General features: G+C 37.5%; 3 protein-coding genes across 3 annotated transcripts; 1 reads left to right on the top strand and 2 right to left on the bottom strand.

Moving 5' to 3' along the window:
• Positions 1-17,592: 17,592 nt before the first annotated feature.
• Positions 17,593-20,196, top strand: LOC110267941 (uncharacterized). Its single transcript, XM_088488344.1, has 11 exons — positions 17,593-17,718; positions 17,803-17,898; positions 17,997-18,397; positions 18,491-18,592; positions 18,686-18,783; positions 18,899-18,983; positions 19,064-19,159; positions 19,247-19,336; positions 19,413-19,546; positions 19,641-19,762; positions 19,868-20,196. The coding sequence occupies exons 3-9, from the start codon at positions 18,395-18,397 to the stop codon at positions 19,497-19,499; spliced, it is 561 nt and encodes a 186-aa protein (XP_088344470.1). The 5' UTR covers positions 17,593-17,718; positions 17,803-17,898; positions 17,997-18,394; the 3' UTR covers positions 19,500-19,546; positions 19,641-19,762; positions 19,868-20,196.
• Positions 20,197-20,202: 6 nt separating this feature from the next.
• Positions 20,203-61,263, bottom strand: LOC110267942 (protein FAR-RED IMPAIRED RESPONSE 1-like). Its single transcript, XM_088488309.1, has 5 exons — positions 61,047-61,263; positions 59,839-60,411; positions 21,184-22,832; positions 20,840-21,016; positions 20,203-20,455 (listed from the first exon to the last, which is right to left on the bottom strand). The coding sequence occupies exons 2-3, from the start codon at positions 59,886-59,888 to the stop codon at positions 22,181-22,183; spliced, it is 702 nt and encodes a 233-aa protein (XP_088344435.1). The 5' UTR covers positions 59,889-60,411; positions 61,047-61,263; the 3' UTR covers positions 20,203-20,455; positions 20,840-21,016; positions 21,184-22,180.
• LOC148580998 (protein FAR1-RELATED SEQUENCE 5-like) lies at positions 21,446-22,132 on the bottom strand. The gene has a single exon (XM_088492288.1). It carries the CDS (start codon positions 22,130-22,132, stop codon positions 21,446-21,448), a length of 687 nt encoding a protein of 228 aa, XP_088348414.1.
• Positions 61,264-64,856: the final 3,593 nt, after the last annotated feature.

Here is a 64,856-nt window from a genome sequence, read left to right as displayed (position 1 = left end):
GTAGAAGCACGTTTAAGCTTCAGTTTAAGGTTAAACTGAAGCTTAAACGTGGAAATGGAAGAAGGCAGCCCTGGAGAGTCATGTAGTCGAACACGTTTAAGCTTCAGTTTAAGGTTAAACTGAAGCTTAAACGTGGAGATAGGAAGGGCAGCCCTGGAGGTCGAACACGTTTAACCTCCAGTTTGAGGTCAAACTGGAGGTTAAACGTGGAAGCTTAGAATGGTGGCCCTGGAGGTCGAACACGTTTAACCTCCAGTTTGAGGTCAAACTGGAGGTTAAACGTGGAAGCTTAGAATGGTGGCCCTGGAGGTGTCGAACACGTTTAACCTCCAGTTTGAGGTCAAACTGGAGGTTAAACGTGGAAATGGAAAGAGCAACCCTGGAGGAGAAAAGTTGTCGAACACGTTTAAGCTCCAGTTTGAGGTCAAACTGGAGCTTAAACGTGGAAATGGCTCCCTGGTGCACTTCCCCTTTCTGGCGTTTAACCTCCAGTTTAAGGTTAAACTGGAGGTTAAACGTGGAACTCCTTGCTGAGTGGCATTCTCATTCTGGCGTTTAACTTCCAGTTTGAGGTCAAACTGGAGGTTAAACGTGGAATGCTTCTTTGGTGAGACTTTCCATTCTGGCGTTTAACCTCCAGTTTAAGGTTAAACTGGAGGTTAAACTTCAATTCCAACATTTCTTAGCCTTCATGATTCTGGCGTTTAAGCTCCAGTTTAGGCTTAAACTGGAACTTAAACTCCACATGTGATATTCAAGCTTCCTTTATTGATTTTGTTGCTTCCTTGCTTAGCCTCTTCTTCCCTGAAATCATCCAAACAAATGCATCAAAGTCTTGCAAAATTTCATGAGAAATCTTCCATTCATAGCATTCAAGTAATATAACTAAAACTCATGGAATTTGCATCAAAATCATACTGTTTGGATGGTTCATTGCTTTGTTCTTCATTTAACCATTTTTGGTTACTTTAAGCTCAAGAAACTGCATAAAACAACTAAAACTAACAGAAAAATGCTAGTGAAACTAGCCTAAGATGCCTTGGCATCAAATTACAACTCAAAAGGAGCAAATAGAAGGAAGAATAGAAAACTGCAACTCAACAGGTTGTATCTATTCTTGATCCTTGTTGTTATGTAATGATTTAATTCAGAGAGTCCTTTATGTCTGGCTGGAATGATTATTTAGTTGCAAGTGGAAGTACATGTTGAAGAAAGCTATCTGCATAATTTTTGCTTGAAAGTTATCTGCATAATAATTGTCATCACTCATTAACTTGAATACTTTGTTTTATTTTCCCTTGCTGTTTGAATAAAAGAAAGATGTTTGATTTAGAAAAGCAATTGTTCAATGTTGCAAAAGTTAGAATGAAAGTTAATGGTGGTGTGTGTTTGATTCAATTGATAGCTCATAGAATAAATGCTGAAGAATGACTTGTTACTTGAAGCTTAAGCCAGTTTGCTGCTATGATCCTTTAATTAATGAAAGCCCCTTGAAAATAAACCAAAACAGAAAAAAAAAGAAAGAAGAAAAAGCCAAAAGTTGGCAAAGAAACAAACAATAAGGCTAGACACCAATAGCTTGGACCCTAGGACATATGCCTATGGTGTTTATGTAATAGGATATGCTTGGACAAGTAGGTTCTAAGGAGTATTTTAAAACTTGGCAACTTAGATAAACTGATTTGGAATTGTCAACTGAAAGTCCACAATAAAGAGCAACCTAGCTACAAAACATTTAGTGATCCAAAGAGATGCTGGGCATCAATGATCCTAGGAAGAAAAAGGTGAGCCATGTATCTGTGGTAAAGAAATGTTGAGTGAAATTAAGCCAAAGGCCACTGCAGCATTTGCCACCAAGCCTTTAATAAGTAATAAGCTCTGAAATGCAAAATAAAGAAGAAAAAGCTAACAAGGGAAATAAGCAAAAAGGTAAGGAATTATAGCAGCAACCTTGGTGAACCCTTAAGGAAACATAGTTTGTTTTGACAGCAAGTAATAAATGAGTTACTTTTGATCTGCATAAAACCCCATAACCCAAATTTAACTATTTGCCTAATAAGGACATGCATACTTATCTATTTCATTCTATCTTCTCTTATATTTAAGTACTTGCTTGGGGACAAGCAAGTTTTAAGTTTGGTGTTGTGATAACAAGTCATCTTAGCCTAGTTTCACTAGCCTTTTTCTTTGTTTTTATTAGGTTTTATGCACTTTCTTGCATTCTAAGTAAGTAATTTGGAATGAAAATGCATGACTTCTTTGAATCAAACAACCACCATGTAATTGATGCTAAATCATGAGGTTTAAGCTAAATTTAATTGATTTTTTTTACGATTTATAAACCTTGTGAATTTAGTGATACTTTGATTGGTTGTTTTGATTAATTGTAGGTGAAGAAAGAAGAAAATAAGAAAAGCGTGGCTTAAGAAGCGTGTCCAAGGAAAGAAAAAGCGTGGCAAAAATCAAAGAAGAGTGAAAGCTAAGTTAAGAAAGCAAACTAAGCTTCACAAGGAATAAAAGGAGAAGGCAAGGTACAAAGCTCAGTTCACTTAGTGAACTGAGCACTAAAGAAAGCAAGGAGGCAACATGAAGCTCAGTTCACAAATTGAGCTTTATCGGGGGCTTTCAAGAATTAATTCAAAGAAAATTCCCATGAATGAAGCCACCAAGTTTTGAACTCATGAGCTAAAGGAAGCAAGGAACGCTCCTTGCAAGGAAAATGAGAAGAAAATAGCCAAAATACCTCCTCCATGGTTCGAACTTGGAACCACACGCTACTTAGCTTGGAAGGAAAATGAACTAACATGCTTGGGCCAAGTTTCGAACTTGGGAACTCTTTGGAACACAAGGGAGAAGCGCCACCAAGCTAGAAAGAAAATGAGCCAAGATGCACTCCAAGAGGATCGAACCAGGGAGCTTCATGAAGAGACAAGGAGGAGCGCCCACTCGTCCAAAGGAAAATTGCTTCAGACCTCCTCCACCAGGATTCGAACCTGGGACATTGAGGCCGAAAGCTAAGCGCTGCATGGAGAGCACAGTTGGTTTTTCCAATTGAGCACTACCTCCCCCCAAGCTCCCCACACTTTGGCGCACAATTTTGCACACCAAGGGGGCTGTGACACGCAAATTGACGCAACAAGGAGCAAGTCTAGCGCACACTTGACATGGCCTAGAGCTCAGTTCAAAATTCCAACTGAGCTCTAGTGTCACGCAATCAACCAAGGCTGGGACGCGCACCATACTTGACACGGGCAACAACAATTGAATGCTCAGTTTGGTTTTCCAACTGAGCTTGCCCCTGGGAGGTGCACTTGGGCTGAAAATTGAATTAAAAATCCAACTTAATTTATTTCTTCACAAAATCAAAAGCCCATCCAAATTCCAAAATTCAAGAATAGAAAGTGTATAAATAGGAGCTAGTTTGATGTAATTAGGGCCTTTAGACTTTACTTTGAATTTTCCTTTTTAATTGTCATTTTCATTTTTGAGCTTTTTTTTTACTTTTGAATTTGGATCTTAGAGAATTTGGAAGGAGAATTGATCTCTCTTCTTCCTGGTTCTTGCTTGAGCACTCTTTACTTTTCTTGCTTTTGATCTTGGGTGAAGAATTGAAGAACTTCTGTTTCAATCTCACCTTGAGATCTCTTGTTTACTTTCTCTGCATAATTGAATTTCCATTTCTGTTTACTTTACTGCTTCATCTTCTCTTTAATTCTGCAATTTACTTTTCTTTATCTCCTTTGCAATTGTTCTTGTTGGATCAAGGAAGGATTTGAGATCTAGACTCATTATCTAGTCTCTTCCACTCCTGAGATCTTCAACCTCTTTTAAATTGATGCAAATTAAGCATTGCTCATTCTCTGTTTTTAAATTCTCAAAGCATTTTTACTTCTCTGTTGAGATCTAGTTTAATTCAATTAATCCTCTACTCTTCTATTTATTGCAATTTACTCTTGCTTGTTTAATCTCTGCAATCTCCATTCCCAATTCCTTTTATGATTCAAGCAATTTGCATTTCTTGCACTTTAAGCTTCAGTTATTTACATTTCTTGCAATCTAAGTTTCTGCAATTTACCTTACTTGTTCTTTAAGATTCAGCACATTTACTTTCCTGCTCTTTCATTTACTGCAATTTCCCCTTCTCCCTTTACATTTCAAGCAATTCAGTTTCTGCAAATTACAAACCACTCAACCAATACTTGATTCGCTTGACTAAATCAACCACTAAACTAAAATTGCTCAATCCTTCAATCCCTGAGAGATCGACCTCACTCATGTGAGTTATTATTACTTGATGCGACCCGATACACTTGCCGGTGAGTTTTGTGGTGGATCATTTTCCACACATCAAGTACCTAAAGGTTGGATGAACAAGAAAATTTCTACTGAAGTCCTCTCACCTGGCATGAGAGTTGTCTTCACTAAGAATCTAGTCCTACCACATACAGTGAGTCGTGTCCTATCTCTAGAGCATGTAGAGCTCATTCATGAGAAGACAGGAAGAAGATTCACTGTAAAGGGCAAAAATATGATCCCATACTCACCTCCGTATGGAGTTAAAGGTCAAGCTAGTGACGTTAAAGAAGCGCTTGTTGGGAGGCAACCCAACCTTACTCAACCATATTTTATTTTTTTTCTTTCAGTTGTCAGAGTCATGATCATATGCATCAGTCAAGAGACAGAATTTCACAGCAGTAAAAACAGAGCACTCTGGATGGAGTGTCAAAGTTGAACGCCAGTGAGGAAGCCCTCACTGGGTGTTTAACACCCCGAATGGGCAGCATTGCTGGTGTTGAACACCAGCCAGGGAGCAGCCCCTGGTTGTTCAAACGCCAGTGTAAAGAAGAAGGGAATTTGGATTCCCTAGCCTCTCAGGACTAGTAGGTCCCATAGCATCTTCTCCTACCCCATTTAACCCCCACCTACTTTCACACTTTCCCATACACACTTCCTTATAAACCCTAGCCCAATCACATCCATACCACTTCCCCATGACCATCATAACTCCCACCTACCCCCACCCAATTCAAAATCAAATTTCCCATCCAAAACCCACCCTATGACCGAACCATACCCTTCCCCATTCCTATAAATACCCCTCTCCAAAACCCTTCATATACACACCTCTCTTACCCTAATAGACCCCACAAAGCCGAGCCCTCTCTCTCCCTCTATATCCTTCTATTTTCTTCTTCTTCTACTACATTCTTCTCTTATACTTATATTTGCTCGAGGACGAGCAAAATTTTAAGTTTGGTGTGGGAAAAGCATAACCTTTTTTCTTTCTATTACCAAAGGTTGGAGACTTCTCTAGAAAGAGGAAAGGAAAGGCAGTAGCCAATCCCTCTGAATCTTGGGAGATGGAGAGATTCATCACCAAAGCCCACCAAGACCACTTCTATGATGTAGTGGCTGAGAAGAAAGTGATCCCTGAGGTCTCTTTCATGCTCAAGAAGAATGAGTATTCAGAAATCCAAAGAGAGATCCGGAGAAGAGGTTGGGAAGTCCTAACCAATCCCATTCAAGAGGTTGGGATTCTCATAGTGTAAGAGTTTTATGCTAATGCATGGGTTACCAAAAACCATGACACCAGTGTGAACCCAAAATCCAAGGAATTGGATCACCATGGTCCAAGGAAGAATCTTAGATTTCAGCTTGGAAAGTGTAAAGTTGGCATTCAACTTGCTTCTATTGATAGAAGATCCTCATCCTTACACTAGGAGAGTCAACTTTAATCAGAAATTGGATCAAGTGCTCTCTAACATCTGTGTGGAAAGAGCATAGTGGAAAAGGGATTCCCAAGGCAAGCCTATTCAATTAAGAAGGGTTGACCTAAAGCCCATAGCTAGAAGATAGTTAGAATTCATCCAAAGATCCATCATCCCTACTAGCAATCGATCAGAAGTGACTGTTGACAGAGCCATCATGATTCATTGCATCTTGATTGGAACTGAGGTGGAAGTACATGAGGTGATTCCTCAAGAACTGTACAAGGTAGCTGAGAAGCCTCACACCAATGGCAGGTTGGCATTCTCCCACCTCATCTGTCATCTATGCAATTTAGCTGGAATTGTCATAAATGTAGATGTCTCCATTGGGGAGGATAAGCCCATCACTAAGAAGCAGATGGAGCAAACCAGAGAGCATGCACAAGAGCCTGTGCATCCGCCTCATCATGAGATCCCTGAGATGCCTCAAGGGATGTATTTTCTTTTCCAAAGCTATTGGGATCAATGGCAAATTTCTCTTGGAGAATTGAGTACTAACATAGAGCAATTGAGGATGGAGCATCAAGGGCATACTACCACCCTCAATAAAATAAGAGAAGACCAAAGAGCCATAAAGGAAGACCAAAGGGCTATGAGGGAAGAGCAACAAAAGCAAAGGGATGACATAGAAGAGATCAAGCATCACATTGGATCCTCAAGGAGGAGCACCAGATGCCACCCTTAAAGGTGGATTCATTCTCTTTACACCCCTTTCCTGTTATTTTCTATTTTCTATCTGTTTATTTATCTGTTCTCTTGTTCTAGTTGCATGATCATTTGCATTGATGTCTTAAAGTTGTAAAATGTTCCATATATCTCTCACCTTACTTAAAAGAAAATTTTTATTGAAAAGAATTGAGAGATGCATGAATTTCAAGTTTAAAATAAGATTAGTTTAATTAGTTTGATGTGGTGTCATTTGCTTTTGTGTTTTGAATGTATGATTAAACAATGCATATTTGAAGTTGGAATTTTAGAATATTGGCTCTTAAAAGAATAAGGAAAAAGAAAAAATATTATTGATAATCTGAAAAATCTAAAAATTGATTCTTGAAGCTAGAAAATGCAGCAAAAAGAAAAAGAAAAAGGATGTTGCAAAAGAAAAAAAATTATTATGCATGGGAAAAAGAAAAAGAAAAAAAATAAAGCAGAAAAATCCGTTACTGCCAAAAAATGCAGAAAAAAGAGGGCAGATTGAAAAATCCAATAACCCTTTAAACCAAAGGGCAAGGGTAAAAGAACCCAAGGCTTTGAGCATTAATGGATAGGAGGGCCCAAAGGAATAAAATCCTGGCCTAAGCGGCTCAAACAAGCTGTCCCTAACCATGTGCTTGTGGCGTGAATGTGTCAAGTAAAAAACTTGAGACTGAGCGGTTAAAGTCGTGGTCCAAAGCAAAAGAGTGTGCTTAAGAACTCTGGACACGTCTATCTGAGGACTCTAGCAAAGCTGAGTAACAATCTGAAAAGGTTCACACAATCTGTGGCATTATTGTATCTGGTGGTAATACAGGAAAACAAGGTACTTAGGGTCACGGCCAAGACTCTGAAAGCTGTGTTCAAGAATCAAAATAAGCTTAACTAGGAGATTCAATAATATCATCTGGATTCTAAGTTTCTAAGGATGCTAACATCTTTGAGTTTCAATGGATAGTGAGATACCAAAACTATTCAGAAGCAAAAAGCTACTAAGACCCGCTCATCTGATTGTAACTAAACTTTATTTGAAACTTAGAAATTTATTTGTATCTTAATTTTCTTTTTTTATCTTACTGTGTTTTTAGTTGCTTGGGGACAAGCAATAGTTTAAGTTTGGTGTTGTGATGAGCGGATATTTTATACGCATTTTGGCATCACTTTGATATAGTTTTTAGTAGTTTTTATTTAGTTTTTATTAAGTTTTTATAAGTTTTAGTGTTAAAACCAAATTTTTGGATTCTACTATGAATTTTTGTATTTTTGGACAATTTCAGATATTTTCTGGCTAAAATTGAGGAGCTGGAGCAGAAGTTTGATTCAGAGACAGAGAAAGCACTGTAGATGATGTCTGGATCTGACCTACTTGCACTTAGAAGAGCTTTTCTGGAGCTACAGAAGTCCAAATAGAGCGCTCTTAATGGCTATGAAAAGCTGACTTCCAGATCTTTCCAGAAATATATAATAGTTCATACTTTGCTTCGGATTAGAAGGCCCAAAATTGGCGTCCAACGCCAGCTTCTTGCCCCCTTCCTGGAGTCCAGCGCCCAAAGAGCATAGACCAATGTACAAACGCCGAAAGAGGACCCCCTAGCTGGCGTTCCATACCCAAGAGACCTCAAAGCACATGGATATCATCAAAGTTCAGCCCAAACACTCACCAAGTGGGCCCCAGAAGTAGATTTTAGCACTAAATAGACTATTTTACCCTTACTAGTCATCTGTTTAGTATTTAAGGGATTTTATTTATGTAATTCAGGAGATCTTAGACACTTTTTTACCATCATACACGTTTATATTGTTTTTACTTCAGTATGAATTTCTAAACCTCCTAGGTTGAGGGGAGGAGCCCTGCTGAGTCCTATGAATTAATAAAAGTACTATTGTTTCTTGTTCGATCCGTGTTTGATCTATCTCTAAGATGTATATCCGAACTTCATCGTGGTGAATAGGATGATCTGACAAATTAGCTCTGTTCATCACATTAAGACAAATGTGCCTAACAAACACCCACGTCTACTTGGGTTCATATGAATACTTGGCTGGAAAGCACGAACCAACAACTATGTTTATACATCTCTCAGACGGCTAATCCACGACTTCGTTGGAGACTTCTTGAGACACCAGTTTAGCCAATTTTTGGGGAGATTAGGGTCTCCGTGGTATAGGCTAGAATCCATAGAGGCAACACTCTCTGATCTGGAAGATTCGACCTTCTTGTTGCGTTTTGAGTAGGATTGCCAAGAGAATGAACTGCTAGAGCTTCACCCTCCGTCAGATTGAATGACCACGGGCAATGGCGTTTGATCTAGAGCAGAGGAGATCAATGACCACGGGCAATGGCTTTGATCATATACAACCTACCATAGAAGAAGATCATTCACAAGCAAAGAAGACAGTAGTACCAGAGTTAATTCAGAAAGGCAAAGCAACTCCAACTCTCAACTCTATTCCTATCCTTTATTACAATTTGGTATTCCTTTCACAACCAACAACTCCTTCTGATCTGCCTGACTAAGACCTGCAAGATAACCATAACTTGCTTCAAACCACAATCCTCGTGGGATCGACCCTAACTCGCTCAGGTATTACTTGGACGACCCAGTGCACTTGTTGGTACAACAGTACGAAGGTGTGGGAATTCGTACTACCAGGTCAATAAGGTAGCGTTTGGTAGAGAGATTGAGACTGAGAGACTGAAACACAGAGACTAAGACTGAGAGACAGAGACTAAAATAAGTGTCAGTATTGTGTTTGGTGTAAAAATGTACAGGAGGAAATTATGTCTCAGTATCCTATTTGGTTTAAAATAAAACTAGATATTAAAATGTTTGAAATGACATGAATACCCTTAAATTTAAAATGCAACCCTAACCCAAATCCAATTTTAATTTTTTTAGAATTCAAATGTGGTGCCCTAACCAAATCCAGCCCCTTTCTCCTCTACCCCGAAACTTTAACCAAGAAGGGAAGGAATCCTCCAGTCTTTTCCGTCGCCAGCAGTACCGCCAAGAATCCCGAACGATTTGTTCAATTGAATTACAAACTAATCTATATATTAGGATGAGTTGGCAATGTTAGGATGATCACACGTGTTTTGTAGTTAGTATATCATTAATTAAGATAAACATGTGGTCCAATCGGTTTTTTCATTAATATACTAGTTGGTCTGGTTCAAAGGACAAAAAATCGGTTCAACATATACATGGGTCCGCTGGTTTGAAAAATGAGAAAAGAATTAAATAATGAAGTGGAATTTTTAACAGTTATGCTTGTCCAAAAAGTCAAAAACAGTAGTATAATGTTCTAATACACAAGTTACAGTTATCTAAAAAAAAAAAAAAAAAACAGATTGCAATGGCCCATAAAAATACCCCGTTATGTAATTAATTTTTTACTTTATTAATTTATTATGCCCGAAAGAATAAATTTAGATTAATACACTAAATTAGTTTGTAAAAAATGTTTTAGACAAAAAAATATTATTAATAAATTTTAATTATTAAATCATTATTATTCTAGATAAATTAAATTTTACATTAAATTCTGATAAAAAATTAGATGATGACATGATAGATTAATGCTATGTGTTACAAGATAATTGGTTGATGTGTCATGTCAGTAATACATGGCATACCACATGTACTACGTGTTATTTGACACGTTATAAATTTATTTAGAGTTAAAATAGTTGCTGAAAATACACACGTAAGTCATTTTCATAGCTAAAATTTAAAAAATTAATCAAATTAGTCCCCATATAAATCTCTCTTTTTTTTGTCTTCAAAATATTGATTCTTAATATTTTTAATACTAATTTTAGGCTTAATTACTTTGTTGGTCTCTATAGTTTTACGAAATTTTTAATTAAGTCTATGTACTTTTTTTCTTTTCAATTAGGTTTCTACACTATTTTTAATTTTGTAGGTTCTTTTTCATATAAAAAATGTTAAAATTAACAAAATATTTCTTCCAAAATACATGTGGCAAAGATCTAGTTAGGTTTTTAATTATGAATACCTTCAATTTGTGAAGAAATTTTTAGATAATTCTAACATTTTTTATACTAAGAATGACCTAATTAAAAAATTAAAAGCACTATAAGGACCCAATAATTGAAAGGAAAAAATGATAGAGAGTTAATTAAAAATTTAATAAAATATAGGGATCAACAGAGTAATTAAACCTTAATTTTAATATCAATTTTTAGATCTTAATAAACAAAATTCTCTTTACATAAAAGAGGTAAATATCAAATCAGTACCCGAAAGATTCTGATGCAGACAAATGGTACCTTACTTTTGTTATTGAAAAAATGGTCCGTACAAAATTTTAAAATTTGACGAGCAAATCTCCGACAAGTACAATGCTAACATAGCCACTACGTTTTGATGACATGGCAAAAATCCTCTCCAACCCTAATCTTCCCCTCCAACGCACTTCCCCGTCCCACTCCCCAATGCACTCCCCCTTCCCCTTCCTGAGTGCACTCTCCCCCCTGCCTAACCCTAATCCCTCCCTCCCCTTCCCTAACCCTAATCCCCCTCCCCAATCCAAAATTCCCCCTTCTAAACCCTAATTCCATTCCCTTACTCATTTGAACCCTAATCCCCCTTTTCTAATACTACAATGTTTTTATTTATTTGTGACAGTTTTTCTCTTATTTGTGGAGGTTTATAACCCCACCAAAAAGTTTGTGGGAGTTTCTAAACCCCCAAAATTTGAGGTGTCACGAGGTCTTTTGTGGAGTTTTTTAGAAACCTCCACAATCTATTCAGTGGGGGTTTGATGTGTGTTTAGTGAGGAATTTTATATTGAACTTTTGTGGCAATTTTAAATCACTTTTGTGGCAGTTTAAAACTCCCACAAATTGATTTTTTAATTTAACACAAATTAACTATTTTTTGAGATTTTCAAACCTCCACAAACATTGTAATTATTTATTTATTTTTAATTTTAAATCATTCATTAATCTCATCTAATTTACATATTCTCAAATTTAAAATTTATTTTTTAATATCAAAATTTAAAAATTAAATCTTTTATAACACAATTTCTCAATATAAGACATAACTCTATAATAAAAAAATTCTCAATGTCAATAGTTCCAAACATAATTTCATATGGTATTGTTCTACATAACTATTACTGTTTTTCTTTAAAAAGTAAAATAAAATAACAACTTCAATATTTTAATATTATCTAATTACATAAAAGTCTTAAAATAAAAATATGAATGCAATCCTAAAAGACCTTTAGGGGTATTTTATATTCATGAATTGAAGTAGAGAATGCATCTGGTGAACCTTAGAACTCATACCTGCACCATTTCAAATTAAGCAATACTAGATGAAAGGCAATAACATATAAACAGATAAGCAAACTCTTGAAGTTGATTCAACTATACACACAAATGCATATAAAGACTGTTTAAATGATAGCCTCCAATATTACATTATAAAAAGTGTTTTGATTGGTATACAAGAAAGGAAATAAAATCTACACCATCCAGCTCCCATTTTGAAAGCAAGAAAAATTAAAAAGAGCTTCTTATTATTTTGAATATTTGTACGCGTGCGTGTGTGAATTTGAGAGAGAGAAAGTTAGGGAGGGCGAAAGCTAATCAAAAGAGCCTTTTATCCTCAAATCAAGTGTAAACTGCAAATATTACTAAATCATTAACTAACTCATGCAGTATGCCAATTATAACGAAATAGATCAGCAGATAATTAAGCATGAATTGAGGAAACATACTTGGAGTCTAGTCTTGACAACCCAAAGTGGATTTGTGAACATTGTTGTTGTAGCTCCAGCACCAGAAGCGGCCATCATATTAGCTCCAACTGAAAGATTATGGCAATTTGTGTACATACCATACTTATTATAATTTGCACATCTTCAAAAATAGGAAACCCCAAAAAAGTGCAAGTCGAACCAAATAAGCTCCATGAATCACTCATCTTGTTCAATTCAAAAATGTAATAAGCAGTGAACTAACCATCAGACTAAAGAAGGCTCTTGAGCTGTTCATACATGGTAAAATATACCTGCAAGTTTACAAATTGATACAACATACCCTTTTAATAAAATAAAACAAAATTCTGCTTCCAAAAAGAATATAGGCAGGCTAATCATAAATTTTCTGTTATTACAACCTGAAGAGTCATATATATTAGCTAAATGTTTTAATATTGACAATGCATGGTAACTAAATAAAATAAAGGAGGGAGATAACGATCCAGTTTAAAATTTAGTCAAAAGTGTAACACCAATGTTGCCATAAAATAAAAACATAGGAGATAGGTGTGAGAGGCAAAAATATACAGACCTGGCTGTGCATCCAGCTCAATAACATGCAGCTTTAGTATAATTTGACCAGCATTAAATGTTTTTGAGACAAAAGATATCAAAACTGAAGGATTATCATTTACAAGAACCTATCCAAAAGAAAAATTAAATTTAAAAGGAACTATGGCCTACAATGTATATTGGGCTAAACAATTTGATGAAAATAACATTGCAAGTGATTGAGTTGATCTTTGAGTTGGAGAAGCTCTCTACTTATGATTACAAGGATGTGCCTGATTTGGAGCCTCCTGTTGAGCAAATTCCTGTTGATGTGTATTGGGCCATCATCACCATAGTTGCAATTGTTACTCAGATTGATTGCCTCACCACTGAATCGTAAGTAATTATTTAATTTTAATTAATTACCTAAACCCCACCAAACTCTAATTCTATTGACAAGAAGACTAGTTGCGTGCAATTTAATTAGCATATGGATATAATTTATGATAAAATTAATATAGGTAATACCTAATGGTCACACTTTATAGGACAAGATTTGATAGATAGAGTTGTTGTAATGTTAATTACTTGATTGGCATATGTTTATTTGATTTATTTTTTTCCTATTGGTTTATATATTGATTTCTTCAAAGAGCACAAAGAAGAACTGTCCCACTATAGTCAAAAGATCAATATCATCCTCAGTAAATTGAGGAAGCAAATCACACTGTGCAGACAACATATAAGTAAGTATAACAATCCTTATATATATATAATGATTATTTTCTTTCTCCCAAGTCTCCATTCCAGAGCTGAGTCTAATACCACCAGTCCAGCGAAAGAGAAAAATGATAAGTCAAGAACTAAAGTATATGTTGTTCAAGTAGTTCAAATTATGAATTATATTTATCTTCCAGACCTCTCTAACTGATCAGTAATGACGGACATGCACTTTCATCGAAATAACAATGTGTGCATACAGCAATCATAAGATTGAAAACTAACCTTCAAGATTGAAAGAGACTGGACATTCTTTATGTTTGGTACAACTAGACCATTTGGAGTAGCCATGGAAACTCCAATGTTGTGTGAACCTATAGCAAGTAAACCCATTTTGTCAGATCCAAATTGATGGCTAATGCCTCAAATAAACCAATGAATTAACAAACACCACATATCAACCAACTCTAACAAGAAAAATGTTGAATCTACCAAAATTCAAACACATTCAACCTTTAAAGAAGGCTAGCAAGACATATCGAGAGTTCAGGCTGTAATATTTAATAGACAGACCTTTGAATATGACCTCCATTGAATCCTCTTTTTACATTGCTCTTTGGTATCTCCTAAAAGAGAATAGAGAAGAAAATAATTAACTACCAAGCTATTGCAACATTCAAGGTGGTCACAATTTTCTTTCCAGGTTGACATGTATCATTGTCTCGTAAGAAAGACACAGAAGAAAAGAGGTTCAGATTCATATGGATGCTTTTACCTTAGGGAAGTATGCTATCCTCTGATGGTGATTTATACTCAGGTGTCACACTATATCCTTCTGCTCCTTGAGGCTGCTCTACATTATCAACATACAAAGCAGAAGATGCATTTCTAATTATTCCCTTCTTAGCAGCATAGGAACAAGAAAATCCATGTGTAATAATTTAATTACTAAAATTTAAAAGGAACTATGGCCTACAATGTTTGAACTTATTGTAGCGAAATTTGATTGATTTTTTTACTTTTAAATATTTGCCAAGTTTTCCAGCAAAATGTCAATCAAGGCTAATAGCAATGTGGTCTTCCCTGAGCCTAGGGGTCCCAACAACAGAGTCATTTTACAAAACAAACCTCATCAATATACTAGCAACAAAATAATAGGAAGTGATATATGAAAGGCTGCATAGCATGTCTACCGAACTGCAAAAGTATCCCAACTTGCTATGAATACAAAAACTAAAGAGGAGAACATTCAATTTTCTTTCAAGGAATGGGTAAAAATTAACTAAACTTGCCTCCATTCCAGAGTGCTTATTGATCCACACATGTGGTTCGAACGAGATGGCAAGTTTCCGCATAATTTGAGCTTCAGGCTCACTAAATGGAGCAGTTCTAGGATTCTCCAACAGTAATACAAATAAAAATGAAGCAATTTGACATTCAATAAATACATAAATCAAAATTTTGTGTCATTTCATTAAAGTTGGTGACATATTTCTCCACCAGATTCTCTATATACAATGGATTCTTGGAATTATCCTTCTTCTACTACAATTTGAACCAAGCGACAATAAGAATACAGAGTTAAATAAAAAAGAGAATTCAGTTTTTAACAAATTTTTAGCAGAAAAAGAAGCAATCAATCAGCTTTATATTATCATTCCATAATGAAATTGCATCAACAAAATAAAATTAACAAAGGTGAAAGCATATTTAGTTATTTACAAAAACCAGATCCAAACTCAGAGAAGTAATAAATCAAACCAGATCAGAGAAGTAATCGGAAAGATTCCACAAAGAATGAAAAGAGAGAGAAAGAGACAGCGAGAGAGAGGGAAATCTCAAAAGTTACCGCGTCACGACCAAAGGAGACGATGCATCGACGGAGGAGACAACAGAAAAAGAGATTATCAAAGCATGTGGTGGCGGTGGCGGTGGCGGCAAGGACACGAATGGCTATAGTGGTGGTGATGGTGGTGGCGATGGAGGCGGCGCTAGAGGCGGTGATGGGTTGAAGCTAACCTCTTGCACGTTTTGATGAGATCTTCTCTCTGACATGGCGACGGTTGCTAGCTTTAGGGTTTGTTTGGAGGGGATTTGGGAATTTTAATTATGTGCAGTAGTGGGGAAATTTTCAATAATTATGCAGGGGAGTTTTATAATTTGCCACAAATGAAATATTTTGTGTAGGTTTTTAAAAATTTCCACTAGAAAACCTCCACTAATTATTAAAAACCTTGTAGTGTAATGCACTGTCTCACACTCTGAATTCACTCTCTCTCAAAACAGAGCTCAACCTTCTCAGTCTTACAGTGCCAGTATTACCGACATGCACGGTCACCGTCTCGCCGTCAGGTCTTCTGCGTCTGTTAGTGTCATCTGTCTCCTTCGACCTTTACTATTGTGTTTCGCGGTAGCTCGCTTCCCTTCTTGTGGTCGAACATAAAAACATGCACACATAGCAGTAGCATCTCACTCATCGGCCTCGTTTCTGTCACCTTTGCTTCTTGCTTCTTGTTTTTTGCTTCTGGCCTTGTCTAAATCTGCCTCCTCTGCTTTTTGAGTTGTAAATTAATCTAAAAATTTGGGACAATTCATGATTGAAAGAGTGAGAGAGTGTGATGGGAAGAGAGATCTTTTGCTAGATTAGGGTTCAGGAAGATTTTTAGGTTGAGAGAGTGAGAGGGTATGCTGGGGAGGGGGAATTAGGGTTCAGAGGGGGAAGGGAGGGGGGATTAGGATTGGGAGATTTTGGATCTTCCAGTTGGACTGGGTAATTAATTAAAAATTCCACCTTGAATTTTTTGGTGGCCACCTCAGCATCTTTCTCATCGGACCCGGAAGTGAGATGCAACTGCTGTAGAAGAGACTTCAAAGCTGCTAAAGCCATAGGTTGCGGATTTGATAGAAGAGGAGAAAAACAGAAAGGATAGGAAGAGTTTGGCTCAGAAGGAGAAAGGTAGAGCAAAGAAGTAAGGGACGAGAATCTCAGAAAAAATGAATTACGGTTTTTAAAAAAATTGAAATGGAGGTGTTTCTAAAATTATAAAAATTAAAAGTATGGATAAGTTTTGCAATTTTGATAATTGCTAATTGACACTTTAACACTTAACCTTTACTCCAGGTAACTTAATTGACAGCTAGTCATTTTTGTCAAAATTATTCCTCTTTTAGGGATCTTTTTATTGATAACATCTTTCAGTTATCATTTTGTCAGCGTCTGAATCTTTTGGATACACATTTGGTATTTTTTTTCTAGAAACAATGAACTTATTATACCACATGACACTTAACGTGATTCATCATCCTCTGATTAACGGAAGAACCAATTTGACATACATTTTATCTTTCAATGACTAGTATGACTAATTTAATCTTCCGGGGACTAATTTAAAGAATGAATGTTCTTTTAAGGACAAATTTGGGCTATTATTAATTTTTAGGAAGTATATGTGTACCAAATTCTTTGTCCAACTCCTATTATTAATTTTTGTACGATTGAATGCTATGTATAGTGTTTCTTTTATTGTTTATGAGTGTTAGATTTAAAAAAAATCTTTTATTTAATTTTTTAATTTATTATTGTTCCTTAACTACTTCATATAATAATAATAATAATAATAATAATAAAAATTAGAATTATTAAATCAGTTACGAACCAAAAGTTGACTTTTATCAATAAGAAGCTAATGACATATGAGCATCTCGCAGTTTTCCCATAAGAGCCAGTGCTACAACATACATTTATCATTTATGGGTTTGCTCTGCACGCAAAGGGCTAGAGCTAGACTATAATAAGTAGACCTAGATGGAGGGGAAATATTAGCACCTTCCGAGGAAAACAAAATCTTATTTTGGCGGGCATTTTTAAGTTATTTTGAATTTTAAGTTAACAACTTAACATTAAAGTAATTTATTATTAGAAATTTATTTAATTTCTTACCCAAACAAAAAATAATGGGTGAAATAAAAATTTTATGACTTAATTTTGTTAATTTATTTTCTATTTATCCAAAATAAATTAAATTAAAAGACTCCCAAAGAAAAAATGACTTGGGCCCATTTATCAAATGTTTTTAACTATTGAAACCGAAGAAAATAATTTTATGGAACCAAAGAATGTAAAAGGGTTGCTTAAAAATTGGTAATAACCTTGCTATTTCATACATAGTTGACACCATTGCTGCTTCTCTTGTTGTACCTCAAGAAAAGGAAATCATTTGCTTTCTTGGTGCTCATTTCTATCATGGAGGTATGAATTTTTAAATATTACTAGAGGTTGTCTAACAGAAGCATTTAATTCATTTTTATTTATTTATTTGTTTATTTTGTAAAGGAAAAGGATGAGCAAGAACTTAACGAAGGTCCAGCAAAGTCAGCAATTTCGCATGAGGAAGTTACAACGTTGCATGACAATCTATTTAATCAAGAGGTTAGGTTCATTAAATTTTTCAATTAACGAAGGACCAATTTTAATGATGATTTTCTATTTTTTACCCTTCTTTGGTGTGAAAGCGATGATGTTTATAGTTGTTTCAGGCCATTACAAGGCTCGTATAGTCAGTGGTTATGGAGAACTTGCATGGATTGTCTCCTACTCTCATTGAACTTGGACAAAAAGAACCTTTGCAACAGTCACTGTGTCCCATTCCAACCATTACAGTCGAAATACCTCATGAAATGGACACCACTCCTAGTAGTGGTCCCCTATCCACCAATCCAAGGAAGAGACCCACTCGGCGTTACTCGATAAAAAAAGCTCTTACCGATATTAGTAATGGTTGTCCCCACTTTAGCGAAAACCCATATAATGAATATACTGATTCACTGAAAGAGTGCAGTGACAATTCTATTTTGCGGCTTCGTAAGAGGAAAAAATATTCATGGGTAAATAAAGGTGTCAAAGCACAAAATAAACATATTAAGATATGGTGAGCCAAAAAAGACCTTCTGTATTTTTCCTCTTCTATCTTTTAATGCAAGTTGGTCCATGTTTCATTGTATTTTTTTGTTATGAAATACAGCGTAAGTTATTCATCAGTGAAGATACGAAGCTTGATCGGAGTCATCATTGGCTATATCACTCTCACATATCTCCTTATATGGATGGAGAAGAGATGCAACTGGTATTTTACTTGTTGAATGTTTATTTATTGAGTTAAACATGTATAGAATGATTAGTAATGATTGTAAGTAACATTTCAAGTTTGTATTTGCAGTGCTTGGGCCTTAACTTTCGCCCAGCAAAAGGTATAATGTTCATTGGAGCAAAGTTGGCAATGGTAGCATATATATTTGGCAACGGACTTGACCCCAAGTAAGTTCTCTGACGTTGTGTTTGTCACATAAAGTTCATGCTGTAGTAGCAAAAATTGATGCATCAATCTTGGTTGTGAAAACTTAAAGGTTGATGGCCATTTTGGTTTTTGCAGCGAGATTCTTGTGCCGAATGACCATTGTGAAGGGACAAGAAAGGTCTTCTTAACTCTTGTACCAGGAAGTAAGGTCATTGGAGATGTATGGAAATCATAATTTATTTCTTTTTCATGCTTTTTGGTGAAGTATTTGCTGGTTTAAAATTGTGTCTTTGTTTTTAGGTGCTCACATTTGTTGCATCAATGATGTTGAAAGGAACATATGGACCAGTTCCAAGAAAACTTGGAATCAAGTGGTGGCTACCTCCCACCTTTGTTGTAAGTTTCAATGATACTAGCTACTTGTATAGTTGTTCAAACATACCCACAGTTCATTAGCTTATACAATTTTCTTTATTAATGTAGCAAATTGTGATGCATCATACAAATATTTCCGCTGGTACAATAGACTATATTAGAAGCACGTACACAGGTTTTGCCGACAACCTACTCATGGTAAAGTCTTCAAACATTTTACACATAGGTACTTTCCTAAATATTCCAATCTGCTAAACACTCCAATAAATTTCAGATATATGTCCCTATACATATCGACGATCATTGGTTTCTGATGGTTGTTGATCGCTTTATGAGAAAGTGTCTTACATGGATTCACTAAAGTGTGAAAATTTGTTGCCATCACGAATGGATGCAATGGAGGCAATGGTAAGACACTATATTATTTCTCATTGTATTTAAGGAATTAAAATTACTCTAGGATAAAATGTTTCTAAAGTTTTACAGTTATTTATGACACTAGGCAAAGTTGCTAGACAACATATTATCCAAGGAATCCTTGTACAAGTTTCCCAATGCTAAAACCAAGTCCATTACCTTGTATGATTTTGATGAACCCAAGGTTCCACAATAGAAAATGGATAGGTGTATATAGGATTTTTGTGTATCACTTTTGCATTTGATGATTACACATAAATAATATGAAGTTGCTTTCAATAATGACCATTAAATTTGCTTTACTTGGTGCAGTAATGACTGCGGGATCTTTGTCGCACAATGGATGATATTGTCAAACCTATGGAAGCCATTGGAGAATCAGGTTGTGAATGATTACACCCGCATGCGCATTGCTTTGGACTTGGTTATGCAAGGGTGCAACCCCCTCGTGGAGGAGATGAAGAAGCTTGCAATCACAAATTGGGATTCAAAGATGACAAATACAGTACTTCATTGTTGAGAAATTTGACATTAGCAAGATTAAGCAATTGTCCTAGTTGCATTTTAACATTTGAAGGAACGATATGAAATTGATTGTATTTTGAAAGTTTGAATGCGATTAAGTTCATGTTTTGTCAAAATGGGTGTTCACAAATAAGCTGCACCAAGCTTTTGAAAGACAATTTCATTAATTCATTGACAACTATTCCTCATTTAAGATAGCATATATTTTCTCACACAAATAATCTAATGACAAATTCATTCTAGGATGCACCAAGTCTTGTAATAAAACTCAAACATAGAAAAAACAAGCAAAATAATTTTGCGGCCGATGATCTCCCCAGTCATCCATGTTGACGGGTCCATTTATCACTTGTTTGCCATACGATTTTGCATTACCTGTACACAAAAACACATCTAAAATTGGTATAAAGAAATTATTTAAATCATATCATAAGTGAATATGATATGGATTTCAATACCAAAGTTCTTTCTACTAGGACAATCAACCATAGAATAATATTAACTCCTAAGTCAAACATAAATAACATGCTTTCAAACTCCAATCCAGTTCATAACCTAATAAGCCATATTGATGTCTTTGTAAGAATATTCATAAGAGTCCACTATCTTTGCAACTAACCGTACAATGCTCCCTAATACCTAAGTCAAACGTAAATAATATTCTTTCAAACCCTAATCCGGTGAAATATTTCGTGAACCATTGCACAATTCATTAAAATCTGATTTTATAGCTATGATTACTTTAGGCATAAAGCATACCTGTAGCATCCACCGATAAGACCCTTGTGGAATTTCATTTAAGTTGTTGGATATTAGGGGAATGCAATTAACAACACTAAACCGTGGATTCAACTCATTTGTATTTCAAGCAACATCTTCGTTGGGTGGTGTGTTACCGATGATTGACGAGATCTGTGAAGCTACAATAGGATCTATCTGCCATTGCAATTATCACGTCAGGTCACTACATAATTTATTGGAGCATGAATTTCTAATTTTCATCATGACAATTCAATTGCAAATATGACAATGAAAAATACCACAAAAAGAGAAATTACTATTTGTGTGAGTAAGAAGTAAGGTGTACCAGAAGCACTCATAACCTCATGAGTTTTAGCTTCATCAATTGTGGTGTTCAATTCTTGATTCGTTGCCTGAGTTTCTTCTTTCCCAATAATAGAACAAGTCCTTTTTGTGTGACCTTCTTTCCCACAATTTTTACACTTCCTCCTCCCTTTTTCATCTTTTTTCAATTTTGGTGCGCCTTTTGTCTTCACAACGCTTAGGTCACCAATTATGCTCTGTGTAGGTGCCTCCTCCGTATGTTGCTTCTTTGAGGTCTTTGTTTCAATCTCTCTTATCAATCTACACACTTCTTTCATTGTTTGATGGAAAAGGGGAAGCTCTTGTGCTCCAATGAAAGACATCCAGGTGGTGGCCACAGACAATGCTGCATATCACATTAAAAACCCTCTCTCTTTTTTCAATCTCACTTTGCCTAATATTTATCTCATTGGAAAAATGCTTTGCTCTTTTATTCCATCTCTTTAAAATGAGCTTCTCTGGAATTTCTTTACAGGCTTCCCGTTTCATGACATAAAACATATGTCTACAGGAAATGCCCTCAGTATTCCATCTTTTGCATTCACACTCTATATTCTTGTCATTGCAATCAAACATAACAGTGTACAAGCGATCTCTATTCTCATGATGATACACCTTATAAATTATTGTTCTGGATATACTTTGATCCTCTATTAACTCAAGTGCAACCACGGCCTGAATCTCCTTTTTAACCAACCTGTATATTTCCTTCGTGTATGCTTCTGTAGCACTACATTCAAGATTGGTTAAACCAGTGGTCAACACAGGTTCACCATAGATAGTCTTGAATTGGGAAACCATTTCATTGTTCCTGTAATCTCGAACAGCACGTTCAAGATTAGTCACCAAGTCTAACAGACAATGACGAGAGCTAATGAAAGTTTTCACATAATTATTGATGCCCTCACATCGTGAGGTAGTCCTAAACCCAGCACAAAATTTCTCCATGAAGTAAGAGCTAGCCCAATTTTCCTTCCTAGCATATTGAATGTTATCTCAGTCATTATTTTGCAGACCAAAAGTATCCACCATCTTAGCCCAACGGAGCTCGAAGTCATCGGGATGCCACTTGCCATACTTGCACTTTTTAAATTCTGCACAAAAGGTTGGATCCTTGATGTTAGACGTTTCATTTTTTTGAAGGTGCCAACCACATAATCTATGGGTAGCATTAGGGAATGCATTCGCAATACCCTCTTTCATGCCTTCATCTCCATCAGTTACCACAACAGTAGGAGATTTACCCAGCATAACATCCAGAAAGTTCTTCAACAACCATGTGTAGGTCAGTCCTGATTCATCCTCTAACACAGCAAAACCAAAAATACAAGTTTCCCTATGGTGATTACTACCAGAAAATATCACTAGTGGCTTTTTATACTTGTTCTTTTGGTACGTGGTATCAAATGCTAGGACGTCACCAAACAACTGGTAATTAGCCCTGGACATTCCATCTGCCCAAAATAAGTTGCCCAATCTATCTTCAGGGGTAGAACTATAGCGTGCCATCGCCATCGGATCTAGATCAGCCTTGCCACTCAAGTATCCTATGGTAGCATTTGAATCGCCACCAATAATCCTTGCCCGTCTACTTCTTTCTACATAATTATCCAAATCATTCTTTGAAAAGCCAACTCTATGATACCCACTGATAAACCACTATTTTATGGTTTATCTTGTGCTCAATTGAGTGGATTTTATCAATCTTTCATACACTTGTTCATACAAAATGCATGGTTTTACATTTTCTTTCCTGATTTTATGCTATAATTGAAAACATGCTTCGTGCTCTTAAATTTTACTATATTTAATCCTCTCTTATTACCATTCAATGCCGTGATATGTGCATTAAGTGATTTCATAGATTACAGGACAGGAATGGCTTAGAGGAAGGAAAGGAAGCATGCAAAAGTGGAAGGAATACAAGAAGTTGGAAAAATTGCTAAGCTGTCCAGCCTGAACTTGAGCTACAGAGGTCCAAATGATGCGGTTCCAGTTGTGTTGGAAAGCTAAAGTCCGGGGCTTAGAAATGATGTATAATTTGCTATAGTTTCCGTACAGCTTGTCCCTTATTTCAAAAACCTAAAAATACACTTTTACTCATAACCAATAATAAATCATACCTCCCTGAAATTCCTTGAGAAGACGACCCGAGGTTTCAATACTTCGGTTATCAATTTTATTGGGTTTGCTTAAGTGACAACCAAAACTTTTGTACGAAAGGAATTCTTGTCGGTCTAGAAGCTATACTTACAACGGGAATTTATTTGTGAAAATTCTAGATCATGCGAGAGTTTCGTTCGTCAAAATGGCGCCGTTGCCGGGGAATTGCAAACGTGTGCCTTATTATTGGTTATTGTAAATTTTTTTTTACTTGTTTATTTGTTTTTATTTTTATTTTTAATTTTTATTAGTTACTATGAGTTCTCACTCCCGTCGCTTTGAGTTTGGTTCTAATATTGTTGAAAGGAATGGAAGCTATAACAGAAACATGCATCAAGGTCAAAACAATCAGAGATGGACGGAGCCACGAGGATCTGATCAACCCTTTAGGCAACAACACCTTCTAAAGTACCATGGACGACGACCATTCAACAATGCATGTCGAGACAATAGTTATGGTGGACCCCTTCGTGACAACCATCACCCACCAAATTACTATGGTTAAGAGCCAATCCAGGGAGCGTACCAAGATGATGAATATGGTGGACCCCCTTGTAGTTACCAACAAGCCCCACCATATGCTTATGAACCACCTCCCCAACATACCTTTGAACCACCAAACTCACAAGCCCTTTTTCCACCATTCACCTCCATATGACATCCACCATACCAACCACCCTATGAACCGTATGAACCATACATGGAGCCATCCCAATTCCAATCCAATTACTCCCAAGAACCAACACCTCAATATACACCATGTCCATATCCATCGACCCGAGAATCACAGGAGCGTCTCAAGGAAAGAGTGGAAAAATTTCATGCAACCCTTCACCAATTGAATCAAGCGATAAATCGATTACCTTTCTGACATTCAGACACTCAAGGAACCCCCATGGCTTCATGTGGATAATCTAATGAAGAACGTAGCATGAAGGAGATATTAGAAACTCCAGTGGACAGTACGGAGCATGACTTTGTACTGGAACAAGTGGATGAAGCTGTAATTATCGAAGAAGAATTGGTTGAAGACTTAGGAGATGCTGAACATCAAGTCACAGAACCCCCTTCTAAGGAGTTTGAATTTGATGTTGAGGAGGGTGTACAACCTCCAAGGCATATCATGGTTAAAGACTTTGAAGAGGTTGATCAAGAGATAGATTCAATCATTGATGAATTCTTATCTACAATTGAATCCTTTCCCATTGGATTTGACATGGAGATTAAAGAAGAAGAAGCACAGCCTACCATACCCTTGGTGAACAATGAAGAAGAGATCGAATTAGAAGAAAGCTACCAAGAGGAAGAGGTTGATATTGAAGAAGCTTGCATAGAGGTGGAAGTTGTCAAAGAAGAGCCCAAGGGAGTGGAGCTGGAAATCACCTTGCCAAAGCTGTTAGAGACCTCTCCCCCAAAGCCATCACCATCCATCCCTTCATTCAAGTGGGTAAATCTCTCATCTCTAAGCTTAATTAGCTCACTTGAATATACTTTGCTTGAGACAGATAGACAACTTAGAGCTCTTTGTGGCTTTAAGAGTAAGAGGGAGATGGTTAGTGGTTGGCAACACAATCCTAGGTTCATTGTGGTAGGAAGCTCACGGCTGAATTATCATGGTTGGAAGAATACTAAATTGTATGGGTCTAGAAAGTTGTTTGGATGCCTTAGTGAGAATTCGGATTGCTTATCACCCGGTTGGAACAAAGATGGTCAACAAGAAGACGGGTGCAAAAGCAAGGTTTGGGAACCCGGAACTCATTCTACCAATCAACACTCCTGGGGCCTTGTCACGTGCTTTAACTTGCTTGAAGGCTTTCTACACCTAGTTTGGGATCCCAGAGGCCATTGGAATTATGAACATTGGTGGATATTCCTAGATGAGTTCAAGCACAAGCCACCATAACAGGGAGCTCACCAAATGTCCAACTTAAGGACAATAACTAAAAGTGCTAGGTGGGAGACAACCCACCATGGTATGATCTTTGATTTTTATTCTTAATTTTATTCTTTATTTTATTTTCATTTTTATTAGTGGTTGATAAACCCATATTTTATGATGTATTTTGTGCTCAATTTAAGTGATTTATTCAATCCTTCACCCACTTATTCATGTAAATTGCATGGTTTTACTTTTCCTTCCTTATTATATGATATATGTGAAAAACATGTTTCCTATGCTTTAAAAATATTAATTTTAATTACCCTTTACTATCATTCGATGCCGTGATTTGTGTGTTAAGTATTTTCAGATCTCATAGGGTAGGAATGGCTTAAAGGACAGAAAGAAAACATACAAAAATGGAAGGAAAGCACAAAAATGGAGTTTTGAAGAAAAGGCAGCGACGCGAATGCATGGACGACGTGAACGCGTGCCTAGCGCGAAAATGCAGCGACGCGAACGCGTAGATGACGCGGACGCACGCCTTGAGCAGAACGCAATTAACGCGTATGCGTGACCGACGCGTACGCGTGACAAGGAAAACTCCCAGATGACGCGAACGCGTGACCCACGCGAATGTGTGACAGACGCCACATACAGGAATCTGCAGAAAAAGCCCCCAGCGATTTCTGGACCCTTTTTCGGCCCAAATCCAAACCAGAAACACAGAATATAAGCCAGAGAATGGAGGAATCAAAAGATATACAGAGAATAACTTTCATATACACAATTTTAGGTTTTAGATGTAGCTTTTAGAGAGAGAGGTTCTCTCCTCTCTCGTAGGATTATGATTTCTCTTATTTTAGGATCATTTCTCTTCAATCACAGGTTCAATATTCCTTTAAATTTATTTTCTACTTTCATTTATTCCATTACTTTAATTGTCATTTATCTTTTCATTATTGATTTACAAACTTTCCATGTTAGGATTTGAATTTATGTTTAAATGCAATTTGAGGTATTTCAGATTAATGATTATTTTATGATGCTTTCAATTCAATTTAGATTTATTTTCCCCTTTTAGTTTTGGTTAAGTAATTAGCAACATTTGAGTTGTCAAACTCAACTGTTGATTGAAATTGGAATTCTTGCTGATTAATTTGTACTCCAATAACACTAGTCTTTCCATAGGAGTTGACTAGGACCTGAGGATCAAATCAATTTGTCCACTTGACTTTCCATTGTTTAGCAAGGGTTAATTTAAATGGGAGCAAAATCCAATTCTCTTCACACCTGATAAGGATAACTAGGATAGGACCTCAATTTCTTATACCTTGCCAAGAGATTTTATTATTATTAATTTATTTTTCTTGTCATTTAAATTACCTGCTCCTTATTTCGAAAACCCAAAAATTTTACCTTTTTCATAACCAATAATAATTCATACTACCCTGCAACTCCTTGAGAGACGACCCGAGGTTTGAATACTTCGGTTAATTAATTTTATTGAGTTTGCTTTAGTGACAAACAAAACTTTTGTACGAAAGGATTCTTGTTAGTTTAGAAACTATACTTACAACGTGATTATATTTGTGAATTTGTTTACTAGCAGAAATCCGTTCGTTCAAAATGGCGCATTTGCCGGGGAATTGCAACTGTGTGCCTTATTATTGGTTATTGTAAATATTTTCTTTTGCTTGTTTATTTCTTTTTATTTTCGCTTTTAATTTTTATTATTTACTATGAATTCTCACCCCTATCGCTTTGAGTTTGGTTCTAATAATGTTGAAAGGAATGGAAGCTATAACAGGAACATGCATCAAGGTCAAAACAATCAGAGATGGACGGAGCCACGAGGATCTGATCAACCCTTTAGGCAACAACACCTTCCAAACTATCATGGACGATGACCATTCAATAATGCATGTCAGAACAATAGTTATGGTGGACCCCTTGTAATTACCGACAAGCCCTATCATACGCCTATGAACCACCTCCTCAACACAGCTTTGAACTACCACACTCACAAGCCAACTACCACCATTCACCTCCATATGACCCTAACCCGTATCCACCCCAATTCCAACCCAATTACTCCCAAGAACCACCACTTCCCTATGCACCACGTCGATATCCATCACTCAAAGAATCAAGGGAGCAACTCAAGGAAACATTTGAAAAATTTCATGCCACACTTCACCAATTGAATCAAGCAATAAATAGACTACCTTCCCGACGTTCAGACACTCAAGGAACCCCCATGGCTTCATGTGAACAAACTAATGAAGAATGCAGCATGAAAGAGATACTAGAAACCCCACTGGCCAGTACGAAGCATGACTTTGTACTGGAACAAGTGGAGGAGGCTGAAATCATAGAAGAAGAAGAATTGGTTGAAGACTTAGGAGACGCTGAACCTCCGTGGGAATCCAGAATTGTGGAGAATTCTGTAAGGAAAAGTGCAGTTGATGCTGAGGAGGATAGTGCACAGCCCCTGAAGCAGGTATCCTATGAAGAACTGGACGAAATAACTCAACAAGAAAGTTTCCTTGATAATGAATATCATGAGTCAAATTCTCCTAGCAATGAACTTGCATCCGCAAGTGAATTCTTTGAGATAGAAGAATCTTCCCCAAGTGAATATGAAGATGATGCAGAGGTAGATTTTTCGCAACCTCCAACTTATGACTTGAGTGATGAGGAACATATCAAAGACTTGGATCAAGATGTGGTTGAAATTGAAGAAATTTGCAACGAAGTGGAGGAATACACAGAAAAACACGAGGGAGTAGAGCTTGCAAAACCACTGGAAACACATATCCCAAGACCATTACCACCCAATACTAAATTCAAGTGGGTAAAATCCTTAGCTTTTATCTTTAGTTTTCCACTTAAATATGGTTTACTTGAAACAGATGGTCATCTTAGAGCTCTTTGCGGCTTTAAGAGTAAAAAGAAAATGGTTCGCGCTCAAAGCTGGTATGCAAGATTCAATAAGGTTCCACGCTTCAATCTGAAGTGTAAGGATTGGTTACGAGTTCGATTGAATGGGTCTCGGAGAATGTTTGGCCATCTTGGTGAGAATGCAACTTCCAAACCGCCCGGCTGGAAAAATATAAATCAAGACAAAGGCGGATATAAAAGTAAAGTTTGGGATCCTGGAATCTATTCTGACATTCAACATCCCGGGAACCTGAGAACCTGTTTGAATTTACTCAAAGGCTTTACATGCCTAGTTTGGGACCCCGGAGGCTGTTGGCATTCCAAACAGTGGTGGAGATTTTTGGACGAATTCAAGCATAAGCCACCATAACAAAGGACTCCCTAAATGTCTAACTTAAGGATTTTAACCAAAAGTGCTAGGTGGGAGACAACCCACCATGGTATGATCGTTCCTCTTTCAATTTCAATTTTATTTCGTTTTGTTTGTTTTTAAATTTTATTTTTATTCTATTTCATTGAACCTGGAATTAGTCGCAGCATCCAAATTAGCACTGCATATTGCATACTGCATAATTGCATAAAAAAAAAATATCACCCACGCGAGCGTGCAGGCCACGCGTGGGCGTCGACTGGAAATCGGCGTAAAGATCCAACGCCCAGAAAGTTGGGCTGGAATCGTGCGGCTGGTGTGCCTTTAGCACAATTTGGCCCCCGCGTTCGCGTCCCTGACGCGAACGTGTCACTCGCACTACACACATCCCACGCGAAAGCGTGAGCGACGCGTACGCATCGTATGGATTTTATGGACCCCATTGGAAACAGAGAGTTGCGCCAAAACGATGCTGGAATTGTGCGTTTAGCACAATTTTCAGCGACGCGTTCGCGTGCTCTACACGTACGCGTCCCTTACCTTTTACCTAATTCACGCGATCACGTCAACGACGCAACCGCGTCACACCCCTTTTTCGCCCAAATCACGCGATCGCGTGCTCCACGCATTCGCGTGGATTCAAAAATACTAGCCCTCATTCATGCGAAACCTTACCCATCGCGTCTCCCAAACCCCCCACCCCCCTCTGTAACCTCTCTTCTCCCATCCCCCAACCAACACCACTCATGGCTGCCCAGACCCGACTACCGCGCCACCATCCCGACCGCCGCACTACACCGCCGACGCTCCCCCTTCTTCTTCTCCCCCCTCCCCTTCTTCCCTTTCCCTTTCCCCCCTTCCTCCTCCCTCCACAACCACCCAAACCCCACTGCCGCCACCCCATCACTGAGCCGCCACCATCGCGCCACCACCAGCCACCACAACACAACCCTCTACCCCTTCTCTTCCCCCCTTAACCCTCATCTACCCACCACCACCAAACCGCCCCTGCCTCCACCTCGGACCGCCGTCGCTCCGCCACCAATCACCGCTGCGTCACCACCATAACGCCACCATCTCTCTGAGCCTACTTTCTGTTTCTACACACCAGGTTCTGCCAAACATCAATTTTGTTTTCCAATTAGTCAATTAATCGCATATTTTACAGTTTTTTTGTTCGAAATAGGATAGTTAGAGATGCATGATTGTAGTAGATTTTAGGTGGTTAGGTAGCTAGGATATGGTTAGTGGATTTAGGCTTGATAATTGCACCGTTCGTGCTAACTGTTCTTATCTGATTCGCAATTCTGAATTTGATGTGATGATGTTTTTCATATTTGATGTTGTTGTTGAACTGTTATTTACTATTCTTGCTATTTGTTAATCTTTTCAGCACTATTTAATTTCATATGAACTGATTTTTCCTGCTGTTTACTACCCGGGAACATCTAATTTTAGCCGGAATGCTGCCCAAATTTTCTGCAAATTTATGGTTTAATCTACCCCCATTCATGTATTGGTTTGGAAATTCAGTATTTTGCATTACTTGGCTACAACCACACCAATTCATGAATGCACGGGCTAGCATTCTTATTCCTCTTGGTTCCCTGAGTAATAAATTGCTTATTGATGAATTCATTTTCATTTTAAACTTACTTTATCTATAAGAATTATCATCAATAAACTGTAATCCTTGCTTGCATATGAGTTGATTGTTCTTCAAGTTTGTGAATTTCTTGGTAACTAGGAAAACCATTCTCATACCACTCACTTTAACTTCCTTTTTAACTCCTAACCAGTTTAGCTTTCTAACTTCTCTTTTTGGTTTTTACCTAACTACTTTAACTTTCTAACTCAAGGCATGATTACTGTTTTTCCTAATTAACTTGAATCCCACTTCTATTATATTTTGGATTGTGATTTTTACTCTCAAACTTTTAACTCGAATTCAATCCAAAATGTACATATATTTACCTCATCTCATGCTTCAATTGTTCTTTTTGCCTTTATGCTTACATTGACAACATCCTACTTGCCTACTTGTTTTCCTGCTTTAGTTCTTTAATTATATCCTGCTACTTCTACTTTTTACGATGTCTGATCCCAAAAGTAAAGGAAAAGGCAAGGCAACTACAGGCAAACGGAAAAGAGGAGAATCTTCTACCTTTATCTTGGATATCCTTCATGATGATTCCTGGCGGGAAAAGAACTTTACCCCGCAGGAAAAGGCCGACCAGCTCCTCACTGCCACAGATCAAGTCAAATTCGCAAACAGATACTGTGAGCTAAAGTATCCAGTATTTGCCACTGCCAGGAACCTCTACCTGGAGAAAACTCTTAAAATTCTAGAAGAACTCACCCAGTACACTTTTGAACAGATAAAACAAAGAGGCTGGTTCTTCATGGAAAGGAACTTGACAGAGGTCAATGCATCCTGGGTCACAGAATTTTACTGTAACTATTTCAAGACCTCCCTGGATGCAGTGCACCTCAGAGAGAAACATATTTTAGTCACTGAGGAAGCTATTGAGGATATCCTCCGGCTTCAGCCTAAGTCAGATCAGCCTGATGATAAACCCCGATTTCGTGGTTTATCTTCTGCTTATTTTGGGGGATTTTATCAATATTTCTCACATTTATTCACAATAAATGCATGGTTTTGTGTTCACTCCCCAATATTGCTCTATGATGAAAAACATGCTTATTTTGCCTTAAAATTGCCATATTTTAATCCTCTTCTATTGTCATTCGATGCCGTGATATCTTTGTTGAGTAATTTCAGGAATTATAGGTTAGGAATGACTCAGAAGAGAGAGAGAAAGCATGCACAAAAAGGGAGGAACATGAAGAATTGAAGTCTTGGGAGCAGCAGCATCGGGGCGCCCGCGCACTCCACGCGCTCGCGTGGATGGGACTGGCTAGAAGCGGCGCGTAAGGATGGACGCATCCGCGCAGATTGGAAGATTTCTATCGACGCACACGCGCAACTGGCGCGCACGCGTGGATCACAAAAGTAATCGGCGCGTGCGCACGCATGGCGCGCACGCGTGGGAAGCTGCACGTGACCTCATTAAGAGAAATCGTGCCTGGCGATTTCTGAGGCCAAGGAGGCCCAATTTCAAGCTGTTTCTGCATGAAAAAGACCCAAGGATGCTAAGGGGGAAAAGGAGGATGACTCATTTTGACACTAGGACATAATTTTAGAGTTTTTTTTGGTTCTTTGGTGATTCTAGAGAGAGAAACCCTTGTTCCTCTCTAGATCTAGTTTCCATTTTGATTTTCCCTTGTTGATTTGTGAATTGGATTTTGTTGATTATAGTTTTAATTGTTCAATTTAAATTCCTTGTTACAATCTTGCTTACATCTAGTGATAGTTTTATGATTCTTGTCAATTGTCATTTTTACCCATTTCATGAATGTTGTGGATCTTGTTTTGTTGATGTTACATTGATGATTTCTATGTTTAATCTTATTGATTGTTTGATTGTACGTTGATAATTGTTAGTGGGTTTTTGTAGAATTCAATTTAATTGCTATTTTGAAAGGTTAGGAATGACTCACTTTGATTATAGAGTAGTTCTTCCTCACTCTTGGCCTAGGTCAAGGGAATTGGGTAAAATTGAGTCATTGGGTCTAATGGATTTGATGATTTGGGAGCCCTAGGTGGTCAATTTGATACTCATTGACGCCAACCCACTACTAATCTAATTAGTAGGTAGGTTGGGACTTATGGGTTGATGTGATCAGGGCCATTTGACGTACTTCAAGTCTAGGAGTAGACATCACGCACTTAAGACTTGAGAGTAGACTTAATGAGCTTGGTTCCCAATAGTTATCAAGATGTAGTTGTTGGACAATGATTGAGATCCCAATTCCCATGCCTAGCCAAGAGTTGTTTTTGTCATTCACATTCGAAAACCAATTTCCAATTTCAATTGTCTTAGTTATAGTTATTCGTTTAGTGTAAGGTAGAATTAAGTAGAATATTGCTTGTTCATTGGAATTGCTTAATTTTTGCTTACGTAGTTGAATTCGTTTATTGCAATTTAAGATTACTTGCTTGTTAAGTTTTCCATTTATTTTCATGCTCATAACTCACAACCCCGGATTTCTAACCAATGTCGAAGTACATGTTTGCCCATTCCTTATGAGACGACCCGAGGTTTGAATACTTCGGTTATTTCTATTGGGGTTGAACTTGTGACAACCAAATCCCTCTTCTAAATTTGACCTCCCGAGGATTGTTGTTGGTAGAGCTATACTCACAACGAGGTGATATTAAAGAAAAATCTACCAATACACCCTTGGCTCGAGTATACGTCAAATTTTTGGCACCGTTGCCGGGGAATGGTTGCAACATATGCCTTGATATTGGTTATGTGAATATGTGAATACTGTAGATATTTTGCTCTTTCAATACTTAGCTATAGTTTAAATTTCTCTTGCAATTGTACTATGACTTTCAAGTTTGATGACTCGGTCTCAACCGAATTCTAGCTTAGCCAACTTTGACCCCGAGATTGAAAGAACTTTGTTACATACTCGGCAAGCTAGAAGGCGATTGGACTACACGCCTAGTACTTCGGCCTCTCTTGAGGAAAACACCGAATCACTAGATGCCATCGAGGGTGACTTGAAGTCCACTACTTCCTATTCTTCTGTTGGCATCACTGATACATCTTTGCATCCTACAGGTGAGTCATACATGGCGGAGCCACGCCGGATCACTTTGCATGAGTAAGGAGCTCCGGATATCATACTTCCACCGTTACAAGCAAGGTATCCTAACCTTGATCCAAACTGAGTTGAAGAGTAGCTTGATAAATCTACTTCCTAAGTATCATGGGTTGCCGGGTCAAGACCCCATCCGACATTTGAAGGATTTTCATGTTGCTTGTTCTACGGCTCGAAGGCATGGAGCCGATGAGGTAGCCGTCATGGTTTTTGCCTTTCCTTTTTCTCTTGAAGCACAAGCAAAAACATGGTTTTATTCGCTACCGGATGATATTGTGACTAATTGGGATTTCTTGAGAAGAGAGTTTCTTAACAAGTTCTTCCCACCGGAGAAGACCGAGTACATCCGGAAAGAGATTTCGGGCATAATGCAAAGAGACCAAGAGAGCTTGTATGAATATTGGTCTTGGTTCAAGAGGCTATTGGAGTCGTGTCCACATCACGGAATGACCACTCGCTTGCTCATTAGCTACTTTACCGGAGGTCTTTGTGCGGAAGATAGAAGATTGCTTATCGCCTCTAGTGGCGGGTCCCTTTCGAAAAACAAGACGGAAGGAGAAGCTTGGGATTTGATAAAGGATGTCGCCGAATCTACGCAACACACAAGAGTGAGGAATAACCCCCTTAAGGGTGTGGTAGAACCGTCCCCCTCTGAAGCAAGTCTAACCAAGGCACTTGGGGATATGACCACCATCTTTACACAAATTCAAAGAGATCAAAGGGAGTATTACTCCATCAAAGCCATCCAAGCCCCTCCTCCGGTTGCTCAACTTGAAGGCCCTCCTAGGATTTGTGGTTTGTGCTCTAGCACCACACATTACACCGACCAATGCCATCAAATTCAAGAGGAACATGCCCTTGTGGTAGCTAATGTGAATTACAACAACCATCCACCATATCCTTCTCAAGGCCAAAACAACTACCATCAAGGTAGTAATCAACATCAAGGGTGGAGAGATAATGCACAAGGAAGCAATCAGAACCAAAGATGGAACAACCCTTCTTCTCATCACAATAACAACCAATCTTCATCCCAATACCACCACAATAACACCAACTACCAAGCCAACCAAAACCAAAATAACTACACCAAGTACCAAACACCACACCATAGACAACAAAACCAAACTCCTACATCTTCCAACAATCAAGTTGATGAGCTTAGAGCCACTATGGAAAAATAAGATGAAATCAACAAGGCTCAATTCGAGGCCTTGAACACTCAATTGGCCAACCTCACCAACATACTCTCAAAGATGAACATGTCAAACCAACCACCAACTCCCAATAACAACACCACCCAACCCTCAAGTTCTTCCAACCTTCCATCACAACCCCAACCAAACCCAAGAGGCGGTCTCAATGCCATCACTCTACGGTCGGGGACTACATTGGAGGAGATACCCCCAAGAGTCATGGAAGAGGTGCATGAAGAAGAGGTAGTTGTTGGAACTCCACATGAAGAAGAGGTGGTAGACAAAAGGCATGAGGAAGAAGGAGTAAACCCCAAGGAACCCAAAAGGAAAGCCGTAGTCGATGAATCAATTCCTATTCCATTTCCTTCCATGGTGAAGAAAGCAAAGAAGACACCGGAATTTGATTTAGACATGCTCCAAGTGTTCAAAAAGGTCGAGGTAACCATACCACTCCTTGACGCTATTCAACAAATCCCCAAGTATGCAAAATTTTTGAAAGACTTATGTACACACAAGGGTAGAATAGGGGAATTGGAGACACTATCCCTGGGTAGCTCGATTTCTTCCTTGATGGAGCCTATTCCAAGAAAATGTGGCGACCCTGGACCGTGCTTAGTGTCTTGTTGTATTGGTGGATACACTTTTCATGATTGTATGTGTGACTTGGGAGCTTGTGTTAGCATCATGCCGCTTTCCATCTATGTGCGGTTGAATTTAGCTCCATTGAAGAAGTCGGCGGCGAGGTTTGCCTTAGCCGATAAAAGTGTGATCACAGTAATGGGAATAGCTGAAGATATACTTGTGGAAATTAAGGATTTGGTTTTTCCGGTTGACTTTTACATCCTTGAGATGCCCCCAACGGAAGGTAGAAGCTCATCCTCCGTCCTACTTGGTAGACCTTTTCTCAAAACCTCTAGATTCAAGCTAGATGCCTTCACCGGTATATATTCCTTTGGAGTTGGAGACAAGACTATCAGGTTCAATTTAGAGGAAGCCATGAAACATCCTCCCGAAGAACATTCCATGCTCCGATGCGATATAATTGATGAAGTGGTAGCGGAAGTACAAGAAGAAGATCATGACAAGTCGTGCTACCCCACCGTTGAGGAGATGGATGACCAAGAAGATGAACTTAAAGAAGTTGTCAAGAATGAGTCCCATGAGCTTGATGAAAAGGAACCTCATCTTGAGGTAGCAAGTAAACTGAAACCCTTTCCCTCCCATCTGAAATATGCATTCTTAGAAGACAACTGTGGGTTTCCAGTTATCATTGTTAGTAAACTCTCAAGTGAAGAAGAGGAAAAACTCCTAGACGTTCTAAGAAAGTACAAGAAAGCAATAGGATGGAGCCTTACGGATATTGTGGGGATTAACCCGCATAAGTGTATGCATAGGATATTTCTCCAAGATGGAGCTAAGCCGGTTCGGCAACTGCAAAGGAGGCTCAACCCAACCATCCTTGACGTAGTGAAGAAAGAGGTCACCCAACTACTGGATGCGGATATCATATACCCTATTTCCGACAGTGAGTGGGTGAGCCCGGTTCAAGTTGTTCCCAAGAAGTCGGGCATCACAATGGTCAAGAAGGAAGACGGAGAAATGGTCACTAAAAGAGTGCAAAATGCATGGCGAGTATGTATTGACTACAGAAGATTGAATGCCGTCACACGGAAGGACCATTACCCCTTACCCTTCATCGATCAGATGCTGGACCGCTTGGCAGGTAAATCTCACTACTGTTTGCTTGATGGATTTACTGGATACTTTCAGATACATATTGCTCCTGAAGATTAGGAAAAGACCACGTTTACATGTCCGTTTGGCACCTTTGCCTATAAAAGAATGCCATTTGGACTATGTAACACACCCGCTACTTTTTAGAGATGCATGATGAGTGTCTTCTTTGATCTAATGGAGAATTGTCTAGAAGTTTTTATGGACGATTTCAGCATTTATGGTGTCTCATTTGATTGTTGTTTGGAGAGCTTGGCCAAGGTCCTAGTTAGATGTGTTGACACCAACCTTGTCTTAAATTTTGAAAAATGTCACTTTATGGTACGACAAGGCATAGTGTTGGGACATGTAGTATCTCATGAAGGCATTTCTGTGGACCCGGCCAAGGTCGATGTTATTACTACTTTGCCTCACCCCTCATCCGTGAGGGAGGTCCGCTCGTTTTTGGGACATGCAGGATTTTACAGGCGCTTTATCAAGGACTTCAGCAAGATTGCTTTGCCATTGTCGTGCCTACTCCAAAAAGATGTGGACTTTGAGTTTGACAGTGAATGTGTAAAAGCTTTTGAAGAGTTGAGGAAAGTTCTCACCATAGCACCGATTGTGCGAGGCCCCAACTGGACGTTGCCATTTGTGATAATGTGCGATGCGTCAAACTATGCTGTGGGTGCCGCGCTTGCACAGCGCGAAGGTAAACTTCCTTATGTCATTGCCTACTCTTCTAAGACACTAGATGCCGCACAATCCAACTATACCACTACCGAAAAAGAACTCTTAGCCATTGTTCATGCCTTAGATAAATTCAGATCTTATTTGCTAGGTTCAAAGATAGTGGTATACACGGATCATGCAGCTTTGAAGTATTTATTGACAAAGAATGAGTCAAAGCCTAGACTCATACGTTGGATCTTGCTTTTGCAAGAATTCGACATTGAGATTAGGGACCGGAGTGGATCTCAAAACCTAGTTGCGGATCATTTAAGCCGCATTGAGAATTTAAAAACTGATCCATTTCCGATCAATGACTCATTCCCATTGGAAAGTTTGCATGCTGTGTCAGCTAGTTTTCCTTGGTTTGCCCCAATGGCGAACTACTTGGTTGCAAGAATCTTCCCTCCCAACTTTTCGAAAAATCAAAGGGACAAGTTGAGGAGTGATTCCAAATACTATATTTGGGATGACCCTCACTTGTGGAAGAGAGGTGTAGACCAAGTAATCCGAAGGTGTGTCACGGAATCCGAATTTCAACTAATTCTGGAAGCTTGTCATTCGTCCGACTGTGGTGGCCACTTTGGCCCACAAAGGACCGCTAAAAAGGTGTTGGATTACGGATTCTGGTGGCCAACCTTATTCAAGGACGCTAACTGGCTGTGTGTCTTGTCATCAGTGTCAAAAGTCAGGAAACACATCCCAAAGGGATGAAATGCCTCAGCAACCTATGTTGTTCTGTGAGATATTTGATGTGTGGGGCATTGACTTTATGGGACCGTTTCCTAACTCTGGTGGGTATCTGTACATTCTGTTAGCGGTTGACTACGTGTCAAAGTGGGTGGAGGCCGTGCCTACCCACCTTGACGACGCCAACACCGTTGTTTCTTTCATTAGGAATCACATTGTATGTCGTTATGGGTCGCCACGAGCAATCGTGAGCGACCAAGGATCCCACTTTTGTAACAGGAAGGTAGAAGCATTGCTCAAGCGCTATGGAGTATCACATAAGGTTGCTACTGCTTATCATCCGCAAATAAATGGGCAAGCGGAAGTGTCCAACTGGGAAATCAAGAGAATCTTGGAAAAAGTGGTCAATCCACAAAGAAAGGATTGGAGCCTCCGGTTAGGAGATGCAGTATGGGCATACAGAACGGCCTACAAGACTCCGATAGGGATGAGTCCCTTTCGGATCGTCTATGGTAAGGCATGCCACCTTCCGGTGGAGATTGAGCATCGAGCATATTGGGCGGTAAAGCAGTGCAACATGGATTTAGCCAAGGCGGGTGAAGCTAGGAAGTTACAATTAGAAGAGCTTGAGTGTTTGAGGAATGAGTCATATGAGAACGCCCGAATTTACAAGGAAAAGACTAAAGCATTCCATGACCATCACATTCGGAAGAAGGACTTTAAAGAAGGAGATGAAGTCCTCCTCTACAACTCAAGGCTCCGATTTATGCCTGGCAAGCTCCGTTCTAGATGGGAAGGACCTTTTAAGGTGAAAGAAATGAAGCCCTACGGAGTGGTGGAATTGTTTGATCCCAAAAGTGAAGCAACTTTCAAGGTGAATGGGCATAGAGTGAAGAAATATCATGGTTGTAAACCTCCAAGGGAGCTAGAGGTGTACATATTGGAGGATGCACCAAGTAGAGATGAAGCTTGAGAAGAGGACCGTCCAACTTAAGGACGTTAAAGAAAAGTGCTTGGTGGGAGGCACCCCACCGTGGTAAGATCTTCCTTGTTTATACCATCTTGTAGTATCTTTAGTTCCTTGAATTTTATGATCTTTTGATGATTGATTGAGTGCTTAAGAATGCTAGCTTTGTTGATTCTGTTAGATAGGTAGAATGTTCATATAGATAGGTTGTGAAAAGAGATAAAGAAAACAAAATTTTTCTTTGAAAAAGAGCACCGACGCGCAAGTGCACAGTGCGCGTGCGCGCCGGTTGCGAATTCCCATTTTCAGGCCAAAAATCCGAGAGTCAGGCCAACTTTGTGTCCAACTCGCGCCAGGCACCCGCGCGTTCGCGTGCATGCCGCCTGCGCGCACCATCACCCGTTAACCATCGACGCGCAAGCGCACGATGCGCGCGCGCGCCGATGGGCCTACGAGAAGTCTCTGGTACAAAAACCAGAGAGTTGTGCCACGATTGGGCCAACTTTGTGCCAAAACTGACGCGTCCGCGAGTAGTGCGTGCCCGCGCCAGCTGTTGAATACCACAAGCACGCGCCCGCGCATGGTGCGCGTCCGCGCGCATGCCTCCCTGGGTCACCCTGGTACAAAAACCAGAGACTTGAGCCGGGTTTATGCCACTTTTGTGGCTGGGGCACAGCTCCTCTCGCGCGCGCGCGCGACTGACGCGCACGCGCCCTCAGCTAGTACCTTCACCGATGCGTCAGCGCACCGTGCACGCGCGCGCCATCTGCGCGAATCAGTTTTATACTTCGCGCCGTTCCACTTCCTTTCTCACTCACCCTTCTTTTTCTTTCTTAGCTCTTACTCTCTTCATCACTTCTCTTCTCTTCTCTTCTTCTGCTTCTTCCACAACCCACCATCAATGTCTCAGGCCACTCGCCGGTGACAACAACCATTTTTCTGGTGGCGCTACACTTCTCCTATTTCCTCTCTCATCTTCACAAAAGAAGATTCAACCTTGCTTTTTCATACTCTTCAAGGTTTAACTTCTTCCTCTCCTTTACCTTTGCTTTTCTTTATACTATTTCTTCTAATTAAATGCTTCTTATCATCTTACTTAGTTTCTCTTTTACTTGATAATGATATTTCTCGTTTTTGTTTGCTTATTTTCCCTATCTTTTCTTTGTTTCTCCATGGATATTGAACTTGAACTTAATTTGCATTACTAGATCTTTTGTCACCCTTTTACCATTGTGTGATGTTTATGTGGTGATTGATGTTCCATTTTGGGCTTTGAATTGGTTTAGTATCTCATAATTGCTCATTGCTTGATTATTGCACGCCAAGTGTTCGAGGAATTGCACGCACCCCATTTTGGCTCTATTTAGCCATGAACCTTCAACTTGGTGCTCCCTCCTCGCTCACTTGTTTCTTCTTGAATGCATTGAGTCTGATTTGTGTGTTTCAAGTTCATACTTGCCACTTCCATATTAATTGAATATGACTTGCTTTTTATTAAGGATGCTTGAGACTACTCTTCTCATGCCTTTGCATGTCTTACCTTCTCTTGTATCCCTTGACAAGTGACATGCCCCTTGCTTTCATATTTATCATGGGTATTACAAGTCACTTACATGTTTGCATCAAATTGTTTCCTGGGTCTAATGTTTTCCTTCTTTCTCTTCCTTTTTAGGATGGCCACCAAGAAAGGCAAAGAGATAGCTCCAAGGAAACCGTCCGCAAAAAGAGTATCCCAAGGGTCAAATTCTAAGGCGCACCCTTCAATAGGAGCCAAACCCTTATCAAAGAACGGAAAGACACCTGCTCCTATTGATAAGAATGACAAGGGCAAACCGGCACGAGACTCTTCAAGGTTCCCCAACCGCTTTTGTGAACTCAAGTTCTCTTCCATAGCCGTAAGGAACTATCATCCTGAGCATTTGCTAGCTCCGCCGGACAAGGTTGCTCCTTATATTCTGCCCCGAATTGAACAGCGAGGATGGGAGTTTCTCTTGAGGAAACCAAGAGAAATCAACCTCTCTTGGGTGGAAGAATTTTATACCAACTACCACTTTCCCTCTCTTCAATAGGTATACATGCGCCGTAAGCAAGTCTCAGTTTCAGAAGAGGCTATTCAGCAAGTGCTTAATGTTTTACCAGTGCCAAGTGCCATGGATGGCTACCAAAAAGCCCTACATCAGCGAGAAGAGTATGGATTCGATTGGGACTCGATCTTCTGAGTCATTGCTGAGCCAGAAACTTTTTTGATCCAAGGTCGACAGCGGATGAGGCCCAAGAGTATCAACGCTCGCTTCCTCACTGTGGAAGCTAGAGCCTGGGCCCAGATCCTTTCTCACTATGTGCTACCTAGCACTCATAGGTCGTCCATCACGGTGGACCTTGCCTTGCTTGTTTGGTGTATTCTCACGGAAAAGCCGGTGAACATCCCACCTCTTGTCAAGCAAGCAATGAGTCAAGTTCACGACCGGGGTAACCTGCCATTTCCAGCTTTGGTATCTGACTTAGTTGCTGCTGCGGGTGTTTCTTGGGAAGCCAAGGATAAGAAGATCATGGTTCCGGCTAAGGGCGATGTGGTCCTAAGCGGAAAATACCTATATCTTCCCATGAACAAACCAAGCCTCGACATGGCCCCGCCACTTCTTTTTCCTTCTAGCTCATCATCACCACCACTGAGATCCACACATCAAAGGGTAGAAGATCTTCACCAGAAGCTTGATAGGTATGAGAGGCGTAACCATCGCCGATATACTTATATCAAGAAACTTCTGCATTGTGTCGCCCCTAGCATGGAGGAGCCTGAGATATTCACATCCACCTCGAACCCAAGCGATGAAAGTTCTGATGGAGGGGATAGTGAAGACTCCGGTCCCGACCGTCCCTTGTGTATCATTCGTAACACGGAGGACCGTGCTAATTTCTAAAGTGTGGGGAGGTCGTTCGACCAATCTCCATGGGTAACACTCTCTTCTCTTCAATAACCATGGATTGGTCTTTTGAGTAGATGTTAGCATATTGCATGCGTAGTTAGTTTTTCTTGTAAATACCCTTGCATGATAGTTAGTTTTTTTTTAGGATTACTTGGTCAAAGCAATAACTTTCTCTCCAAGAAACTGTGTTCTGGGTGACCTACCAAAATTTTGAAAATTTTTGCAGTGAACTTGCTTTAAGATTGTTTTTTTGGAACATAGTGATTGAGTTAAGAACACAAGCGTGAAAGTTTTGAGCCTATTGCATGGTTACATCTTTTAACCATTATTTCCATTCTTGTGTGCATATCTGTCTCTATATGAATGTGATCCTTGATTTGTCTAATTCTATATGTCCATTGCTTTGTGTATGAATGCATTTGCGTGATTGAGGCCATCATTTCAATAGTCACTTTTCCCAAATAGCCTTAACCCTTATATCTACCATTGCTAACCAATTTTGAGCCTTTGATAAACCCTCTTATTCTTAAATGGAGCACGTCAACAACCCTAAGTGAAAAACCATGAATGTCCCTGAATTTGAATCCTTGATTAGCTTAGGTAAGTTAGGATGTGTATCATTCACATAGGAGGGGTATACTTTGGAAATTCGGGTAGATATATAGGCATGTAATTGTAGTGTAATTGAAAACTCTAGGATTTTGGGAATATAGTCATGTGCTAATTGATTACACCATATGCATTGACACTTTGGTTCACTAAGAAACCCCAAAGAAAAGGGGATGATGATAATGTCATAAAAAAAAATGCCCAAGGTAAAGTAATAAAAACAATGCATATAATAGGTGGACTGAAAAGAAGGCATGAGTATGCAAAAGGGTAGAAATTCAAGGGTAGCTAGGAATATATTGTAGTTGTATAGGTTGTTTTAGGTGTCTAATGGGATCCGAGGTTGATCAAGGACTCAAATTTTAAGCCCACTTCGCCATATACGTCCTTACCTTCACCCTAGCCCCATTACAACCCATGAATAAGACCTCATGATACTTGTAAGCATGCATTAAGTAATTGTCGATTGATTAGATGAAAGACAAATCTTGGAAAGCATGATTAGGAGGAGATTGAGTGACGAACCCTAGACACTTGAGCGAATAGAGTAGATACACTTCCGGTGAGGGTTCGATGCTCAATGCTTGTTCCCGGCTTTCACAAGCGTTCGTTTAGCAAGTCATATGCACTCTTTAGTGATGTTCAATTTGGTAGGGTTCATGAATTGCGCACTATCTTCACCCTATATGCTCACATGTATTCTTGAAGGATGAATTCACTTCTGACCAAGTAGGTAGATGATTTTACATTAGTTGCATGCATCCATTTAGATAGTTTGCATTTCATAAACCCTTTCCTCACCATGATCTTTGGTCCTTTTTATTTTTAAGCATGAGGACATGCTAGGTTTAAGTGTGGGGAGATTTGATAAACCCCGATTTTGTGGTTTATCTTGTGCTTATTTTGGGGGATTTTATCAATATTTCTCATATTTATTCACAAGAAATGCATGGTTTTGTGTTCACTCCCCAATTCAATTTAATTGCTATTTTGAACATGTCTTTTGTTAGTGTTTACCAAGTGTTTGATGAATTGTTCACTTTGATTATGGAGTAGTTCTTCCTCACTCTTGGCCTAGGTCAAGGGAATTGGGTAAACTTGAGTCATTGGGTCTAATAGATTTGATGATTTGGGAGCCCTAGGTGGTCAATTTGATACTCATTGATGCCAACCCACTACTAATCTAATTAGTAGGTAGGTTGGGACTTATGGGTTAATGTGATCATGGCCATTTGACGTACTTCAAGTCTAGGAGTAGACATCACGTACTTAAGACTTGAGAGTAGACTTAATGAGCTTGGTTCCCCATAGTTATCAAGATGTAGTTATTGGATAAGGATTGTGATCCCAATTCCCATGCCTAGCCAAGAGTTGTTTTTGTCATTCACATTCGAAAACCAATTTCCAATTTCGATTGTCTTAGTTATAGTTATTCATTAGTGTAAGGTAGAATTAAGTAGAATATTGCTTGTTCATTGGAATTGCTTAATTTTTGCTTACGTAGTTGAATTCGTTTATTGCAATTTAAGATTACTTGCTTGTTAAGTTTTCCATTTATTTTCATGCTCATAACTCACAACCCCAGATTTCTAACCAATGTCGAAGTACATGTTTGCCCATTCCTTGTGAGACGACCCGAGGTTTGAATACTTCGGTTATTCCTTGTGACAACCAAATCCCTCTTCTAAATTTGACCTCCCGAGGATTGTTGTTGGTAGAGCTATACTCACAACGAGGTGATATTAAAGAGAAATCTACCAATACACCCTTGTCTCGAGTATACCTCACCTGACGGTTTCCAAAAGGCTAAAGAGGATATGAGATACATGAGATTTGACTGGGATGCAATCAAGCAGAGAATAGCCCTTGATCCTACTGCCCCATGGGTCATGAGAAAGAATACAGTGATGCCTAAGGGAATCAAGCTGATATATTTGAATGATGAGGCTCGGCTTTGGCAGCAGATCCTGAGTAATTACGTGATGCCAAGCACTCATGAGACAAAGGTTCCCGCTGCTATGATCACCCTCATCTGGTGTGTGATGGAGGATAAGGACCTGTATCTTCCACGTTTCATCAGGTATTATATGGCCAGGGTCCATGTCAGAGGTACTCTCCCTTTTCCTTATCTGATCACCCAGCTAGGCCGCCGAGATGACGTGCCTTGGGAGCTTGCTGATGAGAAGCCAACTGCTGCAGACTACAAGAAGATAATTCCTCACAGCAGGAAGTTTCTGGCATTAGGGTATAGACCTCCTTTTCTCACTGCCTCGGGTGCACCAGATCCATCCACTACACCTCCACCTGCCTCAGAGCCCATCTATCATCTCGTTCACTGAATCTTCGCACGCTGGGATCGCATGGAGTGTCACAACAAGAAACGCTATGAGCACATAAAGTTGATGATCCGATCTGGCAGCGACATCCCCTCCGAGCCTGACACCGCTTCTGACCCATCTGATGCGGAGGCAGATGATCACGTGGAGGAGGCACATACCCAGGATGAGCTTGCCTCAGAAGAGGTTCTAGCTTAAGGATGTCATTATGTCATCCTTAAGCTAGAACCTCTTCTGAGGCAAGCTCGATAACGCAATCACGAAGAACCTAATTTTTGAACCGTACAGGTTAGGAGTTTTAATTCTGATTTTCGTAAGTAGTCTCAGTTTGATGAACCGGACTCGATTCATGAGAGAAGAGAGATAATAGTATAATATTAGTATTAAAAGATGCTTGAATGATATTATAAGGTTACCTGGTCAGTTTTAGTTAAAAACAGGAAATCGGTTTAATCGGGTTCACAGTTTACTGGTGCAGCTTAGCACCAGCACTCTCTGATGACTTTAGCAATGCTAAGGCCTCATCATACATGTTCTATTCTCATAATAAATATGTTACTAGTGTCATTTATGCTAGTAGCTCAGAAAATAATTTTTAGAGATGTTTTTACAAGTGTTCCGATACATCTAGTTTTAGTAGTTATACACCTGAGATATTTTAATATTATTTTAATCCACCTACAAGACAACCAATCACAACTCACCTTACACCCTCAAGACACTCCAATGCTGGTCATTTCTCACTTTGGCCGAAAATGAGAAGAGAGAAAAGAGAGAAACTTTCATGACACTTAAATCTTCAAAGTTTAATTTCTTCTGAACTAAAACTCAAATCAAAACTCCGATTTCACCAAAATGATCCTCTCTTCTTCCTCTACATAACCATATAACATGTCAAAGCTGGAAATAAGGTGAGATGACTGTCTCCCTCCCTCTTCAATTCGGTTTTCAAGGAAACATGCTTAAGCAAGTGTTTTCTTGATGTTCTTCCTTAGATCTCTTGCTTAGCTTGACTTGTGGGCCAAAGATCTTTGATTTCCTGCACGTTTAAGGTGAAGATAACCTTCCTAAGATACTTCTGAAGTTTCTTTAGTTGATGGTTTAGAGTTTTAAAGTTGTTCTTGATGTGTTTTAGGAGGAAAAAGTGCTTTAAGAACACTTCAAAGAGTAACCGGATTTGGAGCAGCAAATCAATGTAGGGTTTGACGAATTTAATCTTGATTGATTGTATTTGAGTTGTGAGATTATTATACGGTTTGGTTGTGCTTGAAGTTGATTGTTTATATGAGTAATTCTTGTTGAAATTTTGGTGAAAATTTGATGAAATTTGATGAAATTCAAGCTATGAACTTGTGTTCTTGTGGCTGCTGGAAAAATGAACCATAATTCTTAAATTGGGGTTCAATTTATGTTGAAATAATGTGGAAAAGATAGGGTTTTAGTGGCTGGGAATTTATTATGAATTATAGTAAAAATCGGTTGCTGAAAAGACTGAAAAATGGGGAAAAACAGAGAAAGAATCTGAAGAATTTATAAAGAACATGAAGAATACTTTGAGTGTGATGAAGAACATTGAAGAACACCTTTTATATCTTAAAAAGGGTAAGTTTGTAATTATTTTGGTGTTTGAGGGGTTATTTTGTAATTTCTGAAGGTTAGGGTGGTTAAAGTAGAAATATTAAAAGTTACGGGTGGTAAAAAGTAAATTTTAAAGGTTAAAGGTTAAAGTAATATTAATTTTCGAAAATTTAATAATAAAATAATAAATAATAATAAAATATTAAATAATAATATTTAATTAAAAATAATATTTTAATAAAAATAATAAAATAATGCGAAAAGGGTAGTTTTCTGTAAAAGCTTTAGAAAGACAACTTTAAGCACAGAATCTCATAATTACCTTCATAAAATACTTAGGGAGTGGTAATAACATGTTAGTGAGGCAAAGATAAAAGAAATATAAAAAATAGAAGAAAAGATAAAAGTCGAAGAAAAAGTCTGTAATGTTTTAATGACAGAAATAGACAGAAATTAGTGAACGAACTAGGGCAACATTGTTAGTCCTTGAGTTGCCACTAGGGTTAGGTATAATATGAAAAGTTAAACTGTTTCAGTATAGACTTAGTGAACCTATACTTGGGACATACTAACTATTCATACCGAAATTTACATAAGCTTTAAATACATACGTTAAACAGAAAAATCATAGCAGAGTAGAGAGACACAGAGAACAGAGTAATCAGAGAAGTGTAAAGAGACAATGAGAAAAGAGTAATATAACAAAGAGAATAGAGGAGAAGAGTATAAGAATAAAGAGTTAAGCCTTGTGGCATGATGTTCTGTTGTATGTTCATCTGCTGCTTTTCCATTGGCCATAGAGGTCTTGTAGGCCCAAGTTCACCTACAGTGAGTTGTTATTCCTGTAGGCTGAAGTTTACCTACAGTGAATATCAATTGTGTATCTCAGGGTGTTACTCCTGTAGGCCGAAGTTCACCTACAGAGAGTTGTGATACCTGTAAGCCGAAGTTCACTTACAGGGGCGCCATTTCTGTAAGCCGAAGTTCACTTACAGAGGTGCCATTTCTATAGGCCGAAGTTCTCCTATAGAAAGTTGTTATGTTGTGATTGAACTATTCCTGTAAGTCAAAGTTCACTTATAGGAGTGCTGTTTCTGTAGGCCGAAGTTCACTTACAGAGATAAAGCCATATCTAGGACTAGTTCCTAGGTAATGTCGGGATGCAGGGTGTAAACCGACACGTGAGCTCATGGCCTGCATAGGACAGACATGCATCATACTTGGTTGTGCATTTTCTCTGTTATGATTGTTGTATGAATGTATGTTTTCCTTGTTTGTATTCTCTTCTCTGTGTTTGTGTTTTACTTTCTTATATTCTTCTGTTCGTGATCTGTTTTCAGTTTACTCTATTTTCTCTACTCATCTGTCTTCTGTTTACTGCGTCTCTATATTCTGCTATATGTCTACTAAGCAACACAAATTAATGAACTTAACTAACAACCCCGGCCCTACTAAGAACTCCCCAGTTCTTACCCCTTCTCTCTCCCTTCCCCCTTCAGATAGAAGCATGAGTACCCTTCCGTAGTTTGCTGATGACTGTTCTGCAAAGAGGATTCCACTCTAGGTAGTCTTCTTAGTCAAGAGTGAACTCTGTTACCTGTTTATATGTATATACTGTGAGGCCAGCCAACGTCTACACCCTGCTTATCTACAAACTTTAACCTACGTCCTCTGTACGATGTTGCTATTATGTGGCCACTCGATGAAGTACTTGAGAGACGCTCTTTGATGACATATGATCGTGCAGAGGATTAGTAGACGACCTTCCACCTTTTGATGACGATCCACCTGACTTGAGTTTTGAAGACCTAGAACGTACTTTCTCTCGCTTTAGTAGTTTAGAGGGACTAGGTGAGTATAGAGTCTAGGGTGGGCGCCAGCTTAGGGACTTCTTGAACAGGTCAGGACCTGGGATATTGTATGTATATATATGTATATAGATATTATTTAGCTATATCTAGGTGTGTTCTAACTAAAAGTCTATACTCTAATAAAGGCTAGATCACCGAATATTGTCAACTGCTTGTGATGTATTTATGTGTGGTTGTTTATAATTGTTTTATATATTATCAGTTGTGATTGATTATAAATGATACTGTTTGTTAATCCAAATGTTTTTTTTTTACAAAAGTACCTCGTAAAATAACTACGCTTTTAACAACGAATCAGGCTCATATAATAAAAAATAGATAATAATTAGGTAGACAAGTTGGTAGCACTCAGTTTCTAGTATGATCATGACGTACCAGAAATTGCGTCGTTACAATTTGGTATCAGAGCAGTTCATTCCCAGTAGAGCCTAGGGAGTCAACTGACTATGCTTCATTACATACTCTGCTTGTGTGTCTCATGCCGTTAGGGTATCTTTAAGATACATTTGGCATAAATGTCTATGAGTGCTCATTTTGGGAATGTTCGTGCTTAACTTGAGATATTAAGACTGATCACCTTAATATTGATTGTTTGGTACAGATAAGACCTCAATGACTGTGAATAGGCATAGTTTAATTGAGCTTCAAATGACGAATCGATGTGAGACACAGCTATCTTCATAGCTATTATGATCTCCATGGCTATGACTATGTGAGATTTGGGTGCCGTAAGGAACGGACCGATCTCTTTGTCAGGATGGCTTTAAGGAAGTAGACTGCCTGAAGATGGATTCTGCACGTTGCCAAAATTTTGAGGGCAAAATTTTCTTTTAGGAGGGTAGAATGTAACAACCCAGTTTTTCGAGTACGAAAGATCTTTTCTGAAGGCACGGATTTCTCCGGAAGATCAGTAAAGGGAACACCTCTGATATATAATTAAGCATCTCAATCCTCATTGTCATTATGTCATCCTTAAGCTAGAACCTCTTCTGAGGCATGCTCGATAACGCAATCACGAAGAACCTAGTTTTTGAACTGTACCGGTTAGGAGTTTTAATTCTGATTTTCGTAAGTAGTCTCAGTTTGATGAACCGAACTCGATTCATGAGAGAAGAGAGATAATAGTATAATATTAGTATTATATTAGTATTAGAAGATGCTTGAATGATATTATAAGGTTACCTGGTCAGTTTTAGTTAAAAACAGGAAATCGGTTTAATCGGGTTCACAGTTTACTGGTGCAGCTTAGCACCGGCACTCTCTGATGAATTTAGCAATGCTAAGGCCTCATCATACATGTTCTATTCTCATAATAAATATGTTACTAGTGTCATTTATGCTAGTAGCTCAGAAAATAATTTTTAGAGATGTTTTTACAAGTGTTCCGATACATCTAGTTTTAGTAGTTATACACCTGAGATATTTTAATATTATTTTAATCCACCTACAAGCCAACCAATCACAACTCACCTTACACCCTCAAGATACTCCAATGCTGGTCATTTACTCACTTTGGCCGAAAATGAGAAGAAAGAAAAGAGAGAAACTTTCATGACACTTAAATCTTCAAAGCGTGATTTCTTCCGAACTAAAACTCAAATCAAAACTCTGATTTCACCAAAATGATCCTCTCTTCTTCCTCTACATAACCATATAACATATCAAGGCTATAAATAGGGTGAGATGGCTGTCTCCCTCCCTCTTCAATTTGGTTTTCAAGGAAACATGCTTAAACGAGTGTTTTCTTGATGTTCTTCCTTAGATCTCTTGCTTAGCTTGACTTGTAGGCCAAAGATCTTTGATTTCCTGCACTTTTAAGGTGAGTATGACCTTCCTAAGATGCTGCTGAAGTTCATTTAGTTGATGGTTTAGAGTTTTAAAGTTGTTCTTGATGTGTTTTAGGAGGAAAAAGTGCTTTAAGAACACTTCAAAGAGTAACTGGATTTGGAGCAGCAAATCAAGGTAGGGTTTGACGAATTTAATTTTGATTGATTGTGTTTGATTGGTTGTGCTTGAAGTTGATTGTTTATATGAATAATTCTTGTTGAAATTTTGGTAAAAATTTGATGAAATTTAAGCTATGAACTTGTGTTCTTGTGGCTGCTGGAAAAATGAATCATAATCCTTAAATTGGGGTTCAATTTGTGTTGAAATAATGTGGAAAAGATATGGTTTTAGTGGCTGGGAATTTATTATGAATTATAGTAAAAATTGGTTGCTGAAAAGATTGAAAAACGGGTAAAAACAGAGAAAGAATCTGAAAAATTTATAAAGAACATGAAGAACACTTTGAGTGTGATGAAGAACATTTAAGAACACCTTTTAGATCTTAAAAAGGGTAAGGTTGTAATTATTTTGGTGTTTGAGGGGTTATTTTGTAATTTCTGAAGGTTAGGGTGGTTAAAGTAGAAATATTAAAAGTTACGGGTGGTAAAAAGTAAATTTTAAAGGTTAAAGGTTAAAGTAAAGTTAATTTTCGAAAATTTAATAATAAAATAATAAATAATAATAAAATATTAAATAATAATATTTAATTAAAAATAATATTTTAATAAAAATAATAAAATAATGCGAAAAAGGTAGTTTTCTGTAAAAGCTTTAGAAAGACAACTTTAAGCATAGAATCTCATAATTACCTTCATAAAATACTTATGGAGTGGTAATAACATGTTAGTGAGGCAAAGATAAAAGAAAGATAAAAAATTAAAGAAAAGATAAAAGTCGAAGAAAAAGTCTGTAAAGTTTTAATGACAGAAATAGACAGAAATTAGTGAACGAACTAGGGCAACATTGTTAGTCCTTGAGTTGCGACTAGGGTTAGGTATAATATGAAAAGTTAAACTGTTTCAGTATAGACTTAATGAACCTATACTTGGAACATACTAACTATTCATACCGAAATTTACATAAGCTTTAAATACATACGTAAGAAAAATCAGAGCAGAGTAGAGAGACACAGAGAATAGAGTAATCAGAGCAGTGTAAAGAGACAATGAGAAAAGAGTAATATAACAAAGAGAATAGAGGAGAAGAGTATAAGAATAAAGAGTTAAGCCTTGTGGCATGATGTTCTGTTGTATGTTCATCTACTGCTTTTTCCATTGGCCCTAGAGGTCCTATAGGCCCAAGTTCACCTACAGTGAGTTGTTATTCTTGTAGGCCGAAGTTCACCTACAGTGAATATCAATTGTGTATCTCGGGATGTTGCTCCTGTAGGCCGAAGTTCACCTACAGAGAGTTGTGATACCTGTAAGCTGAAGTTCACTTACAGGGGCGCCATTTCTGTAAGCCGAAGTTCACTTACAGAGGTGCATTTCTATAGGCCGAAGTTCTCCTATAGAAAGTTGTTATGTTATGATTGAACTATTCTTGTAAGCCAAAGTTCACTTATGGGAGTGCTGTTTCTGTAGGCCGAAATTCACCTACAGAGATAAAGCCATATCTAGGACTAGTTCCTAGGTAATGTCGGGATGTAGGGTGTAAACCGACACGTGAGCTCATAGCCTGCATAGGACAGACATGCATCATACTTGGTTGTGCATTTCTTCTGTTATGATTGTTGTATGAATGTATGTTTTCCTTGTTTGTATTCTCTTCTCTGTGTTTGTATTTTACTTTCTTATATTCTTCTGTTCGTGATCTGTTTTCAGTTTACTCTATTTTCTCCATTCATCTGTCTTCTCTTTACTGCGTCTCTATATTCTGCTATATTCTGCTATATGTCTGCTAAGCGACACAAATTAATGAACTTAACTAACAACCCCGGCCCTACTTAGAACTTCCCAGTTCTTACCCCTTCTCTCCCCCTTCCCCCTTCAGATGGAAGCATGAGTACCCTTCCGTAGTTTGCTGATGACTGTTCTGCAAAGAGGATTCCGCTCTAGGTAGTCTTCTGAGTCTAGAGTGAACTCTGTTACCTGTTTATATGTATATACTGTGAGGCCAGCCAACGTTTGCACCCTGCTTATCTACAAACTTTAACCTAAGTCCTCCGTACGATGTTACTGTTATGTGGCCACCCGATGAAGTACTTGAGAGACGCTCTTTGATGACATATGATCGTGCAGAGGATTAGTAGACGACCTTCCACCTTTTGATGACGATCCACCTGACTTGAGTTTTGAAGACCTAGAACGTACTTTCCCTCGCTTTAGTAGTTTAGAGGGACTAGGTGAGTATAGAGTCTAGGCTAGCCTGGGCGCCAGCTCAAGGACTTCTTGAACAAGTCAGTACCTTGGATGTTGTATGTATATATATGTATATAGATATTATTTAGCTATATCTAGGTATGTTCTAACTAAAAGTCTATACTCTAATAAAGGCTGGATCACCGAATATTGTCAACTGCTTGTGATGTATTTATGTGTGGTTGTTTATAATTGTTTTATATATTATCAGTTGTGAATTGATTATGAATGATACTATTTGTTAATCCAAACGTTTTTTTTTTAAAAAAAGTACCTCGTAAAATAACTACGCTTTTAACAACGAATCAGGATCATATAATAAATAATAGATAATAATTAGGTAGACAAGTTGGTAGCGCTCAGTTTCTAGTATGATCATGATGTACCAGAAATTGGGTCGTTACAAGAGACACTAGCAGCCCATCCTTCCGGAGATGACACTTCTCACACCCAGCTTGACTGAGCATCGAGGACGATGCTATTATTTAAGTGTGGGGAGGTCGCCATCTCTGGCATACTTTATTTTGGTGAACCACTTTTCAGACTCTTTTTATCCTATTTTGTTTATTTTTCTGTATTTTTATTTTATTTTTATTTTACCTTATCTTATTTATCTTTCAGTACTTGCACATTTTGCTGTATTTTCACTTGATTTCCGTATTTTGCACTTTAGTTTATATATATCCTAGATATTTAGTTTAGTCTAGTTGCAATTTTAGTTTATTAAGTTATGATATAGAATATATAGATTAATTAGTTAGTTTACCCCTTTAGCACAAGATAACTTGGATTAATTGAAAATAAAAAGAGTAAACTAATAACTTTAGTATAACAGAATCACAACAATCCACACACTGTATATATAACAATAACTGATATATGGTTTTTGAGCCAAAGAACACACAACCTGTGAGTTTTTGAGCTTATTTGTATGGCTACATTATTTAACCATAATTATTTCATTCTTGTGTGTTCGCCCTTCTTTTTTATTATTCTGGTGATCTTTACTTTGTTTCAGTCTATATGTCCAATATAGAATATAGATACATACCAAGAGATGATTGAGGCCATCATTTAAATTTTTCCTCACTTATCCCAAATAAGCTTACCTTTTTACATCACCCTTGTTAGCCCCCTTGAGCTTTTAATCCCCTCTTGTTCTATAACCACATTACTAGCCTTAAGCAGAAAAACAAATTAAAAATCCCAAGTTAAATCCTTTGTTAGCTTAAGATAGAGATTGTGTATCCACTAAGTGTGGAAAAACATGGGAACATGGGTTGATAGGAAAGGATTAATTCAATAAGATAATTAGAATTTTGGGAGCATGCTCATGTGAAATCAAATTAAACCAAAACACCATGTGCATTGAAAATGTCAAGTTTAAAAAAAAATCCTTTTAGTTAAATAAGTAAATAAGGGGACAAAATTACCCCAATAATAAGTTTAATGAAGAAATCAATGCACATGAGGTAAGAATCAAAATGAAATTGGTACATGAGTATGTATTAAGAAAGAAAAAAATTGGGAACCCCAAGGAAGTTATAAATTATATAGAATATGTATATGTTAGGTGAGATCTTAGACTAATCAAGGATTCACTTTGTTATCTCACTTAGCCTTATATATATACTCCTACCTTTACCTTGGCCCCATTACAACCTTGAGAAAGACCTCATGATTTTTGTATGTCCGTATTTAATATTTGTTGATTGGTTAGATGAAGAACAAAGTTTTAGAAAGCAGGAATAGAAAAGAATAGAGTGATTAACCCCAAACACTAAGTGACTAGAGAGTAAATACAAATCCAGTGAGAGTTCAATAGCTCATCACCATATATCTCTGCTTAATTGTTAATTGTCTTGCAAGTTTGTGAAATATTTTTACCCAACTCAATTGTGAAAGTGCTTTAACATGATCTAGGTTTGGCTATGCATATATGATTCCTTGGAAATATGAAACAAATTAACCACATGTAAGCTCTATATATATAGGTGGATGATAATTAAAAGTGCATGATTCATATAGGTAGTTTGCATTTAGAATAGATTGCATTGCATGAGATTCTACCATTCTAACTTTACCATTTCTCTTGGATTTAGCATGAGGACATGCTATCATTTAAGTGTGGGGAGGTTGATAAACCCATATTTTATGATGTATTTTGTGCTCAATTTAAGTGATTTATTCAATCCTTCACCCACTTATTCATGTAAATTGCATGGTTTTACATTTCCTTCCTTATTATGTGATATATGTGAAAAACATGTTTCATATGCTTTAAAAATATTAATTTTAATTACCCTTTACTATCATTCGATGCCGTGATTTGTGTGTTAAGTATTTTCAGATATCATAGGGCAGGAATGGCTTAAGGGACAGAAAGGAAACATACAAAAATTGAAGGAAAGCACAAAAATGGAGTTTTGAAGAAAAGGTAGCGACGCGAACGCATGGACAACGCGAACGCGTGCCTAGCGCGAAAATGCAGCGACGTGAACGCGTAGATGATGCGGACACGCGCCTTGAGCATAATGCAATTGACGCGTACGCGTGACAAGAAAAACTCCCAGATGACGCAAACGCGTGACCCACGCGAACGCGTGACAGACGCCACGTACAGGAATCTGCAGAAAATGCCCCCAGCGATTTCAGGACCCTTTTTCGGCCCAAATCCAAACCAGAAACACAGAATATAAGCCAGAGAATGGAGGAATCAAAAGATATACAGAGAACAACTTTCATATACACAATTTTAGGTTTTAGATGTAGCTTTTAGAGAGAGAGGTTCTCTCCTCTCTCGTAGAATTAGTATTTCTCTTATTTTAGGATTATTTCTCTTCAATTACAGGTTCAATATTCCTTTAAATTTATTTTCTACTTTAATTTATTCCATTACTTTAATTGTCATTTATCTTTTTATTATTGATTTACAAACTTTCCATGTTAGGATTTGAATTTATGTTTAAATACAATTTGAGGTATTTCAGATTAATGATTATTTTATGATGCTTTCAATTCAATTTAGATTTATTTTCCCTTTTTGATTTTTGTTAAGTAATTAGCAACACTTGAGTTGTCAAACTCAGCTGTTGATTGAAATTGGAATTCTTGCTGATTAATTTGTACTCCAATAACTCTAGTCTTCCCATAGGAGTTGACTAGGACCTGAGGATCAAATCAATTTGTCCACTTGACTTTTCTTTGTTTAGCAAGGGTTAATTTAAGTGGGAGCAAAATCCAATTCTCTTCACACCTAATAAGGATAACTAGGATAGGACCTCAATTTCTTATACCTTGCTAAGAGAATTTATTATTATTAATTTATTTTTCTTGTCATTTAAATTACCTGCTCCTTATTTCGAAAACCCAAAAATTTTACCTTTTTCATAACCAATAATAATTCATACTGCCCTGCAACTCCTTGAGAGACGACCCGAGATTTGAATACTTCGGTTAATTAATTTTATTGGGTTTGCTTTAGTGACAAACAAAACTTTTGTACAAAAGGATTCTTGTTAGTTTAGAAACTATACTTACAATGCGATTATATTTGTAAATTTCTTTACTAGCAGAAATCCGTTCGTTCAGTGGTCATTCATAAATTTTGCATAAGCATCTGCATTCTGCATTCTGCATTTTTGCATTAAAAAAAAATACACACGCACGCGACGCGTCCGCGTCACAAGTACATTAGGAAGAAAAGAAAAGTGAACAGAAAGTCACGCGAAAGCGTGGCTGGAGGCTTGCCTTAGGCACAAACATGCCCACGCGTCCGCGTCACCCACGCGAATGCGTGCCTCTAAAAATTGACGTAAAAGAGGTGTATGGCAGCAAGTTATGTTGGAGTGGGGCTGGAATGATACTGGAAGCACCAGCCCTACCACGCGAACGCGTGCCCCACGCGGCCGCGTCGTTTTACAAAATCAGGCCATTCACGCGATCGCGTCACCCACGCGAACGCGTCACCCCAAATTTTGGCAATAAGCAAACTAAACAGAGAGATGTGCGAATGCGAGGCTGCTCTCGCGCCACTAGCACAAATCAAGTCACGCGAATGCGTGCCTCACGCGTCCGCGTCACTTGAAATTATCGCCAATCACGTGAACGCGTGATCCACGCGTCTGTGTCACCTGCGCCGCACAACTTATCCAGATCAGCGCCAATTATCTTATCTTTTCTTTTCTAATCCTAATTTCTTCTATCTTTTCTTCTTTCTTCTTTCTTTCTTACTTACTTCTTCTTCATCTCTTTAACTTCTCATCCCTCTTTACTTCAATTCTATTTTATTTAATTTATTTGCATACTTTCATTCATTGTATTTTAATTTTGTACATATTTTTATTTTCTTTTCTAACTTTATCATTTTACCATTGGTGTTAAATGTTCTTATTCAAACTATTGCATCTTTTCTTGAATTATTCTTGTGCTTCATGACTTGTTTTATTCTGATTGGGTAATATTATTTAAATCAATGCTAATCTTTTATGATACTTGTACTCCTATTGCATTGATATGAACTTATACTATCTTGCATTACCTACACTCTCTTCCCCTTTGTTGCAATTTTGCACTATTGATATGCCGTTTGCTTCTACTGTCTTCTCTCTTGCATGTTGTAGCTACCATGTAATTGAGACTCTCATCATTTGGTATTAACCTAACCATATTTTAAATTGTTTCCTATCTTTATTTCTGGGTTACTTTTCTTCTTTTCCTCTTCTTTCAGGATGGCCACCGGAAAAAGAAAGGAAAAGAACTTTTATATGCGGCAACAGACAAGTTCATCTGCACAATCTTTGGAGAAAAGCATCAGTTGTAGCAGCCCGTCCACTTGCACATCTTAGCATGCACCGAGGACGGTGCAATCTTTAAGTGTGGGGAGGTCGATACCGACTTCCGTGGGTTAGTTACCTTCTTTTCAACACCATTGTTTAACTTTCTTTATTAGTTCATTGTTGCATCTGCATATTTGATTGCATGTTTTCTTGATTTTGTGCATATATTTACCACTTCTTGGTTAAAGTAATGAGTTTTTTTTTAAGACCTTATTTTATAAAATTTTACTAATTTAAATTAAAACTTTTCTGTTGAAACTTGTTTGAAGTTGTATTTGGAACATAGTTTAAAAAGCTAAGAAAACACAACCTGTGAGATTTGAGCCTAATTACATGGTTACATTATTTAACCATAAATTTTTATTCTTGTGTGTTTTCTTCCCTAGGATTGCAATCTTTGCTTTGTTCCATTCTATATGTCTACTTTTTAGTGTATTTACATGCTTGCATATGATTGAGGCCATTACTTGTTTTAGCTCACTTCTCCCAAATAAGCCTACCCTTTTATGTCACCCTTATTAGCCACTTTGAGCCTTTTAATCCCATTTATTCTATATTTTACCACATCACTAGCCTTAAGCGAAAAAACAATTAAATATCCCAATTGAATCTTTGGTTAGCTTAAGATAGAAATTGTGTGTTAATTAAGTATGGGAAAATTGTGGGAACAAGGGTTAATAAGGGAATGTGTCATGATAAAATAATGGGAATTTGGGTACCTACTCATGTGAAACTAGAAAAATTAAAAATCCATGTGCATTGATAAGCTATGTTTATTTTCATGATAAAAAAATCCAAAAATATTCAATAAATAAATAAATAAGGGGACAAAATTACCCCAATTCTAAGTTAAGCTGAGTTCAAAGATCAATGCATAGGTGATAAAAATTAAAAGAAAGTTGATGCATGAGTATGTAATGCAAAAATGGGAATTTTTGGGTAGCTAGGCATGATTTTAGAGTTATATAGAGTATGTGTATGTTAAGTGAGAGCTTAGACTAGTCAAAGATTCATATTATAGCTCACTTGGCCATACATATATCCTCACCTTTACCTTAGCCCCATTACAAACCTGAAAAGACCTCATGATGTTTGCATTGGTATACTAAATATTTATTGATTGGTTAGATGAAGAACAAAGTTTAGAAAGCATGATTAGAGAAGAGTAGAGTGAATTACCCTATACACTTGAGAGACTAGAGTGATATACACTACCAGTGATGGTTCAATGCTTGATTCTATATTCCCTGCTTTCATGAGCTATCTTCTTATAAGTTTACTTGTCTTTTATTGTATAATTTGAATTAGTGAAATCTGATTTATGTTTGTCTTGAAGAGCTTATTTACTTTTAACCAAGTAGATAGAAACATCTTAGCATGTAGTTGCATTCATATAGATAGGTTGTATTTCATACATTCTACCATTCCCTATTTTATGGTTTATCTTGTGCTCAATTGAGTGGATTTTATCAATCTTTCATACACTTGTTCATACAAAATGCATGGTTTTACATTTTCCTTCCTGATTTTGTGCTATGATTGAAAACATGCTTCGTGCTCTTAAATTTTACTATATTTAATCCTCTCTTATTACCATTTGATGTCGTGATATGTGCGTTAACTGATTTCAGAGATTACATGGCAGGAATGGCTTAGAGGATTGAAAGGAAGCATGCAAAAGTGGAAGGATTACAAGAAGTTGGAGAAATTGCTAAGCTGTCCAGCCTGACCTCTTCGCACTCAAACGGTCATAACTTGAGCTACAGAGGTCCAAATGATGCGGTTCCAGTTGCGTTGGAAAGCTAACGTCCGGGGCTTAGAAATGATGTATAATTTGCCATAGTTTCCATACAGCTAGCGATGCGAACGCGTGCTTCACGCAGACGCATCGCAGTGACGAAAATCAGCGTGTTTGAATTCGCAACCAACGAATTTTGGGCTGTTTCTGGCCCAGTTCTTGGCCCAGAAAAAACAAATTAGAGGCTATAAAGTGAGGTAATGCATCCATTCATCAAGAACAATTCATACGACGGCTCATAATTTATAATTTTTAGGTTTTAAATGTAGTTTTAGAGAGAGAGGCTCTCTCCTCTCTCTTAGGATTAGGATTTAGGATTTCTATTATGTTTAGGCTACTTCTCTTAAATTACAGGTTCAATGTTCCTTTAATTTATTTTCTATTTTTATTTATTCTATTACTTTAATTGTTATTTATCTTTTCAATTTGGCTTATAAACCATTCATGTTAGGATTTTCTTAATTAATATAATTTGAGGTATTTCAGATTTAAGATTTCTTTCTTTTATTTATGTTACTGCTGCTTCCCATCTGAAGGCATTTTTATTTGAGTAGATTTTCTCCCTTTTTGCTTTGGTTAAGTAATTGGTAACACTTGAGTTATCAGACTCAGCAGTTGATTAAAAATTGGGAATTGCTAATTGATTTGGATCACTCTAAAGCTAGTCTTTCCACAAGAGTTGACTAGGACTTGAGGATCAATTTAATTGGTCCACTTGACTTTCCTTTATTTAGTAAGGGTTAACTAAGTGGGAGCAATAAACAATTCTCATCACACCTGATAAAGGATAACTAGGATAGGATTTCCAATTCTTATACCTTGCCAAGAGATTTTTATAATTATTAATTTATTTTTCTTGTCATTTAAATTACTTAGCTTGTCCTTTATTTCAAAAACCCAAAAATACACTTTTACTCATAACCAATAATAAATCATACCTCCCTGCAATTCCTTGAGAAGACGACCCGAGGTTTCAATATTTCGGTTATCAATTTTATTGGGTTTGTTTAAGTGACAACCAAAACTTTTGTACGAAAGGAATTCTTGTCGGTCTAGAAGCTATACTTACAACAGGAATTTATTTGTGAAAATTCTAGATCGCGCGAGAGTTTTGTTTGTCACCCACCTGCTTGTCCAACTGGATATCCCATAATTAGGGAGTCCATGCATGATCATTGTGTCAGTCTGAGCTTTGTTTGCATCGGTCAAACGACGATGATTTGGAATTAGGTAGACAAGGCATTGTGTTATTAACTCATGATTATGCTCCTCGACTAGTTTCCTAACCCTCCAAACTGAAGAAATTTCATCAAGGTAAATGGACAGCTTCGCCTCACAACCAGTTCAAGTCTCTGCCTTGTGCTCCCTCTTCCTATTCGGATTGTTGTAGTATTTCTCCTCTGTGTCCCGCCTTGTTGCAAAAGAATCGTCGCCTTCTATATTTCCCATCTTTGGCACGAGCAGCATCTCTCTTACGGACTCCAAACCCAACACTTTTAATGTAACTAACATAGCACCCATATGCTGCATCAGATGTCATCCATGAGTGGTTTCTTATGTCCTCTGTTGTTAGAACACCACAATATCTACTGCTTCCACGACATGCACATATGCAACTCACATTCTCCTGTGTCTCTTTCATGTTTTGGCCTCCCTCATCACTTTCAAAGTATGTTGCTTCTCCTTCGATATCCATATCCTAATGCAAGCCAAACTTCAGTTTGAATTTATATCGTTAATGTAAAATCAAATTATAACCAAAAATATAATTAACTTATTGCTGTGATAAAATTAGCATTCAAAAATTATTGTCAAATTCTACACTACAATGACACACACTAGGATCCAATAAATATATTTTTTATAGTAATTCAATTTTCAAACATGAAAATAGAAATTTTTAAACAACCACATAGGGAGGGAGTCTTAAAACTAAACTAAAACTCTTGTTTTCTCTTGTATCATCAACATAAAATTTAAGTTTCATCTATTACTCATTAAGACAACTACCTCAAAAATTTCATCGTCTAAGAAATATTACTTTCACAAATAATTCTTTAAATATGATTATTTTGGATATATTTTTTAACAAAATTATTATTGATTATTTACAAGACTCGCTTTTAGAAAATTATTAACAAAGGCACACACATAACCGGGTAGGGATTAAATAATGAAATTTATTAAAAAATAGGCTATCATAAATTTCGAAAATAATTATTTTGTTTAATGCATAATTAAAACAATGCATCTAGTATTTTTTATTGCCAATGTATATCCCATATCTATTCTTACTTTGAGCTTGAAATAAATTAGTTATGGGCAAAAACTTACCAGGAGCTGCTGAAACGATATCACTCTTCGATCTCTAGATACCTACAATTGCTCACAATTCTTTAGGAAACTTGAACTCTTTTCACTATATCAACCTTGTATATAATAACCACAACGTGCTTTGTCTTCGTCATCTTCGGACAACTACTTCGAGTTGCCCCACCGGCAAGGTGGTATGAATGGTTCACTCCCTATGTAGACACAAGAAGCTGTTTTCTCTAGCTTACATTGGAAGATTGAGTCTTATTAATGGGTAATAAGGTTTTACATTTTATTTTACTTTTATTTAAAATAAAAAATATCAAAATACAAACTCGGTTTACTCAGTTCGAAATGAACCATTGAATTCATCTAGCTGGTTTATTAGAACTAAGTTAATTATCATGTTATTCTAAGTACATTCATTATTTTCAATGGGTCCTACAATATTGATGTCATCCTAACACACGGCAGTATTAGATAAGTTTAAAGTACTGTCTTTGCCTGAAGACAAAACATTCATTATTTTCAATCTTAACTCTTCTTACATCGAGTTAAGTCTCATTTTGGTTCTTGAGATTGATAATTGGCGAATTGTACTAATTTAGTACTCAAAATCCCAATTGCTTTAACTTAATCTCTTCAGATTAAAAAAAGTACACCATATTAGTCCCAAACACATTTTTCATCATCAGAACTCAATGCCATCAGTGAGTGGCTTAGTCTTTGCCACATTGGACATGAGAAAAATGATGTCGCATGTGTTTTGGCACAAAAGAAAGATTGAAACGATATCATTTGAGGGTTTTAGAATAATAAAACATTACATCTGCAACCTTTTGATCACTCTTCGTCTTCTCTTTCTCCATTAAACTTTAATATAAAATTTTTTCTCTCTTCTATGGGTGAAAGTAAGTAGAACTTGCTAGAGGAGAAAGAGTTTATGGTTAAATATCGATTATCACAAAGTATGTATAGACGTGCGTGGAGGTTGAACACAGCTACAATGGTTCATAACTCTGGTCACTGAGGTTTGTGATGAACGGATAATTTATACTCTTTTTGGCATTGTTTTTAGGTAGTTTTTAGTATATTTTAGTTACTTTTTATTATATTTTTATTAGTTTTTATGCAAAAATCACATTTCTGGACTTTACTATGAGTTTGTGTATTTTTCTGTAATTTCAGGTATTTTCTGGTTAAAATTGAGGGACCTGAGCAAAAATTTGATTCCGAGGCTGAGAAAGGACTACAGATGCTGTTAGATTTTGACCCTCTTACACTCGAAGTGAATTTTCTGAAGCTACAAAAGCTCAATTGGCGCGCTCTCAATTGCATTGGAAAGTAGACATCTTGGGCTTTCCAGCAATATATAATAGTCCATACTTTGCCTGAGATTTGATTGCCCAAACTGGCGTTAAACGCCAGCCAGAGACCCTTTTCTGGCGTAAAACGCCAGAACTGGCACACTTCTTGGCGTTAAACGCCCATTTTGGCACCAAGGGTGGTGTTTAACTCCAATTTGAGGCATATGCACGTGGAAGCTTGAAAGCTCAGCCCAAACACTCACCAAGTGAGCCCCAGAAGTGGAATTCTTCACTATCTACACCTAGTTACTCATTTTCTGTAAACCTAAGTTACTAGTTTAGTATAAAAACTACTTTTAGAGATTCATGTAGCAACTCATGACATTTTACATCTCATATTGTATCTTCTACAGCATGAGTCTCTAAACCCCATAGGTGGGGGTGAGGAGCTCTGCTGTGATTCAATGGATTAATGCAATTACTATTATTTTCTATTCAATTACGCTTGCTTCTATTCTAAGATACTCACTCGTACTTCAATATAAAGAATATGATTATCCGTGACACTCATCATTATTCTCAACTTTATGAAGGTGTGCCTGACAACCACTCCCGTTCTATCTGAGCTCAACGTAGTCATTGGGCGATAGCTTGAGTGTGTGTCTCTTGGGTCTCTGATCTACGGATTCAACTTGCCTCTCCTGACAACAGAGCATTTGAATCCATGAGATTAGAACCTTCGTGGTAGAGGCTAGAACCAATTGGCAGCATTCCTGAGATCCGGAAAGTCTAAACCTTGTCTGTGGTATTCCGAGTAGGATCTGGAACGGGATGACTGTGACGAGCATCAAACTCACGAATGTTGGGCGCAATGACAGTGTGCAAAAGGATAGGGAGATCTTATTCCGACACAAGTGAGAACCGACAAATGATTAACCGTGCGGTAGTTGTACCTGGTATTTTTCATCCGAGACGAGAGATCCGACAATTGATTAGCCGTACAGAAACCGTGCCTGGTATTTTTCATCCGAGAGGATGGATGGTAGCCATTGACAACGGTGATCCACCAACATACAGCTTGCCATTGAAGGAAGCCATGCGTGTTTGGAGAAGAAGATAGTAGGAAAGTAGAAATTCAAACGACAGAGCATTTCCGGAACCTCAACCTGTTCCTCATTACTGAATCACAAGTAACCCTCAATTGATGTTATTTACTTTTCATAAACAAAAAATCATTTTGATCACTAATCTCTTGACCAAGATTTACAAGATAACCATAGCTTGCTTCAAGCCGACAATCTCCGTGGGATCGACCAGGTATTACTTGGATGACCCAGTGCACTTGCTGGTTAGTTGTACGGAGTTGCAAAGGTGTGATTGCAATTCCGTGCACCAAGTTTTTGGCGCCGTTGTCGGGGATTGTTCGAGTTTGGACAACTGACGGTCCATCTTGTTGCTTAGATTAGGAAAAATTTATCTTTTTGGTTTAAAGTCACTAAATTTGAGTCTTTTATTTTCTTTTCAAAAATCTTATTTTTCTTTATTAATCTTTAATTTTCCTTTGAGTCTTCTATTTGAGTTTAGTTTCATGTTTTAAGTTTGGTGTCAATTGCATGTTTTTATTTTCCTTCAAATTTTTTGAATTGTATGTTCTTTTTATTCTTCATATTTTCGAGTTTTATGTTCCTTGTTCTTTCTTGATCTTCAAGTTGTTCTTGTTTATTTTTCTTGTTTGGTCTTTAGTTTTTCTTACTTTGTGTCTTTCCCTATTTTTCTTGTGCATTTTCGAATTATTAGTGTCCAAAGTATAAAAATTTTCAAGTTTGGTATCCTTTGTGTTTTTATTTTCCTAAAGATTTCCAAAATTTGTTCTTGGTGTTCATCTTGATCTTCAAAGTGTTCTTGGTGTTCATCTTGACATTCAAAGTTTTCTTGTTTGTTTTCTTTGTTTTGATCTAAAAATTCTAAGTTTTGTGTCATTTTATTATTTTTCTCTTTCCTCATTAAATTCAAAAAAAAAATATCTCTTTTCTCTTTATTTTAATTGAATTTTCGAAATTTACATTAAAAAAAATTCAGATTTTTATTTTAAAATTTTAATCTTATCTTATCTTAGTTTTAAATTTCAAAATTCAAATATTTTTCAAAAATCATATCTTTTTCAAAATCTTATCTTATCTTATTTCAAATTTAATTTTTAATTTCAATTAAATTCCAAAATTCAAAATTTAAATTTCAAAATTTAAATTTAAAATTTTAAAAATTAAACCTTTTCAAAATTTAAATCTTTTTCAAATCTTTATCTTATATTGTTGATTTTTTCAAAATTCAAAATTCAAAATTTAAAATTCAAATTTTAAATTTCAAATTTCAAATTTCAAAATTTAAATTTCAAAATTTTTTAATTTAAAAACTTATCTTCTCTTAAAATTCCTTATCTTCTCTTACCGAACTTATCTTATCTTTTCTAATCTCAACTTTTAAAATCATATCTTTTTCAAATATTTTCTTTTATTTATTTTCT

Source organism: Arachis ipaensis, chromosome B10, assembly GCF_059453495.1.
Source record: "Arachis ipaensis isolate K30076 ecotype BB chromosome B10, ASM5945349v1, whole genome shotgun sequence".
Classification (NCBI taxonomy): domain Eukaryota; kingdom Viridiplantae; phylum Streptophyta; class Magnoliopsida; order Fabales; family Fabaceae; genus Arachis; species Arachis ipaensis.
The sequence above is the reverse complement of the archived record's forward strand: the minus strand, read 5'-3'. Positions and strand labels throughout refer to the sequence as shown.

Coding starts and splice junctions, on each gene's coding strand:
- LOC110267941 (XM_088488344.1), top strand. Junction 18,593..18,685: donor ATGGAGAAGAGATGCAACTG/GTATTTTACTTG, acceptor TTGTATTTGCAG/TGCTTGGGCCTTAACTTTCG. Junction 19,160..19,246: donor GGCTACCTCCCACCTTTGTT/GTAAGTTTCAAT, acceptor TTATTAATGTAG/CAAATTGTGATGCATCATAC.
- LOC148580998 (XM_088492288.1), bottom strand. CDS start 22,132: ATGGAGAAATTTTGTGCTGGGTTTAGGACTACCTCACGATGTGAGGGC.
- LOC110267942 (XM_088488309.1), bottom strand. CDS start 59,888: ATGATCATGCATGGACTCCCTAATTATGGGATATCCAGTTGGACAAGC. Junction 22,833..59,838: donor ATATCCAGTTGGACAAGCAG/GTGGGTGACAAA, acceptor GTGGTTTATCAG/TGGGTATCATAGAGTTGGCT.